This window comes from Protopterus annectens, chromosome 4.part0 (assembly GCF_019279795.1).
Source record: "Protopterus annectens isolate FY-2018-M chromosome 4.part0, PAN1.0, whole genome shotgun sequence".
Lineage (NCBI taxonomy): Eukaryota > Metazoa > Chordata > Ceratodontiformes > Protopteridae > Protopterus > Protopterus annectens.
In genome coordinates this window covers 348,742,148-348,814,236 of record NC_056733.1, presented here as the reverse complement: position 1 = coordinate 348,814,236, position 72,089 = coordinate 348,742,148, and positions in this window count along the sequence as shown.

Genomic DNA, 72,089 nt, shown 5'->3' with positions numbered 1-72,089 from the left:
GGTGTATCACAGCGGAGGTTAACCGGTCACTGGTTAGATCTGACCATGAACTAGTCACTGTTTCCACACCCTAGCATCTCCCCGACCCACGGATACCACAGTGTATACCTTTCCTACAGCTAAATTTGCACTACTAGTGACAAGGCTGGGGGGTTTCACAGCCTCCGTGCTAAGGGGAAACACTGCTCAAGATAAAGACAGACTTACAAATGCAGTCTATAAGCACCTACACGGATGTATGGATCCTGCCATCACTGGTAAACCAAGACTCACTCCTCCTAGACAAGGACACTGGTCTAGTGGACCTCTGCAATAAACAGGCTATACTACAGAAGTAGGACAGTGTTCCAGACACACAGCAAATCTCACGAAGGGCAGACATCCATGACCACTATTAGTATGATACATAGGTCCCTCATGACATCATCCAAGGCTAACATTAGCAGGAGAATACACAAGGATTTGAAAGATAACCACAAAGCCTTCTTTGGCTATGTCAAGGATCTACGTGGTGACACACAGATTTGCACTGCGCCGGTGAAATATAGCACAAAATATGCTGACCCTAATGATATCGCCAACATCCTTGCAGATACATTTGGTGCATACTTCTCCCTTTAAAAAGCCCACAACACTACCCGAAAGGTACAGCATCCCAACCACCAGAGACACACAGGTGGAAATGGCCCTCTCTAATAGCAGAACACAGTGTCAATGGAAGCAGATGTTGACCCAGACTGCATCTTGCAAACTGTACAAGACAACCTGACCCCACCTAATTAAGCTATGTGAACAGATGAAGTGTGAGGACTTGATGTAACAATGCTCTTCAGACAGCTGTCATCTCTGAGTGATGTTTTGCGATCCCACCCACAGTTAGCATGACATGTTGCACCACCCAAACAAATGGCATTTTGTACTCCACATCACAAAATAGTCAAATATTTAGCAATATCACATTGGGAGTAGCCTTTGTAGTATAGTGCTATAACTTGTCCCTTTAAAAAGTCACTTAAATCATGCTGTCTCCTCATTATAACCAATACAGATCATATACATTAATTTATCAATTCTCATAAAATTTTTGGTAAAAATCGCTGCAAACAAGCAAAACTTTGTAAACAGGAAACACAGGTACGCTAAACAATCAAAAAAGTGAAGAATATATATATATATATATATATATATATATATATATATATATATATATACATGTAATGTAAAATTAACATATTAGGAACATTACAGCCCATTTTATTGAAAAACGATTGGTGGCCTTATTGTTTTTTGCCACTACTGTAAGCTCATCTCTTTAAGATATGATTACGTTATGCATTAGCTAACACTTTGCCATCAGCAGTGCAAATCAGCTTAGCAGCACTGTACTCAAAGAGTAAAATAAGAAAATAGAAAAATCATAGAATTATAGTTTTCTGTTGCACAACATTTGTATGGTTTTAGTACTGTTTTCAAAAGATGATCATGATTTCTGAATGATGTTGACTCACTTCATTCATTCATTTAAAGTATATGTCTGCTATACAGTGTTAAAACTTGCAATATTTAACCAGCTTGGTTAACCTATTCTCATTAAATCCATCACTGTCATTCTGCAGTGCACTGTCCTATGTATGACTTGCATGTTCGCTTTGCAGATGCACATAGTGCAAGTATGAGACAATACAAGTGCAATCATCCAGACGTGAATTCACAGCAATGTTTGACTGATAATCCAGTGGTGTGAAACATCAATATGTATGTCATACTATTTTGTGGAACATGTCAATGTCCCACACAGTAATACAATGTACAGTAAGGACAGTGTCTACATGTCATTTTAAAACTATGTCATCACATGTGACAATCATAGTGATGTTACATTGTCCTGTGCACACATATGCATTTGTTGTATAACCTGTGATGCACAGCAACATTTTTTCCAAGCACTGATTTTCACAAATATTCCAATGTCCAAATTTCTATAGGTATTGTCTGGCTTCTCCTTTGATGCCTTTGACTAATGTATTACTCTCTAGATTGTGTATCTTAGATAGACAGGCAGTTCGATACCCAACATGGTAGACTTCTGTATGTGAGAGACTGTGTATGACACTTGGTGGAGTTTCCACTTCTTCTAAGAATAATACACTTAGCTATTCTTACAACTCCCTTATCCCAGTTTTTACAAACATAATGTATAAAACATACTGATGAGGTCATCCTGACAAAACTGTACTTTCTCCTCCTGGTGCTTGTGAGTAATACAGTGCTCTCTAGATTGTGTAACCTTGATCAGTAGGAGGTCTGATGCCCAGGAAGAAAGACTTTTGTGTGTGTGTGTGTGTGTGTGTGTGTGTGTGTGTGTGTGTGTGTGTGTGTGTGTGTGTGTGTGTGTGTGAGTGTGTGTGTGTGCGTGCAAGACTGTTTGTAGCATTTTAGTGGATTTACCTTTCTTGAGAATAATGCATTTAATTATTCTCACAGCTCTCCATCCCAGTTTTTAGAGACATCATGTATGAAACACACTGATGCTGAGACACATCATGGTCAAGTTGGGCCCTCACCACTCCCCAGCAGACATTCTAGCATCCCATTACTTAGCTATTTCTCCCCAGTAACCATAAACAGTTTTTAAACCTGTCAGTGTGCATACTATTTTATTCTTTATTTTTACACTAATTACAGATATTTGAATTTAATTTAAAATTTTTCATTTCAACTTTTATAGCACAAATGATGATATATATTTGCTACATAAAACAATAAAACAGACTTAGAATGAAGATTACGTTTCTCTGACCATGAAACTCACATTCATTGAAACAGCATTGCAACCCACATTCAAAGAAAATGCATCTGGACAGTGGTGGATTAAGTTTACCTTTGGGCTGTTTTCAAACCATAGGCCCCTTGCACACATTTTTAGAACCATACATACATGCATGTGTTCTTTGACTCACCTTTCTGAGTGTATTAAATTATATTCCTTGTGTAATAAAGCATCAATTGTTAGAATGTGCTTTAAATTTGTAGTTTTGAAATTTTCTAATAAGCAATGAAACAAACTGTATGAACCAATAATGTCAAAGATATCCATTTCAGGCCATTTCAACCATAAAAGGTCACTCAAACATCTGTCATAACAATCCATCAATATCAGTAAATATCCACAATATCTGCAGAAGTAAAAGTCAACTGAATAATTCCACATTAAAAAGAGCTATAACTGATGAACCGTTGCTGCTGGCAAACAATTTTACATTTCATTGTTTCATGTACAAATTTACTGCCTGCTACCTCTGAAGAATAAATTGCTTATGTTACATTAAAACAGAATTGTAAGTTAGCAATATTGCAGTAGGGAACAACTTGCAAACTGACAACAATTTCATAGTTAGTAGGCATCTCATTCAAAAGAGGACACACTTAGAAGTGTACCACCCCATCCCCCTTTAAAGAACACTGCAGTATCAGCAATCCATCTACACAGTGTGGGAATAGAACCCCCAGCCCTCTGCACACAATGTAACTCTGCTACCTGCTGTGTTACTAACACTGCTTTTAAATTCTATAGCACAAGCACTGATGGCCATTTGCTAAACAATACAATTGCACATTAAAGACAGACCTAGCATGAGCAATAGTAAACTTCTCTTCCCTTGAAACTCATAATTCCTTGAAATTGCACTGAAACTCAGTTCCTTGAAACTGCACCCCTGATAATTAAGTGAGCAGTCTGGTAGATGCAGTAGAAGATTCAGGCTCTTGTCATGTGTAACTATGGTACAGAGTTTGAGCCTGAGCAAGTTAATTAACTAACCTGCCTGCCTAAGTAAGTCATTTCACACACACACACACACACACACACACACACACACACACACACACACACACACACACACACACACACACATGCGCACACACCTCTGTCTAGACACTTACCGAAGGAATGGGCTTGCTCGCATGTGTCTCTTATGAAGTTGTTGTAGTTCTCCACATTTGAATTCCACATGAAAAGCAGCAGAGAAGGGAAAGGAATCTGTCATGCATGCAGAGTGTGGCCACATGCATGTGTCATTCTAAGACAAATGCAAAGTGCATCCTTGTGTTGTGGCATCTTCTGGCTAGGACCCCCCCCCCCAGCTATCTTCCAGCTAGTGGGCCCTAGGCAACTGCCTAGGTCACCTAGTGCTGGATTTGGCTCTGCATTGATGAGGTCATCCTAACAAAAGTGCACTCTCTCTCCCCTTAAGAGTCAGATTTTTCCTGTGTTGCTTGCAACTAATACCGTGCTCTCTAGACTGCATAACTAGATAGAAGGCTTGATACCCATCACAAAAGACTTGTGTGTGTGTGTGTGTGTGTGTGTGTGTGTGTGTGTGTGTGTGTGTGTGTTCACGTTTGCCAATGTGTGGGTAATGCTTGTTGCTATCTTCATTTTCCCTGAAGAGAATGTATTTAAATGTGCACACAGCTCCCCCCCATGCCAACTTTTATGGAAACTTCCTGTATGACATGCACTGATGAGGTCATTCTAACAAAAGTTCGTTATCTTCCCTTAATAGCCAAACATCCTCTGTGGTACTTGCATACAGTGTCCTCTAGACTATGTAACTAGATAGATAGGAGGTTCGATACTCACAATGAAAGAGTTGTGTGTATGTGTGAGGGAGTTTGCAGTTGGGTAAGCATATGCTCAATCTACCTGTACTGTGGATAAATGTTTTAAAATGATAGATGACTACACCATCCTCTAAGCTCACCATTTACATCCACAACTTCTTTGCAACACAAGGGTATAGCAATACATACTGTTTGCACTGTAATGATTATAATTTTCTATGTATTACATAAAGAAAACTTTGCTTTTTTTAGGCAATACTATGTCTACTACTTTGAAATTATTGCTTCAAATAACAGTGTCATTGGTCACCTTTATGCATCTTTCTAATTATGAGATTGAATCACATTGGCACTTTGTGACACTAGCAAATCCTGTCATCACCAGGGAAAATAACTTTTTGTCCACACAATGATTGCATACTGTTAACATGCCTGTATGCTTGCATCTGAGCATTGCCTATATGCAATCTGTTTTGTTTAGATTGTGTGCTTGTGCTTGTAAGCACCTTTCCATGGCTGCAAACACTATTGCTGGCCAGAAATTGGTGCTTGTAACCATGTAGGTGTGATAAGCAGCATACATATTTGAATAGTGTTCCATGCTTACATCATGTAGGTGTAGTGTGGTGCTTACATTATTGCTAATGAACCTCAGGGAAAGACATCCTGAACCATTCCTATTATTTCCCTGCAAACTTGAGCTATATTTCATGTTTGTAGCAGTGTTGGCTATGGGCATATTTTTCATTCAGTTGTATTAAAATGACTATTTGTAACAGAAGATCGAATCATGAGTGAAACATTCGAGTGGTTGAAGTAAAAACAGAAATGATAGTTTGTTTCAGCTCTTTCAGGGTTACAGACTGGGAATCACATCATGGAATGTAATAAAATGCATGTCTGAAACTAACATAATGGAGTACTATATCATGGGGGGTAACAAAACCACTTTAGTGATGATGTTAATCTGAGAAATGAAAAAGTTTCAAAAGATAGGTTCACAGTTATCTAGAAACAAAGTTGAAGAAACAGGGATCCAGTAATGCAGAGGTATTGCCATAACTGGGACTTTACCATAGTCAAGTAATGAAATGAGCATGTGAAAGTTAAGGCTTCTCACTATTGCTCTTGGAAGACTATTTTCCTGACATGAATCTTTCATTGTGGTGATATGTTTGGCAGATAAATGAGTGAGAAGTGCTGAGAGGCATAGTGAAAGGGAAACAAAATTAAATCATGTATTAATTAGGCTAATATTCAGAATGCGGCATGGTTCATTGTGTGCCATTCCTGGCAAGTCCACCTTTATCTAATTGAAAAAAAAAACAGTGCTACATATGTTAAGTAAGTTTAGTGCATCCTCCTCAGGTTTAACATTAAATTCCATTTGACCAGATTACTTTATGATAGAATCTTGTTTATCAACCTTCATTGTTTCAGCTAAAGTTAAAAACACATAACATTAGGCCAGTCAAAAGATATAACTATGGTATAAATAATCATGAACATCTTTATCATTAAGTTCCATCAAACACATGGACAGGCATAAGCGTATATATCTATATATATATATATATATATATATATATATATATATATATATATATATATATATATATATATACAATGGAAACTGATTATGGATACATTGCTCTGCAAAATCATTAAAGAGGTAACATTGAAGCTATAGGCAACTACATTGGTAGAAAGTCTAAATACACATTATGGTGGAATAAGCAATTATTTAACATATGCAGAATATCTGAAAGATACTAAAACTCCCTACCATTTATAGGTTCCTAGGTAGGTACTAGGCTATCTGCCCGAGGGCATTTATAAGCCTAGCCAGAGTGTGTCAGCTTTTGCCACCCCATTGATTAATTAACTGAGCCTCTATCAAGAAGTGAGGATGGCATAATGGTTAAGGTGTTTACCTTACAGACAGAAGGTGCAGGGTTTGATTCTCCCATGCGGTAATTGGCTGGGCTTGAAATGGCCCACAATGGTCGTTAGCCTACTACAAACCCATAAGAGCCAATGAAGTAATCCCAGGGGTGTATTTTCTGTTATCCATCCACTCGTCAAGGTTTCTCTTGAAGAGTGTTAGTGAGGAGCACTGCCTAATGTAGTTAGGAATTTTGTTCCAAAGCATGGGGAGTCTCTGTGACAGGAATCTATCCCTCCAGCATGTTCTATTTATTGTTGTGGCGAGGTTTAGCTTGCAGTGACTTGGATTTCTTTAGGTGGAGAATGTCCATCAATTCTGAGTTGGGCATGGCTTTGTAAGTCAGGCAGAGATCACCTCTGAGTAAGCGATATGCGACTGAGTACAGCTGCAGTTTTTCCATTCGGGCTGCATAGGACATATGTTTGAGGCCAGTAATTCTCTTGGTGACATACTTTTGTGGTCTTTCCAGCTGTTGGAAGTGTCTTGTGAGGTACATCCCAAATGGGAAATTGTACTCTATGATGGGTCTGATGAGTGACGAGTAGAGGGGCACTATAACCTCTTTATTTCTAGATGTGAAACCTTTAGTAATAAGATGGGCTACATAGAAAGATTTCCTAACTACTTTGGCAATATGATTGTCAAAGTAGAGATTACTATCTACCTTTGTGGAGCAGAATAACCGTTGCTTTGTGCCATTCTATTGGCACGTAGCCTGTGGAGAGGCTGAAGTTGAACAGTGTGTTTAGATCTCTTATTATCTCTTCTGTATTAAGGGGGCTGCCACCTATGTGATAATTCATGGGTGTTTTGTTTTTTCCCAAATGGAATGACTATGCATTTTTTGGCATTTAACTTGAGACCATGATTTTGACTTTAGGTGTCCGTCTCAGTAAGACCCTTTTGGAGAATGTTCATGTCAGCTGGAGAGTCAGTTATGGCTCCCAGTTTGCAGTCATCAGTGAACTTGGTTATCCATAGTCCTCCTGTGTTTGCCTGTACTTCTGAGAAGTATATGCTGAACAGTAGGGGTCCCAGGACCGAGCTTTGTGGGACACCACTTGTGACTGGTTTAGAGTCGGACCTGGAGCCCGCTATTCTTACCGTGTGAGTTCTGTCTGTAAGCCAGCTGGCAACCCATCTTGTGATGTAGGGGTTTATGTTCAGGCTGGTGAGTTTTTCCTATAATTTCTGAGTGGGGAATGGTATCAAAAGCCTTGGCAAGGTCAAGGTAGGCTGTGTGAACTACCTTCCCCTCATCTATGGCCTTGGTGACTGTCTCGAAGAAGTCAACCAGATTTAGTAGGCATTATCTGCTCTTAACAAAGCCAAACTGGGTCAGGTCAAGTATTTGGAGGTTCCCAATGTCTTTGTTAATGAGTTGCATGATGATGTGCTCCATAGCATTGCAGACCAGGCTAGTCAGGCTTATGGTGCAATAGTTACCAGGGTCAGTTGTGGCCCCTCCTTTGTGGAGCAGAATAACCATTGCTGTGCACCATTCTATGGGCATGTAGCCTGTGGAGAGGCTGAGATTGAACAGTATGTTTAGGTGGGGGGTTAGTTCCTTCTGTAGTTCATGCAAGACGCAGCCTGGACACCATCTGGCCCCATTGATGCTGTGCTTTTGGCTTTTGAAAGGGCTGTTTTCACCAGTGCATCTGTGATTTCTGGGACACTACACTTTTCTGGTTTTGCTGTGGGGCCTTTTGGGGGTGAGAGGGGGGTGAAGTTTGCACTGAATCTATCTGTCAGGATGTTGGCAATATCAGTGGGTTCAGTATATTTCATGCTATTGTGCACTAGCTCAGAGCATATCTGCGAGTTGCCACTTAGATTCTTGACATAGCTAAAGAAGTCTTTGTGGTTATCTTTCAAATCCTTGGCTATTTTTCTTTCAAAGTAAGCCTTGGAGGATTTTATGAGGGACCTTAGTTTCTTACTGATACTGATCAGGGATGTCTTTCCTTCTTGGGATTTGTTTTTTTTCTTAGCTAGTTTCCTCCTTCTATTGTATAGCCTGTTCATGGCAGGGGTCCACCAAACTGGTTTCCTTCTCTTAGGAGATAAGTCTTGGTTTTGCTAGGGATGGCACGATCCATTCATCCTTGTAGGTGCTCATAGAGTGCATTTGTAAAGGTTCCTGCATCTTGGACACTGGTATCTTTTAGCATGGGGGCTGTGAAACTTACCACCTCTGTCTTAAGTAAGGTGAAGTTTGCTATAGAAAAATTTTTACTGTGGTTTCCTTAGTTGGAGGTGGTGGTTTGGTGTGGACATCCAGAGTGATTCGTTTATGGTCTGATCTAACCAGTGATGGGTTGACCTCCGGTGTGGAACACCTGTCGCCCATGTTGGTGATGACCAGGTCCAATATGTTTTCATCTCTGGTAGGGGAATTTACCAGCTGATCCAGGGCATTTGAGTTGATAAATTCCAGGATGCGCTGGACCTGGGAGTTTGTACTTGAGTAGTTTTCCCAGTTAACAGTAGGGTAATTGAAATCGCCCAATATCAGGGTGTTCGGTAGGTCCTTCATGTTTTCCAGTGTCTCCAGAAAGGTGGAGTGGTTGTCCTGGATCATGGATGGTGATCTGTAGCAGGCCACAATTTGCATTGCAGATTTGCATGATGTTAGTTGCACATGGATGAACTCGGAGGTATCATGCTGCGCCACTAACCTGGAGGTGTAGGTATCCTTGATGAATATGGATACACTCCCTCCTTTTGTGTTTTGGTCCATGTTCTGTGGCCAAAATTTGTGGTATGAGTTGTAGCCCGGTAGTGCTGGGGTGCTCTGTGGTGCCTTGAACCAGGTTTCAGTTGCTGCACAGATGTCAACGTTCTCCATACTGAGGAGTGCTTCGAACAAATGCATTTTGAGATTTAAACTCCTGGCGTTGAGTAGCATAACCCTTATTTTTTTATTTGTGCTGTTTACGGAGGTGGGTTTGACTTTTGAGCCTTGACTAAAAAAGGCACTATGGGGGCAGCAGGACCCTTGGCCAGTATTTGAAAGCCTAGGGGTGACAGGTGCAAGCCGTCTCTTGTGAAGCAATGAGGCTGTAAATAAAATTAGTAGAACATTATAATGGCAATAAAATTGTTTTATTGATAATACTGTGCCTAATATCAACAACTTGAATACTTACATGAATCAGATAAGAGAATGGGCTAATGAAATTAGCATAAAAATCAATATGGGTGAATGTAATATAATTTATTTTGGAAAAATGATTTAAATAGATCTGCACATTTAACATCAGTACCTCTAAAGGAGATAAAACTTTACAAACATATGGGGCAAACAGTATCAGGCAGTTTATCTTTCAACTCCTATGTTCAACAAGTAAGATGCAAAGCTATTAAGCATATGGAGTATATAATAATAATCAAGAGATCAGACATGTCTTGTGTGATGAAAGGAGGTACTGCCAGCACAACTAGCTGGAATTATGTAAATAATTATATGTCATTAGTGAATATCAAACTAATTTATATAAGATGCTTGTGTTACAATGCTTGTTACAAATGTATTAGAACTGTATGTCATGTGTATATCAAACTGCTCTGTAGATGTTTGCATTGAAAAGGTATTTGTAAAGTGCTTGTGCTTAAAATGTATCCACAGTGTGTCCTACTGGAAGAGAACAGAAATGTACATGCACTATTGTAACTGTTTAAATGTATATATTTTAACAGTGGAACCTGGAATACAAGAGGTTAACCTCAGTCCAGCAAACCACATCTGCCTTGCTCTATTACTAAGTTATTAGGGTATAGTAACTCTCTTAGATACAGTCAGGAATATAGCGAAGCTTAGTTTATATTTTGTTTTTTTTATTTTTGTGAGCCTGTACTGCAATGTTACTATAAATATTTCCTGTGGTTTTGAACTCTGATGTCACTGTGAATATATATTTAGTATTGTCTTGTTCTTTTATTATTTATTATTAAATATATTTAAACCTTTCATTGTGGCTGATCTGTGTAGAGATATTTAAGTTTTGAGAGTACTTGCATAATTATTTGGTGACACTGTTTGGGCCACTCCTAACAGTCTTGCTCTTGGTCAAACTACCATTTGTATTAGTATTAATACTACACAGTAAAATTGGACCCCCTTTGTTAAGGGCCCTAACATAGCTGATAACGAGTGACTGGTGGCAGTGGTAACTACCTTATGGTCTGGGCAGAAGGGGGCATAGCTAGTAAACCTGTGCCAACCTTTCCCAGGTGTGTGTGTGTATAAATCAAGCCTCAAAGAGTTTGTGTGTCAGCTACTTGGGCAGTAATATGAAGCACTGGTTAGACATAGAGGGTGCTGGAGGTCTTGTCTTGGTGACTCAGCTGAGATATGAACTCTATAGCTGTACCAGTGGGGAGTCTTACTGGGGATCTGGAGAAAGAGGGAGAAATCAGTCCCGGACTGACTGTGGTTTCTGTGTGATCTTAAGGGAAGTTGTACTTGATGTAGAGACCTGCATCTGGAAATACTGTGTGTGTACCTGTTATCCTCCCAGTGAATGTCCCCCAAAGATGCCAGTGGTAAGGATTGAGGCTCCATGATTGCTGGTCCAGTGGTGGGTCGTTGCATCAATTATCACCATATGTAAATTATATTAGATCAGTTGTAGAATATAATAATGCAGTTTGCATGTTCAAGGGAAATTTAAGAAAAAGATATAACAATCAAAGATTTGAATTAAAAAACTAGCTGCAAACACCTAGGTGCTGATTCAGTAAAGCCTATATGGTCTGCCAATATCATGTGTGCTTCCTGGGGCAACATGCACATAGTAGTGCACCATTTTTTATTTAATAAGCAACTCTTCCAAAGTGTAGAGCTGTGCAAACATGGTAAGAATTGTGGCATGCTAATTACTGCATAAGCAGCTGAACTGTATGCTAATCAAATAATCCAAGATGGAGGAGCATAGCAATCGGGGACACTCAGTGTAGGTTTTGCTTGCAAATTCCAAAACCTACTGGAATACAGTCACTGAAACTTCTGTACACAAAACAATCTTAGGGGCTGCAGTTGCTCTTATGCATGTGTATGTGAAACAGGCCCAAGTCTATGCTGCTTCTGCTACTAATAAACCATGACCAAGAAGGAGAATCGTGTTTAGACCCTATTTAAGTTTCCATGGTCTGTATAATGTATAAATTGGACAGCACTACAGGGTTAATAGAGACACACTACAGTAACTCTGCAACCTCTGTTGTCTACAATGGACACCAAGGGCAAACTGAGGGGAACCAATACATGTGGAGACTAAGGTATGTGTAGCACCTAGAATATTAGTTATAGGAACCATTCAGAGGTCAATAGATATGCTGGGGGTGTCACAGGCATCAACGTCCAGGAACCTACATCAATTTCTGAATGCTGTACTACAACATTCCAGTGACTACATACATTTCCCTGTAAATCTGAGAACAAAGTTATTCTTGTGCAAAATTTCTACCCTGTAGCACACTTCTCTGAAGTGTTGGTTCCCATAGTCTGCATGGACATTGAAATCAAAGCACGACCTGGGGAATAGGAAGGATGTACATAAACAGATAGGACTTCTCCTCCATTAACTGTCAGGACATGTGTAATGCTATGGGGGTGATCCTGAATGTGTCTACTGGCAACCCCAGCAGTTACCATGGCTCACAAATCTGATACAACTCGCAACTCTATCACAGCTTTTCCAGAGATGTTATCCCACATAGAGTGCGTGTTTGGCCTGCTAAAGTCATGGTCCTGGTACCTAGATACATCAAGGGTAGCTGTGCAGTATAATCTCTGTACTTGATCGGAAATTTTCACAGTCTGTGCCATCCTTCACAATATTATTTTGAGAAAACAGCAGCAGAGACACAAAGGGGAAAGGGCACACACCCCCACCACTGGCAAGGTCACCACAACTACACACAAGTGGGCAGTCAGAGGGGAAACCAGCAGTCACTGTTGGCCTAGAGAGATGTAGGAATGCACAATATGCCCTCACCCTGGCCATGAGACAACTGATAGCATACATGCTCACTACCTAAGGGGGTAAAGCTGTCATCCTATGCACATACATACATTAATGCTGATGTCAGGCAATACTTACTGTTACTTGCCCATGTAATGGTTGTGTACTGCTAGCATCACACAGACTCAGGTTGAAAGTAAAACATTTGTAACCGCTAAACTATCAAGGTAAGTGCTGAAGATGGCATATAACAAGAAATGTCTAATAACACCAATCAAAGGTAGATCCTTGCATGCTGCTACCTGCTGATGTAACTAAGTATAAGGTGTGTGATATAAGGCTTTTGTGTTTGTAACACATCACATTCATACGCAAAGCAATGTTTAGCCCAAAACAAGGAACACCAATGGAAAACTGCATTGTTTACCATGGAAATTACAGGATGACTACACAAATGCAAGAGCAAAACTCTTGAAACCTAACTTTTGCTATGGCAACACAAAAAAAGTACTTGCCTCCCCCACCCCCTAAAACAACAGGAAAATGACAGTTCATACAATCCAAGGAAAAACTCATAATGCACTTGTTATAAATGCTTTTCACACAATTCCCACAAAATGTGTATACATTTACATCAGAAACGTCAATTGCATATGAATGCTTGTCACTTCTCACTGTGGCCACTGTGGTCATGTCTATGGGCCATCTTCGAAGCATAACACCCCTGTGTTGTTGACAATGTAGTACTTTGCATTTCCATGGAATAAAATAGAAGACTGTAAGGTAATCAATTTTAACAATAACATTTGTAATGACAGTTAACAAGGCTCCCTGGGATTCAAGAAGGTCGGAGCAAGGACGGTTTAAGCCTTTCGCCAAGCATCCTCTTTACAGATGGTGCAGCAGCGCCATATGAATATGTATGAGGGCACGCCACCGCACCCACAACGTGCAGAGGAAATGTGCGCAAGTGCAGGGGGTGTGTACAAGTGCTCTATGAAGGCGTAAACATGCCCCGACAGTAGCACAACATACTATGCTTACTATTAGAACCCATCTCTAATAGTAAGTCAGTAATTCGGTGTCCGTGGATACCAAAATGTATGTTAAGCATAAAAGAGTGTCCCCGAACAGTAAAATAAAATTGAAGTAGTAAACACACAAGCATGTAGTGGAATGTTGAGCCCCGTCCCAAGAACTTTCACAATTAGATTCCCTGTGTCCCTATTATACATTTGTATTGCTGCAATATCAAAAGTGTAAGCAAAGCGCAGCGTGTTTGCGCATCGCTGTCCTCCGCCGAGCATAGCTTACACATCAAAATCATTCAAATAGAGAAAAACATGCGGAATCAATGTAAATGTCAATAGTGTAATGTTTAGAGCATCCACCTAATGAACAGGCATTCACGGTTCGAGCCCAACAATAGCACATGTCATTTTCCATGTGGAATGAATGTCCTTTTGCTGTAAAACCAACATAAGAGTATCGCATGAAATGTTTAACTAAACGTTATTCAATCAAAGTGGTACTGTCATAATGAATAAGGCACTAGTAAGCAGGTGTAAGCACAAATAAGCAGCAGTAACATATATAAGTACCAGTAAGCAAGTCTGAGTGCGCTTGCATGGGTGTAAGCAGTCCCCAGCATAGGAAATGTATATAAGTATGTACAGATATATAATCCCAGCATAGGAAATGTATATATGTATGTACAGATATATAATATTTTTTATATATATATATATATATATATATATATATATATATATATATATATATATATCAATGAAGAATGAACAAGGTAACGATAAAACATGCAAAAGGAATGAGAAGGGAATCAACAGCAACCACAGTATTATATAGCGCTGTCAGCATATGTCATATCAAGCTGGGCAGGAGTGAGCAACGCACTGCTACTCACACCACATGCAGGATATTACCAGTGGGAGTAACATTGTTGATCTGCTAAGTCTACTTTACAATCAGATGGTAGTACACGGTGGGACCACCCAAAAATTGATAGGATGTTTGGCCATCCGACCATTACACAAGCAAGGGCAGGTATGTTCAAGGACTAAATGGTGGGAGACCCTATGAATACATGGGTTGGGACAATATACGTGTAGCGCCCCTAATGCTCGGGAGAGGGCAATGTTTGGAGGTGTGTCATGGCTGTGATAGCAACTGGACAATGGATGGTATGCATGTATGTTGAACTCGGGTGGGGTGGAGGAACTATGGGTATGAAATTATGGATGCAGGCATACTAGAGTTGGATGGGCTGGTTCTAATTGGACCGCCTCGTGGAGGTCAGTGAGTTCATTATAAGTATAACTATAAGTATGACCCAGAGTAAGGATGGGTGCTGTAGAGGAGGTGCGGGTGGGGGAACTATGGGTAGCTAGTTATGGGTCTAGGTGTGCAGGTGTTGGCTGATGTGGGCCTATATGGACAGCCCCAGGAATGTAAGCAAATGTGTTCATTGGGCAGAGGTGTCGCCCAACAAGCAGCCACACCCACTATGAGTCCTACTGCAGCAAAGTGTAATCTACATGGCAAGGAACGGAATAGCCAGATGTAGATGTATATATATGTAGAGGTATGTGTGTGTATATATCTACCCATAGCGACATAGAGATATACCTCTCCCTGTCCGTAGTACAAATGGATACATACAGAGACAGAATACATATGCATACCCACATATAGATATATACATATGCAGACACCCATAGACCCATACATTGTTAGATATATATATATATATATATATATATATATATATATATATATATATATATATAGACAGCAATATATATATATATATATATATATATATATATATACATGTATGCATACATATACATGTATAGCTGTATATAGTAATGTATAAATATATATATATATATATATATATATATATATATATATATATATATATATATCTATATCTACATATATATATATATATATATATATATATATATATATATATATATATATATATATATATAGATATATATATATATATATATATATATACATGACTGTAAATATATACATGTATATAGCTAGGATATGATACAGCAGTTATGAATTACATGTGTTCACAGACTGTGCATATGGGGGTGAGGGTTGAAATCAACAAACGTGTAACACATAGCATCAACCCCCTCCCCAGCTAGGCTGGTGAGACATACAGACACACAATAAAAGTAAACACACCACTGCTTCCCAGACCACTGGCAGGATACTACCAGTGGGAGAGATCTGCCAGGTCTAAACTTGAAACAAAGACATCAATGTCCCTCGTGAGACACCCCAAAAATGACTGATCATCGGAGTCAGTCCCTGTAATGATTCATCAAACCAGGCTGTAGACATACAGAGACCAGAAGGTTGTGCAAGCCTGATAACACATGGGTTGACACAACATACATGTGTCCCGATACGCGGAGATTGGGCAGTGTGTAGTGGTGTGTTTATACCCCACCTGCACCCACAGTAAGGATGAGTACTGTAGAGGAAGGGCAGGTGGAGGAACTATGGTTATGCAATTATGGGCCTAGGCATGCAGGTGTTGGCTGGTGCAGTCATATTAGGACCGCCTCGGGGATGTAAGTAATATTTAGAAAAGGCATAGCTTATGCCCATACGTCTCAATCCCTAAGAGCAAATCCACTGGACAGGATATAAACCATCGGGGCAACAAATAAGGACCTTACCTCGTAACTGTCCCTGATTACCAGGGACGTCCCTGATTCTGACCCAAATTCTAACTCTGTCCCACTTAATCCCTTCTAAAACTAATGACTTTTGGAGGAAAGGTGGTAAATTACACGTAATGAATAATGACAACAATTAAGAGTTATAAACTTCATTTACCTCAGAAAATGCGTATTAATTCATATGCTCTGAGTCTGTCAATGTGTCAAGTTAATAGCATTAATATTTTAAATGTATCCCTGATGTTGTCATGACTTGTCCCTGATTCAGTTGATATTTGTCCCCAATCGTTTGAGAGGTCTGATAGGGACAGAAAGCACATATTCCACTTACAACCTTACAAAGATGATAGAATAATAGGTATGCAGTAGCATGACTCGGCTGAAGGATGTGGGTTCCAAAACCCAATTACTTGTTTGTATTGAATGGTGTCAGTTCCCATGTATTAGCCAGACAGGTGCAGATTGTAAGAGGAACACACCAGTAGAATGAATCAAACTCTGGACAGGCCGTGGATTCTGTACAGTCGAATGGCATGCTTACGCCTAATGGGCAGCCATTCCCGATACTGCAGGCATGTAATTCAATGTAAGAGGCATCAAAAGGTAATATCATAGTCCTCACTCCCACCCAGGGGTGTGAGTGTCAGATGCAAACACCAAACGCAGTGCATTTGCAAGTGCGGGAGCAAGCGGGTATAAGCCTGTTTGGACACCGGTATGCAAGTATCACACTGGTGAAGCAATGTAGAGGCTAACTGAGTGCAAGAAACTGTAACCGGAGGTTAGCATTGCTTTGCTCCATGCAAACCCACAAACACCCTCTCACAACTGCTTTAAAGTGCCTTAATCACTCTGTATCCAATGGCCTTGTTCTGCCCAGTAACAAAATAAATGGCCTCTGCAAGGCTCGAAACCAAGACCCTGTACACCTCAGCCAATGTGATTTACCACTAAGCTACAGCAGATATACATACATTAGATGTTATCACAAACATATCATCCAACACAGTCATTCAACAGTATAGGAAATGTATTCCATCATGTAGATGTATGTGTGTATGTTTATGTCCAGATATAGATACATACATATATATAGATATATCAAGAACATCCCATGTGACAACAAAGCATTAAAAAGGAATGAAAAGGGAAACACCAGCAATTCCTGTATTATGTAGTGGTGTTGTCCTATGTAATATCAAGACTGCCTCAGACAGACATGTGTCATTAATACACGCAAGCATTTGTACATTGGCCAAATACATCACTCTGTGCATGCTATTTACATTAACACAACAGTTCCTGTCCAATCATTATGTGAGAACAGTACTCTTGCAAGGTGCTGTGTGCGACATCATCATCATGAAGAAGGTAAATGGAGTAACCATAGAGGGACCATTAGTGATGTGTGTACAATGGGGTTGTCTTCATCATGTGTACTTGGAACCTTTAGGAGTCAAGTGCATACCAGGATCATCTGCCTGAGAGACAGGGGTGAGGACAACTGGAGTATGTTGTGATGCAAATTAAAAAGGTTACATGTGTCCATTGGACACGTGTAAAATGGACAGCTATGTATGGGGCAAATGTTGTTCTAGGAACAGATTGGCCTTTTGTTTCCATAGGGTGAGAGTGGGATGTAGGGGAAGGAGAGTAGGTATGCTCGTGGAGGATAGCTTGGGTAGGATGACAGACAAGACAGCATACAGGGTCAGTATATGACATATGTGGGGGAATACACCATGGATGGGGAGGGGTGTTCGACAGTCACAAGCCCATGAGCCCCCAGATGGAAACAGTGGGACGGAGGTCCCCACCCATGGGCAGCCACCACTGCACCAAAACAGCTGCAAAGGTGACTGTGCTGGGGGCTGTCTAGGAGGGGCAGGCTCACCCTCTAAATGTGACACTCTGCCCTCGAGCTAACGCATCTGGCCTCGAAATCCATTATTGAGCCCGCTACATACCACGTCTGGGACTGTATGACAGCGGACAAGTTCCTGTCTGGACCTGCTCCCAGGGGGGGACAAGCCCCATCCTCAGTGGCAGTTCCAACAAAAGGTGGTGGAGAGCCAACAGAGGTGGAGGTCCAAGGCTGGGCCCCAGATGTGCTGATGCCCAGTGCCATGGCCAGCTGAAGTGGGACAGGAGGTTCCACCGGGACCTCCAATCCCATACAGCCTATGGTGTTGCAGTTTTAGCACAGATATGGCTTAGTAATAGTCAACAGCATTCAGGATTACTTACAACAGCATACATAGATATGACCATCAGCCCAACACAACAGATGGCATACATTTGCAGAGGAAGCACAACACATGAATATATACTGCATGACATCTGTACAAAGTGTAGAAGACTTGTGACTGCAGCTATGAACAGTGGCCCATTATTGGCACGTCACTGTGAGAACCTCAGACAGTGACTGTCATATGACTGTTTCATGTGACATATGTCCAATCAGAGATGCAATGGCAGTAACTCTCATCACTATCACCATGTACTGACTGCAATCCTCACACTATGCTTCTGCAGTTCACAGATGTGTGTTCAATGAGTAACACAAGAAACAAATGTTTCCACACACTGACCAGTCCACAGATGGCCCTACAGATGGGGGCTCCCTCACAAATAGAGCACTGTCTTGTCAGTTTTAAAACATGCAGAATATCAATTACCACACACAACTTGTTAAACTGGCAGTAGTCTCAATGAAGCATAGCTACACTTACATGCTGTAGTCATATCTGGCACATCACCCTCCTGTCTTTAGGCTATTTTCTACTGTGTATGTTGTTTGAGGAATATCCAGATATCATCTGTAATGCTGTTTGCCAAACACCAGATCCAGGTTCCACTCACAGCAACTGTCATGGGCAAACACCAACATGATGTTCCTAGATATTGTACTGTTTCTATGCAATTGGCTATGGGAACATCACCACAGCTGTTCCATATGCAATCAGCTAGAGGAGGACTGCAATAGGTGCAGAGGCCATCACCTGATCATGACCATCACTTACAAAACACAAGTTGCTGCTGAGCAGGTGTACACCTCCACATCCACCAGAGAGTGTGTGGGAGGGACAGACAGAGGCAAAGTACATCAGAGAAGGGCTTGGAGATTAAAACCTAAGCGTCATTTGTCACACACCTACCAGTACAGGGATTCAAACCCCTGACTGACTAGCCACTACTTTAACAAGTGCATGCAGTTACTCCATGTGCCACGTAGCTGACACGGTGGTGTGCTGTACGAACATATATGTGTGCTGGTGAGCGATATCTGCAACAGAGATATAGTAGACATACATTAGGTGTAGCACACATGGCTGTCCACATGAACGGATGTCATTGTCAACACAACCACACACTCTAAGGAACTCAGACACATTGCCACAATTTGCCAGGCTCACAAATACACTTCCTAACTACTTAGTTTGCCACACTGCAGTAATGCGCAGGTACTACATGCACCACAGGGGATATCTTCAGTTTCTATGGGCTAGGGCATGTGAACGTATCTGACTTCAGTTAGTATGCCAGCGAGAGTTGTACTGGGTGTGACTGTGGTTGGGAGCATCATACCCCACATGCAGACACAACATGCCAGTACTGACATGCATGTGTGCATTGCTTCATGGGTGTGTAGTGGTTGGCTGTGCAAGATGGCTGTACAAGGCTGGGAGAGGGGTAATTCTTGGCATCATGCCACCCAACAATGGTGTGCAGTGTGGTTCAGGGGTGTAGTGTCTGCAATGTTCCACACAGATGGGTATTGTTTGACCTGTCCTGTCATTCTGGTTACCATTGTGTATGGCCATTGCTTTGCAATGCATGCCATGTCTGTGTTTGATCGTCCTTTAAATGGACATTGCCTGTGATGTGCATGTCCCACAATAATGTACAGTGACATGTACAAGTGTACCTGGTTTGGCTGGCACATGTTGTGTACACAGACTGTTATCATCAGATATGCCAATACTGGCCTGGTGTGGCAGGACATGCTAATAGACAGCAAGTTGACCCTGCACCTGCATTGATAGCATGATACAGGTATTCCCTGGTTTCAGTGGCATCTGTCCATACAGGGCATGTTTGTAAGGCATTGTATGGCCTTTGTGGATCACATTTGATGGCACCACAAATGTTGCAGGCATCCAGTGGGAACATAGTGAAGGCACATTGCCCGCAATTATGTGCTTATGAGCCTATTGTACTGCTGGACAGGGTGCCATGGCCTCTGCAGCCCACTGCAATCACACCATGCCTACTATCTGTCATCAATGTTCATAGTACTAGCAACATAGCGGGATATTCTAGGCAAGTGTGTTTGTGTATGACACATGGGTTCAGAACGTATTCCGGGTAACAGTAGGGTTGCATACTTTGTTCACCAGGCCTTTTACCAGATGTAGGGGTATGGCTTGCCAACACAGTCCCTTAGCTGATTGACATCTGTACTCCTCGTGAGGTGGACATTGTGACATATAATACGGACACCCTATAAGAAAACTGCAAAAACCACTCCCCAACATGTCCAGTGATTAGACACTCACAGCCATCTCCACACAAGCTCTGTCAATCACACATACACACCTGCCATCTCTTTTAATAAAACCCCTACCTAACTAGGTTATCACACTATTGCATTAGGCAATTACAGCACGCACTACAGAGATTACTGGGTTATAACAGTCCCAGAGGTGTATTTCTAGGTGGGTGACATCAACAGGATTGTCAAAGGAGAGTATGTGAATTGTAAAGAGTGTGCATACTCTAAAAAGCATAATTTCTTTCTCAGGCAGACAGACATGGTCTATCGAGGATTACAACACCTACCAAACTAATTTATTACACTACAGCATTACGCAGTTACAGCATGCACCACAGAGATTACTGGATTATAGCACTCCCAGAGATGTATTCATAGGTGGGTGACATCAGCAGGATTGCCAAAGAAGGACATTTCAAGTATACTGCGAGTTGTACATGCCTGTTAACTGCGTGTACCCACTGCTTACTGTCACAAAAACACACATACACCCATTTACAACTGCTTAAAAGTGTCTTATTCTGTCCTAATTGACAGTTATCAACAAGGCTTGCAGGTCTTGAACTCTGGACCATGCACATGAAGGTCACTAGACTTACCACTAAGCCATATGGGTTATATAAATGTTTTATGGATTTTATAATGCACATCTTGTTAAAGGTATTCCACAATACTGAAAACAAATGGGACAGTCACTTTGTGTACATATGTACAGTACCCTTGAATGTACTGTACTCTGTGAAACAACAAAAACAAGTCTACATCTGTACAACTGTCATAACTATAAATATATATATATATATATACATACATATATATATATATATATATATATATATATATATATATATATATATATATATATATATATATATATATATATATATATATATATACACCTATGGGATGTGTACACACACACACACACACACACACACACACACACACACACACACATATATATATATATATATATATATATATGCATATACACAGACACAGACACAGCTATATATATATATATATATATATATATATATATATATATATATATATGTATGTATGTATATATATATATATATATATATATATATATATATATATATATATATATGTATATACACACATGTCTGAACACCCTTTGTGACACAGCAGGGTTCCAAAGGAACTGACATGTACACAAAACAGAGGCATCTCTTGTTTTATAACATTTAAATCTTAATCAGTTCACCAGAGAAGGAATGGTTGTTGTGTATGTGGAGTTTGGGGTGGGGAATGATGGCTAATGTAATCTACCCCGGGGATTGTGGAGTTTGATTGGGGGAATGATGGGTATGGACTTACACCCCGGCGACCACGTCTGTGTAACTGCTCGACAGGGGCACAGGAAAATTACATACCCAACTGTAATCATTTTTGACTGTGTATTCTTTACCATTCCTAACTATGTAATACTTTGTAGACACCAGTCACCACAGATGGCTACTATGGTGTGCAGCATGTTAAAAGACATTACACATGTGTATGCCTGGCTACAGGGTAGTCACACAGACAAACAAGCACACACTTGCCAGTGTTGTGCATACACATCTTGCCTATGTAAAGATAACTAGTACAGTGGTATACAGTTGGGGTATGTGTCACAGAACACATACAATTACACTTACTCTGATTCCACTTTTGAGCTGGGTGACATCACAGGACTGATTACTTGCAGTGGGGAGGAGGGACGGAGGAAAGAGAGGTTTAGCAGCTGACAAAGATAAAGGCCAGTGCAAAAGGTGGTATCTCTTTGGAATGCAGCAAAATCCGCTGTCATGACAGGATGCAGACACAAATACACACTCACTCTCAGCCATTTGCAGAATCACAGTTGCCAGAGATGGGATCAGAACTCCTGCCTATTTACAGATCACTATTACAGTACTGCACAGTTACTAGACGCGTCACAGTGATTACACATTTCAAGGCAATCAGAATGCTCTTCTAAGATTGAGGACAACAACAGAGATACTGACAGTCATGATGTACATAGCTGTAAACCTGTGTTTTTAAAGTAGATGTCCATTACAACCTGTATGCACAAACACGACACATCATCTGCAGGTAGTACATAGGTAGGTCCGAGAGGTATATATGCAGCGCAACAGGAACCTGAAATGGAGTATGCCCATCTGTGGAATGGACAACTATTATCACTATACAGGGTTACAGTGGTCATGCTTATACACATAGAATCACATAACTTGTTTGGATGCATTGACTCCAATTACAAAAGGTGATTGTGGCCTGTTGTCTGTCACATCCACACATGCATGATTGTGTATACTTAACATATATATGTCAGTACGTCATGCATATGTATGCATGTGTATCACACAGCACAGACACAGATATATCATTTACAGGCCACATACAGGTATCTGGTAGTAAACAAGTATGATGTTCATATATACTGACAGGTAAGATGTACATAGCTGTAAACCTGGGTGTTTACAATAGGTGTCCATTATAACGTGTTCTGTACATGTAAGTGTATGAGCATGCACACTGTGGCCTTCTGTGTATATAACTAATGTGAGATATACTTAGTGTAGCAGTCCTGCTAATAATGACAACTACTAACACAGCCAGGAGAGGTCATCTTTACAACTGCACCTCAGTACCATTACACAATGTGGCTCACACATTATGCTTGCACATGCCACTGTTCCAAGTATAATGCCACTGTCCACAACCTGCTATCAATGTATGCCTTTCAGGGCAGCAAGGTGTGTGACACATGTGTAGGTAGCATCCGTCTGTGTGTCCCAGTTATCCTATTGTCTGTCACATCCACACATGCATGATTGTGTATACTTAACATATATATGTCAGTACGTCATGTACATGTATGCATGTGTATCACACAGCACAAACACAGATATATCATTTACGGGCCACATACAGGTATCTGGTAGTCAACAAGTATGATGTTCATATATACTGACAGGTAAGATGTACATAGCTGTAAACCTGGGTGTTTACAATAGGAGTCCATTACAACATGTTCTGTACATGTAAGTGCATGAGCATGCACACTGTGGCCTTCTGTGGTTAGAATTGGAGTGCATCCCAAACAGCCCTGTGCTACTAAGTGTATGAGATTACCCAATGTCACCTTGTGTAATTTGAGTCAGTGCATCCAAACAAGCCCTTTGTTACTAAGTGTATGAGCATGTGTATGAGCATGCCCAGTATAACCTTGTGTAGTTGTAGTAATAGTGCATCCCAAATGGCCCTGTGCTACTAAGTATATGCATCCCATCTCTGGCAACTGTGATTCAGCAAATGGCTGAGAGTGAGTGTGTATTTGTGTCTGCATCCTGTCATGACAGCGGATTTTGCTGCATTCCAAAGAGATACCACCTTTTGCACTGGCCTTTATCTTTGTCAGCTGCTAAACCTCTCTTTCTTCCGTCCCTCCTCCCCACTGCAAGTAATCAGTCCTGTGATGTCACCCAGCTCAAAAGTGGAATCAGAGTAAGTGTAATTGTATGTGTTCTGTGACACATACCCCAACTGTATACCACTGTACTAGTTATCTTTACATAGGCAAGATGTGTATGCACAACACTGGCAAGTGTGTGCTTGTTTGTCTGTGTGACTACCCTGTAGCCAGGCATACACATGTGTAATGTCTTTTAACATGCTGCACACCATAGTAGCCATCTGTGGTGACTGGTGTCTACAAAGTATTACATAGTTAGGAATGGTAAAGAATACACAGTCAAAAATGATTACAGTTGGGTATGTAATTTTCCTGTGCCCCTGTCGAGCAGTTACACAGACGTGGTCGCTGGGCTGTAAGTCCATACCCATCATTCCCCCAATCAAACTCCACAATCCCCGGGGTAGATTACATTAGCCATCATTCCCCACCCCAAACTCCACATACACAACAACCATTCCTTCTCTGGTGAACTGATTAAGATTTAAATGTTATAAAACAAGAGATGCCTCTGTTTTGTTCACAGGTTCATAGGTTCATAGGTTCGTACTAGGCTATCTGCCCTAGGGCATTTATAAGCCTAGCCAGAGTGTGTGTGGCTTTCACCACCCCTTAGGATGAGAATACTACGCCCTTTTAGGGTTTAGTTTACTGTGCCTCTGTCGAGTAGTGACACAGAGATGACTCCCGTGGTAAACCTACGATCTCCCATCCACTCCTTAAGATTTCTCTTGAATAGAGTCAGTGAGGGGCTCTGCCTAACATGGATTGGGATTCTGTTCCAGAGTGTAGGGAGCCTCTGGGTTATGAATCTGTCCCTCCAGCACGTCCTATTTATTTCTGTGTTGAGGTTTAAGTCTCTTGCTCTCGTGGCTCTGGTGGATTTGGATTTACTGAGGTGGAGCATGTCCATTAATTCCGGATTGGACATGGCCTTGTATGTCAGGCACAGATCACCTCTGAGTAGGCGGTATGCGACTGAATAGAGCTGGAGTTTTTTCAGTCGGGCAGCATATGACATATGTTTAAGACCCTTTATCCTCTTGGTGAGGAACTTTTGGGGTCTTTCCAACTGCTGCAGGTGACGGGTAAGATACATCCCAAATGGGGCATTGTACTCAATCATTGGCCTGATAAGAGAAGAGTACAGGGGCACAATGACCTCTCTTGATCTAGATGTGAAACTCTTCATGATAAGGTGGGCAATATAGAGGGTCTTCCTAACCACTTTGGCAATGTGAGTGTCAAATGAGAGGTTACTGTCAACCTGGGTCCCAAGGTCCCTGATTACCTCTTCCGTACTTAATGGATTACCACCTATGTGGTAATTTGTGGGTACCTTGTTTTTCCCAAAGGGTATGACTATACATTTTTTGGCATTCAGCTTAAGGCCATGGCTCTGGCACCAATTATCCGTTTCTATGAGGCCTCTCTGAAGGATGTTTGTGTCCACTGGAGTATCAATTATGGCGCCCAGTTTGCAGTCATCTGCGAACTTTGTCAGCCACAATCCTCCTATGTTTGCCTGTACCTCGGAAAAATGAATGCCGAACAAGAGGGGTCCCAGGACTGAGCCCTGTGGGACACCGCTTGTGACTGGCTTAGAGTCTGACATAGCTCCAGCAACTCTGACCCTGTGGTTTCTGTCCTTGAGCCAGTTTGCAACCCATCTTGTGACATATGGGTTTACATTTAAGCTGGTGAGTTTGTCTATGATGCCCGAGTGGGGTATTGTGTCAAAGGCTTTTGCAAGGTCAAGGTAGGCTGTGTGAACAGCCTTACCCTCATCAATGGCCTTAGTGACTGTTTCAAAAAAGTCGATCAAGTTCAAAATGCAGAATCTGCCTTTGACAAAGCCAAATTGGGTAGGATCCAATGTCTGTAGGTCCCCAATGTCTTTGTTTATGAGTTCCATAATGATCCTCTCCATAGCTTTGCAGACCAGGCTCGTCAAGCTTATGGGGCGGTAATTTCCAGGGTCCGTTGAAGCACCGCCTTTGTGAAGTGGTACCACTGTCGCCGTACGCCACCGTACGTATCCTGTAGTAAGGCTAAGATTAAACAGCAGCCTTATGTGTGGGTTTAGTTCCTCTTGGAGTTCATGTAGCACACAGCCCGGGACACCGTCCGGTCCCATTGATGCTGTGTTTTTAGCTTTAGAAAGGGCGGCTCTCACCTGGGCATCTGAGATATTAGGGAGGCTACACTCTGCTGGGATAGTTATTTCTCCTTTTGGGGAGGGGAGGAGAAATTTGCACTGAACCTGTCTGCCAGAATGTTGGCAATGTCAGTGGGTTCAGTGTATTTTGTATCATTTTGGACTAACTCTGAGCATATCTGGGAGTTTCCACCCAGGTTTCTAACATAGCTAAAGAAGGCCTTGTGATTGTCTTTTGTGTCTTTTGCGATTTTTCTCTCAAAGTTGGCCTTGGATGATTTTATGAGTGATCGTAGTTTTTTGCTAGTACTGATCAGAGATGCCTTCCCTTTTAGGGATTTTGCTCTGTCATGTAGTAGCTTCCTCCTCCTGTTGTACAGTTTGTTTATGGCTGGGGTCCACCAGACGGCGCCTGCCTTTGGGGAATGGGTCTTGGTTTTATTTGGGATTGCATGATCCATGCATTCTTGAAGGTGCCCGTAGAAGGCATTTGCGAAGGATTCAGCAGTGTGGGTTGTGGTTTCCACTAGCCCAGGGGCCTTGAATGATACCATTTCAGTCTTAAGAAGTGTGAAGTTGGCTTTTGCGAAGTTCTTCACTGTGGTCTTTTGTGCAGGGGGTGGCGGCGGGATGTGGATTTCCAGTGAGATTAATTTATGGTCTGATCTTACCAAAGAGGGATATACTTCTGGTGTGGAGCATTTTGTCCCCATGTTTGTGATGATCAGGTCTAGTATATTGTCTCCTCTTGTGGGAATGGTGACCAGTTGTTCCATTGCATTTGAGTTTATGAATTCTAGGAACCTTTGGGCTAGGGTGTTGGGGCTTGAGTAATGTTCCCAGTCTATGTTTGGGTAGTTGAAGTCTCCCAATATAATGGTATTTGGAGAGACATTCATACTCTCTAGTGTCTTCAGGAAGGCTGTGTGGGGTTCCTGAGTTTGAGAGGGTGGTCTGTAGCATGCTACAAACTGTAAGGCAGTTTTGCCTATGGTTAGTTGCACCTGGATGGTCTCCGATGCTTCGTGTGTTGCCACTAACCTGGAGGTGTGGGTATCTTTGATGAATATGGATACTCCCCTCCTTTTGTGGTTCGGTCCAAGTTTTGGGGCGGAAAGCATGATATGAGGTAAAACCTGATAGTGCTGGGGTGCTCTCAGGAGCCTTGAACCAGGTTTCAGTCACTGCACAGACATCGATGTTCTCCATACTGAGAAGGGCTTCGAGGTGCATCTTGAGGTTTAGATTTCTGGCATTGAGCAGCATTACCCTTAGTTTTTTCCACTTGTGTTTTCTAGGAGGTAGGTTTGTCCTTTGAGCCTTGCCTAAAAAGGCACTATGGGGGTGGCAAGAGCCTTGGCCAATATCCGGAAGCCCAGGGTGACAGGTGCAAGCCGCCCTTGCAAGCAGCGTGGCTTGTCAAGCATGTCATCCCAAGCAGACAGACATTGGATCCCCTTAGAATGACACCAGTAATTAAGCCAATTGTTAAAACTGATCATTTTGTCTTTGTACTGTGGCATCATTCTTGGTGAGGGTAAGATACTGCTCAGGGTCAGGGTCATACCAGCCTGGGCTACATAATCAGAGAGCTCCTCTATGTCTCTTTTCATGTAGTCCAGGGAGGTACGTCTCAGGTCATTCACACCGGCATGTACAATGACTGAGTCATATTTGTACTTGCTGTGGAGTGACCTGAGTGCTTGTGTTATGTGGTGGATTCTAGCTCCCGACAGGCAGCTTACTGTGACCCTCTCCTTGTTCAGTCTGGTGAGTGGTACGTCAGTGTGTCTGACTATGGAGTCACCTATTACAAGTGTGTCTGGCATGTTGTTTGGCCTTAAGGGCTGTGACTGTTTAGCACACTGACTATGTGAACTATGTGTTGCATGTGCTATGTCTTGAGATGGCGGTTGCTTGGGTGTCTGCTTTGGAGGCCTCTGTTGTTTTGGTAGATTTTTAATCAGCCTCAGTATGTTTTGTGTGTTTATGTGTTTGGTTTGCAATTGTGATAGTTCTATGTGAGACTGGGTTTGTGGTGTGCGTGGTTACCTTCTCCTCCTGACTGGTCTTGCCAGTACTGAATTGAGGGAGCTCAGCCTCCAGTTTGGCTATATAGTTGCATCTCTCGCATATATTTGTATTTGTTGGGAGGAGGAGAGGGTTGTCTGTGTACATGAGGCAATTGTAACATTGCCTCAAGATTCCCAGATTCACCAGCTGAACAGGAGAGGACGCTAGCAACTGACGCTTCGACATGCTAGAAATAGTGAAAAAGATTGTTGTGTAACTGAGTCAGAAAGGACCTATAGGGAAATGGGTACTCAAGGGAATTTAGGTGAATGAAGTACTTTCTTTTAAGAGTGCTTTACTTGTATAAAGAAATGCTTTAGGAGCAAGTGCTGAGCTTTTCAGATAGAGTATAGGCTGTATAGATTGCAAGTAGAACAGTTCTAAGGGAAAAATTGAAGAGCAGACTTTACGGAGCCAGAAATAGTTTAAACTTGATTAACCGGCGCTGCCCTATGCTGCTCTATGAGCAACTTTGCGCTAATTTGCGCTAAAACGCGTTAAAGCGCGCAAAAGCAGGCTTTATAGCAGGGGGTTGAAAAGAGCCAGGAATTGACCCAAAATGGCCAATAAACTACAAGTTTCTGGGCTGGAACCAATCCTCTAGGGACAAATAGGTTGCTCAGTGCTCCCCACTCCCACTGGTGAAACAAAGAAGCTTCCTCTTATCCAAATAAGGGTATGGATAGCACAGGAACCAAGACAAAGCCCAGAGATCAGCAAAATCTGAAGACTGGACTATTCTAGTTCAGAAAAGCGGGAAAACAACTATATTTTTTTTTTTTTTTCTTTTTTTCACAGAGAAGGGAGAAAAGATACAGTAACAAACAGTAAATGCTATAATATGGCTAGCGCACTTTAGTGTGTTAGCCTAACAATTAAATTTAACAAAAATAACTTTTAAAGTGCTAACAGTATAAATTCAACACAAGAACAGTAAAAACAATACGCAGAGCTGTTTTTTAAGCGAAATGCAGTCGAGATGCAGTACTTTAAGCGAAAGCCAGAAAAAATACTTATAAATCCAGGAAAGTCACTCTTTCACTCTCTGCTGCATGTAGAACTCTGCAGGACACCACGAGGAGCTGTGCTGAGTCTGTTACAAGTAAAAAAGCGCGCAAAAGCGGGCTTTATAGCAGGGGGTTGAAAAGAGCCAGGAATTGACCCAAAATGGCCAATAAACTACAAGTTTCTGGGCTGGAACCAATCCTCTAGGGACAAATAGGTTGCTCAGTGCTCCCCACTCCCACTGGTGAAACAAAGAAGCTTCCTCTTATCCAAATAAGGGTATGGATAGCACAGGAACCAAGACAAAGCCCAGAGATCAGCAAAATCTGAAGACTGGACTATTCTAGTTCAGAAAAGCGGGAAAACAACTATATTTTTTTGTTTTTTTTTTCTTTTTTTCACAGAGAAGGGAGAAAAGATACAGTAACAAACAGTAAATGCTATAATATGGCTAGCGCACTTTAGTGTGTTAGCCTAACAATTAAATTTAACAAAGATAACTTTTTAAAGTGCTAACAGTATAAATTCAACACAAGAACAGTAAAAACAATACGCAGAGCTGTTTTTAAGCGAAATGCAGTCGAGATGCAGTACTTTAAGCGAAAGCCAGAAAAATACTTATAAATCCAGGAAAGTCACTCTTTCACTCTCTGCTGCTTGTAGAACTCTGCAGGACACCACGAGGAGCTGTGCTGAGTCTGTTACAAGTAAAAAAGCGCGCAAAAGTGGGCTTTATAGCAGGGGGTTGAAAAGAGCCAGGAATTGACCCAAAATGGCCAATAAACTACAAGTTTCTGGGCTGGAACCAATCCTCTAGGGACAAATAGGTTTGTACATGTCAGTTCCTTTGGAACCCTGCTGTGTCACAAAGGGTGTTCAGACATGTGTGTATATACATATATATATATATATATATATATATATATATATATATATATATATATATATATATACATACATACATATATATATATATATATATATATATATATATATATATATATATATATATATATATGTGTGTGTATATGCATATATATATATATATATATATATGTGTGTGTGTGTGTGTGTGTGTGTGTGTGTGTGTGTGTGTGTGTGTGTGTACACATCCCATAGGTGTATATATATATATATATACACAGATGGATGCTACCTACAGCATGTGTCACACACCTTGCTGCCCTGAAAGGCATACATTGATAGCAGGTTGTGGACAGTGGCATTATACTTGGAACAGTGGCATGTGCAAGCATGATGTGTGAGCCACATTGTGTAATGGTACTGAGGTGCAGGTGTAAAGATGACCTCTCCCGGCTGTGTTAGTAGTTGTCATTATTAGCAGGACTTCTACACTAAATATATCTCACATTGGTTATATACACAATGTCTGCTGTTGTCCGTCACCTTACATGTGGCATTTGCTACCAAGCACATTACTGCCACTCGCAGTGATGTTATGGTACAAGTGGCAACTGCTAGACCAAAACAATGAGCCAATGTCCTGCTGTTATTATGAAGTTGTCCAGTGTCTGTCATTCTGTGCTGTCATGACTAAACGACAAATCTTCGACACAGAGCACATGCATCCATGTTTCAAGTGAGTGTGGGTAATACCTAGGTTGCATTTACCCATATAGTCACATTCCAAGGCAGATGTCCTACACACAGAAGTAACACCCTGACACTTACAAGACAATTGCATTGGATGCTTATGCTAGCCACTGCTAGATGTGTGACTTTTGTAATATATTTGCTCAATGTAGAACCTACAATGGGGAATACTGACATCTGTGCAGTGAGGAACACCTGGCTGAAGGCTCTGTAGTGCACAATTGCACTACCAGCATATAACTCAGATCCAGACATGTGGACCATAACACTGGTATGGACCATTTCAGGTGGTGGTGTCCACATATCCATAAAGGCTACTCACATGTAAAGACCACTACTCTGACATAACTCATCACAGATGAGTCAGGTACAGGTGACAGTGGCAAATGCTGTATTCTAGGTTGTATCCTCATATACATCCACCACCTTTTCCCCAGACTACCAACACATATCCATATGTGGTATGACATAGTATGGTAGACCACCAGATAACCTTCGATTGGTGAACTGCACCTAGGCCTACATCAACTGTGCAAAGTACCCATGTACAGACACATCTGCATAATGTGTTATGCAATGCAATAACACCACTGTTTGTTACCAGCTCAGTTGTGCACATAACAGGGTCCATCGGATGTTGTCAGCATTAACACAGTTGATTGTTGCTGTACACCAGTAAACAACACCTTCATGGTTGGATATGACCAAACTGTACCTGCCCTGGATATGTACATCCCACACTCATACAACATAAATGACATTACCATAGCTTTCATTATCCTTTCTACATACAGGTGACTACAGTCATTACACACATGCACATGGCAGATAGCATGCTAACAGTAGATAAGGTTAGATATCTATGTTAACAGAGGTAATATTCCCTCTCTACTGGTCACCCATGACACCTATCATATCATACAACAACCCATGTGGCATGTATGTCATTAGACATGTCCACCTAATGCAATGCTTACAAACATACCCAAATAACAGGATCATAGGATCTACACAAGGCCTGTATTGACAGACTCAGGGAAATCCAGCTCTGCTCTGTATGTTCCTGAGTAGTCACAGGTGATATGTTCATGACATGTACAGCCATGTGTGCCCACAGCTCCTACATATACCCCATGTCAACAATTGCAAGCCATGCATGCTGTGTGCTGTCTGGACATTAGCCTTAGTACCACAATAGCCAGTACGTGCTAGGGTGAGATGCTTATAAACCACAGACCTTGCACATGCTTGAATGAATGTACTGCCTAACTGTAAAAGAGCACATTGCTGGCACTGTTCCAGTAAACATGAGGTGTGTGTGGCAAATATGATGTGCTCACTGTTGACCATTTCAGTGCCCTGGCTTCACCATAGCACTGTCAAGTAACAGTTTGTAGGAGCATGACATAGAATAATGCTGTGTGTGTCTTGCTGATATATACTGTTGTCATATATGTACAATTGGCTACTCAGTGAAAGTGGCTGTGTCCTACCAGTACATGAATACAACATTCATTATGGTGTAATGCTCGGCTATGTTTCACACATGGTGTGGTGAAGGTGTGGAATGTATCCTCTTGACCTGCTAGTCCACTTACTGATGTAGACCACATATGTGTGCATGTATTAATATTTGTTTAGATTCCATGCGTGTGCAGTGTCTGATGTTTGAAGGTGACTGTTGTCTTAGTACATCATGCTGTTGCAATACAGCCTCAACATTGCCAACTGTATACGGTGATATGCTCAAAGTACAGTAAGCTGTACATGAGGTATTGACAGATGTTTGGACACGACTACTAAGTGGTGGGGCTACTTTGCAGATGAATGATTACTGAGGACAGCTCACTGGTGTGTTACAACCATTCCTACAATAACCTGTGTAACTGCTAAGGTCTGCTTTTGTTAATTGAAGTGGAAGACAGACAATGTAGAATGCAGTAAGGCTGACACTGAAGGCAAACCTCTTGACACCTGTAACAGTAATACCTCCCCTGTGCATATACTGTGCATATATCAGCACAGTTGGCAATGGAAAGAGTCAGTACACTTTGTAGCAAATGCAATAGTGCTGTACTTCTGTAATGCCTATCATGAGATAGGCAGGTGTTTGATTCACAGTACTGGCACGTGTGCGTATGTGTGTGTCCATATATGTCACGTATGGTTGGGAATACATCCCACATGTTACACTGTTACGCCAGAAGTCTAAACCTCAAGATGCATGCACTCGAAACTCTCCTTAGCATGGAGAACATTGATATCTGTGCAGTAACAGAAACCTGGTTCAAGGCTCCCGAGAGCACCCCAGCACTACCAGGATATACCTCATACCATGTTTTTCGACCCCAAAACTTGGACCGAACCACAAAAGGAGGGGAAGTATCAATATTCGTCAAAGATACCCACACCTCCAGGTTGGTGGCACAGCACGAAGCATCAGAGACTATCCATGTGCAACTAATAGTGGGTAAAACTGCATTCCAGTTTATAGCCTGCTACAGACCACCCACCCAAACCCAGGAACCCCACTCGGCCTTCCTGAGAACACTGGAAAATATGAAGGTCTCTCCAAACACCATTATATTGGGTGACATCAACTACCCTAACATGGACTGGGAGCATTACTCTAGCTCCAACACCCTAGCCCAAAGGTTCCTAGAATTTATAAACTCAAATGCTATGGAACAACTTGTTGCCACTCCCACAAGAGGGGAAAACATACTGGACCTAATCATCACCAACATGGGGACTCTATGCTCCAGACCAGAAGTGTATCCCTCACTGGTAAGATCAGACCATAAACTAATCTCACTAGATATTCACATCCCGACCCCAGCCCCTGCCCAGAAAACCACAGTGAAAAACTTCTCTAAAGCAAATTTCACACTCCTCAAAACAGATGTGGAATCCTTCAAAGCCCCCGGGCCTGTGGAAAATAAGGCCCAGACCGCAGAATCATTTATAAACACATTCTATGAACACCTTCAGGAATGCATGGATCATGCAATCCCAAATAAAACCAAGACCCAATCCTTCAAAGTTAAGTGTCCTGTCTGGTGGACCCCAGCCATAAACAAACTATACAATAGAAGGAGGAAGCTACTACATGATAGAGCAAAATCCCAAAAAGGGGAAGGCATCTCTGATCAGTATTAGCAAAAAACTACGGGCACTCATAAAATCGTCTAAGGCCAGCTTCGAGAGAAAAATTGCACAGGACACTAAGGATAATCACAAGGCTTTCTTTAGTTATGTTAGGAACCTGGATAGGAATTCCCAGATATGCTCAGAATTAGTCCAAAATGACAAAAATACACGAACCCACAGACATTGCCAACATCCTAGCTGACAGGTTCAGCGCAAACTTCTCCCCCCCTTCCCCACCAAAAGGGCAAATATCTATCCCAGCAGAGTGCTGCCCCCCTGACATCTCAGCTGCTCAGGTAAGAGCCACCCTCTCCAAAGCAAAAAACACAGCATCAATGGGACCAGACGGTGTCCTGGGCTGCGTCCTACATGAACTCCAAGAAGAACTAAACCCAAACATAAAACTACTGTTCAATCTCAGCCTTACTACAGGATATGTACCCAAAAAGTGGCATACAGCAACAGTGGTCCCTCTCCACAAAGGTGGTGCCTCAACGGATCCTGGAAACTATCACCCCATAAGCTTGACTAGCATGGTCTGCAAAGCTATGGAAAGGATCATCATGGACCTCATAAATAAAGATATTGGGGACCTACAGACACTGGATCCTACCCAGTTCGGCTTTGTTAAGGGCAGATCCTGTCTCTTAAACCTGGTTGATTTCTTTGAAACAGTCACCAAGGCCATTGACGAGGGGAAGGTGGTCCACACAGCCTACCTGGACCTTGCAAAAGCCTTTGATTCAATACCCCACTCGGGCATTATAGATAAGCTCACCATAAACCCCTATGTCACTAGATGGGTTGCAAACTGGCTCAAGGACAGAACCCACATGGTTAGAATTGCTGGAGCCATGTCAGACTCCAAACCAGTTACAAGTGGCGTCCCACAAGGCTCAGTCCTGGGACCTCTCTTGTTCTGTATATATTTCTCGGAGGTACAGGCTAACACGGAAGGACTGTGGCTGACCAAGTTCGCAGATGACTGCGAACTGGGCACCATAATAGACACTCCAGCTGACACAAGCGTCCTACAAAAGGGCCTCATAGAAACAGACAACTGGTGGCAAAGCCATGGCCTCAAGCTAAACACCAAAAAGTGTATAGTCATCCCCTTTGGAAAAAACAAAGTGCCCACAAATTACCACATAGGTGGTAATCCATTAAGTACGGAAGAAGTAATTAGGGACCTAGGGACCCAAGTTGATAGCAATCTCTCATTTGACAACCACATGGCCAAAGTGGTTAGAAAAACATTTTATATAGCCCACCTAATCATGAAGGGATTCACATCTAGATCAGGGGAGGTCATCGTGCCTCTTTACTCATCCCTCATCAGGCCCATAATTGAGTACAATGCCACTTTTGGGATGTACCTTACCAGACACCTGCAGCAGCTGGAAAGACCCCAAAAGTACCTCACCAAGAGGATCAAAGGGCTCAAACAGATGCCATATGCTGCCCAGTTAAAGAAACTCCAGCTCTACTCAGTGGCATACCACCTGCTCAGAGGCGATCTGTGCCTGATGTATAAAGCCATGTCCAACCTGGAATTAATGGACATGCTGCACCTCAGAAAATCCAAATCCCATCGAGCTACGTGCTCGAGAGACTTGAACCTCAGCACTGAAATAAATAGGACATGCTGGAGGGACAGATTCATAACCCAGAGGCTCCCTTCACACTGGAATAAAATCCCAGTCCAGGTTAGGCAGAGTCCCTCATTGACTCTCTTCAAGAGGAATCTTGATGAGTGGATGGGAGATAGTAGGTTTACCCCGGGTATCACTTCTGTGTCACTGTTAGACACAGGCACAGTATACTAACCTCAAAAAAGGGCATAGCAAAATTAATTTAAAATGGGTGGCAAAAGCCAAACACACTGTGGCTAGGCTTATATATGCCCTAGGGCAGATAGCCTAGTATGAACCTATGAACCTATGAACAGTGTGTACACACATGTACATCACTTCTACTGTGTGTGTTGCTTCATGTCTCTGGCCATCCTCCATGGCCATGTGTACACATATTCTGCCAATGGTTGTGATGGCCATCTATTTCACATCAGTGTTATCCCATATGACATACCCCCATAGATGTCATATGCTTCACTGAGGACAGGGTTATGCAGACAAAGGGTGGTATGTATGGGATGTGAGACATGTTTTGCACGATAGTTGAGCAGTGTTGCAGTCAGCCCACTACATGTCATGGACATGTCAGATAGCACATAACATTGTGTGACATTCACAGCAAAGGTATACTCCACAAGGGTGTATCCTGTGGTCCAGTCATGTTCCAGCTCCAACACATTTAGAGTGTGTACACACATATGCTCTCTATAAAATACTGTTTGTATTCCCAACATGTGTAATGCTGATATGTAGTACCTGTCCCTACAGTGAAACACACCTCCACCATTGTATTCACAGTTGTCCACACATCTGGCAATGACAGTTTGGAAGGTTTAGTGTAGGTGTTTTATATAGTCTTCAGTTGTTTCACATGGGTAACCACTGTGATGCAATGCAGGTCAGACTAGTGTCTATTAACAGGACCACCATACATTATGTGTACATGTGTTATGGCAGATAGCATGCAATTATTATGATCTGTGCATTATCAAACCTGGTAAATGATAACAATCTCACCAGACACAGGCTGCTGTCACTGCAAAATGCCAGAGGTACCTAAACAGTAGTGTCACAGCAGTAAGATCATTATCCACACCTGTGTGATAGCTACAGGGTGCAATATCCATGTTAGCACATAAGCCAGTACAATACACTATACTATGGAGTATGCACATCTGTGCATACATAGAGTAGCAGACTATAGTATGTGGCATATGTGCATAAATGCCTTGCATATGATGTTACATTACATATTGTACAGTAACATATGTAACTATGTGAAATATAGTTGTGTTATATGTGCAGTACTGACTTACCAGGCAACTCCAGGCTTGGTGGTTGAGAGACACCCACCTCCACAATACCAGCTAAAGCTTGTGGATGGAAGTCTGCAGGTGTCCCCAGGTTGGCCAACAGCTCCTCGGTACATGTGAGTGGGGGCTGAATGAGTGGTCCCCCACCTGTTGCACCTTGTTCCTTGGCGATGGCATTAGCATGCTCTTTCGCACATTTTATGTGGTTGGTGCAGTGTTGCCACACTTGCTGATAGGTGCGATTGTGACCACCAACATCATTTACCCTCCTGCGGAGTTTCTCCCACAGGGCATCCTGCTGCTGTGCATCCTGTGGCACATGGCTGAAGAGTGTTGAATGGTTGTCGAGGAGGTATGGGATGAATACCTCATCCTCCAAGCGAGTGTATGCTGGAAGCCTGCTATGTGGCATACCTGAAAGACATAATGATGGAGACAGGTCACAGTAACTCACTTAGAAGTACAGAAGTACAGCAAAACATACATGTGTATCACATTTATTAAGATTAGAAATTAGTCTTTGCAAATCTGCATAACACTAACACCACTGACATGTTTAAGTCACAAACATTTGACACTTACTGGTGATGTGATGTTATCACCATATGTGTATGCGTCATGTGATGACATTGCTTATACTCCGTGTGGATGTTGGGTTGATGTTGCATGTCTGTTTGCCTGTACTGGTGTCTTTATCTATCAGCACATGCCTGGGTGTGTTCACATTAATGCAATCGACCTTAATGCTGTGTATATGTCACATATATAGTCATACATTGCCTTTAGGGACGTGACCTGTGACCCTGCAGACTTGCTCACAGAATGTTTTACATGTATGTGTTTTGCCATAATCATCTACATGGCACTGTACAGCTGTGTAGCATCCTGCCATGTATTGCTTGTGTTGCAATTGTGAAACACATAGGACAATAGCTAGCCTGATGGTATTTTCAGGGTTGGGTATCAACTATAGCTTGTATGGTCATAGTGAACTAGTAGGCTATATGCCCTGGGCCATTTATGAGCCTAGGCAGACAGGCTACCTAGCTGTAGGCAACGGACAGGTAAGTTTCAGTGGCCAGTTCAAGCAGTGTCACAGAACTGATCCATAGGGTTACTGATATATTTGGCATGCGGTCATCACACCATGTCACAGAGAGGGATGATGTGCAGCTTCACTGGACAGGGATACATAGTATGGCAAAAGTATGTTAAGTGTATGGGCCAGAGATCTGTCATGCATGTAGTGATCCTTGTACTAGAAAGGTGGATGTCCATGAAGTATGTGTTTATTTGGGATCAGGATGTGTTAAGTGCAGCATGCCAACATCTCTGTGTTGGACATGGCTTTATTCAGGGTAGGCTGCATGCTACATAGTGGAGCTAGGGATTGGGAAGGGCAGTGTAGGCCATCTACACATGGGCAATAACCCTTAAAGGAAATATGTGATCTGTTATGGGTCACATGAGTGTTGAGTATGGCTGAACAATTATCTCTATATTCATGGATGGCACCCTGTCATGAGTAGGGGTGCCACATACGACTACCTGACTGGTGTGGTGAAGTAACTACCAAAGGAAAGACTACTGTCCAGCTGTATCCCATACACACACAGTTGCCATTACATTGACCACTGCCTAGGTGGTAGTTCAAGGGTACAGGGTTTTTAACATAGAAGATGACAATGCAATACTTAGCTGTCAGACTGTGGCCATACATCACACACTACACATCTGACACACAAAGGCCCTTCTGTATGTTGAACGTAGCACACATTGAGTCAACTATTGCTCCTAATTCATAGTCATTTGCAAACATCAATAGGCAGATGCCTTCTGTGTTAGTCTGTGTGGTGTAGATAACAAAGAGGGGGAGTACCAGGAATGAACCCTGTATTACTGTGGCTGGCATTGGTTTGATGTGCGTGTATTAGTCAGACACCTTCTGTAGTGTTGGTTCTGCCAGCAGTCCAGTTGCCAACCACTCCTGTGACATAGGAATATACACCTAGTTTACTGAGTGTAGCTGGAACACAGTATGGGTGATGGTGTCCTAAGACCTGGCAAGGTCATGATATGCTGTGTGAATCAACCTTACGTAATCTGTCATCTACATCTGTACTGAGTACATCAAATACATTGATCACGGTTCATGGCCTTACAGACCAGACTCAGCAGGGTAGTAGTGCACTATTTCCCATTATCAATGGTGATAACTGTTGCTGTGCACCATTTGATGTGTACACAGCCTGACATGGAGCTATGATTGAACATGATGTGTATGTGGAGAGCTGATTGTTCTTACACTTGTATAGGATACACCCTGGGATGTTGACAGGTCCCATGAAAGCTGTATGTATGGCTTTAGAGAATGCAGCCTGTACCTGCATAGTTATTATTACAGGGGCTCTGCAGTGTACATAGATGTATGACTATGTGTACCTGTTGGGGGGGTGGGAGTGGGTTTAGGTTCTCCAAGACCCTATCTGGATGAACATGTGCTACTTCTGTAGATTAAGTACTTCCCATGCCATAGTGCTGTGCAGCACAGCAGGTTTTGTCGTTGCCATTACGATTAATGACACAGCTATAGAATGCTCTATGCTTGGCCTCATATGTGGCTGATTAGTTTCACAGTAACTTTGTGTGGTTTTATATGGTGTATCTCCATCTTACTGAGGCTGACCAGGGATGACCTACACTCATGTGTGTTCACTCTTGCAACAGTTACTACCTTCTGTGGTACGGTTTAAAGCATGGTACCACCAGTTTGCCTTCTTGTTTGTATTTGGTTAAATGTTGGTTCTGTTTCAATGGCACAATCACTGCACGTATGTGACTGCTTAAGGTTCATTTGTATAGGATTCTGCATTTGCACATGCATTGTCCATCTGCATGGGTGCCATGACAGTCACCACTTTGCTCTTAGGAAGCATATCATTGGCATTGGAGAATGACTATGTGAAGCATACTGTTAGCCCTGTTTGTGTGACTGTTGTGATCCAGGTCATTGGGGTTGATGGAATCCAACATGCATTGAGCGCTGGTGTTGGTACATGAGGAGTCTTCCCAGTTTATTTATTTATTTATTTTTATTTTATTTTACATTTGTTGACTGGGATAGTCTGACTGGATGCATGTCCATTTTCAGTGGAGGCCCGGGGAGAAAAGTTCCAAGGGTAAGCAGATACAGCATTACATAATACCACCATTACATATTGCAAACAGACTGTTTACAGTGATTACATAAGTAAGCAAGTTAAACAAGTTCCACAGGTTAGAGTTAATCCCGAGCGTAAATCAGGATTAAATTAAATTACACAGTAAGCTGGTTAACAGATTTTTACACACTTTAGAGAGAGTTAGCCAGGCTTGATACATTGACATAGCAAGTTAAGTGCCAAATGTTGTTTGAATCTAGTTTTAAATTGACCTAAGGTAGAAAGTAAGGTAATATCAGCTGGAAGAGAGTTCCAGGGTCTACTTAAAGAGTTTGCAAAGAGAGAGACACCGGCTGTGTTATTAATTCTGCTAGTCTGAATTAGTAGTTTGTTCGAGGATTGAAGCAGTCTAGGATTGTTATAGGGGTGATAATATTTTTTAGTACAGTATTGTCCGGATTATAGAGGATTTTATAGGCCATAATCAGTTGGTTATACTGGATTAGGCTGGGTAGTTCAAGCCACCCAAGCTGATTTAGATTGATGCAATGATGTGCCTAAAAAGGCAGCCCAGTGGCAAACCTGGTGATATGGTTGTAGCAAATTGAGAGTTTGTTAAGGACAGTCCTGTTTAAATTCGAGAGTAGAGGGGATGCATACATAAGGGTTGAAAGAAGGTGAGAGCGAGCTATGGCAATTTTAGCTGGAGGGGTTAGGAAGGTTTTTATTCCGTAAAGTGACCCTAGTTTTTTATTGATGGTTTTGATAGTTTGGTTAACATGTTGGTCAAATTTTAGATTATTATCTATGATAACACCTAATAGTTTTGTAGAGGGGTTAGGGGAGATTATTGTGCCATCATTTGAATTTATGGTAAAGGTGAAAGCGGTAGACCTACGTGTTGGTGAAAATAACAGCATTTTAGTTTTTTGGGGAATTAGGATCAGACAATGTTCAGAAAGCCAGTATTCTATTGTATTAAAGGTGGTCTGGGTAGCTGACCATAACTTTATTGGAGATGTGGCCGAGCAAATCAGAGTAGAGTCATCAGCATATTGGATACAGCTGACTTTTGGGATGACAGTATAAAGGTTGTTAATGAAGATGGAGAACAGCAAGGGCCCTAGTATAGAGCCTATTGGTACTCCAAGGGTGTTAGTTAGAAGATTAGAGAGTTTGTTCTGCCAAAGGACAGCCTGCTGTTGACTATTCAGGTAGGACTGAAACCATTGAAGGGCTCTAGTATCTAGCCAGAATGTTTGCAGGGTGTGGATTAAAAGTTGGTGATTAACCATATCGAATGTCTTGGTAAGATCCAAGAAGAGGGCTGAGGATATATAATTATTGTTGCGATTATGGTTTATGGTGTTGGTAAAGGCTAGAAGGGCTGAAGTAGTGCTGTGATGAGGACAGAAGCTATGCTGAGTGTCTGCCATAAGGTGATTCTGGATTAGGTGGTGCATGAGTTGTCTATGAATACATTTTTCCATAATCTTTGCAAGTGGAGAGAGTATAGCTATTGGCCTATAATTGGAGAATTCAGTAGAGCTGCCCCCTTTGTGAAGTGGGATTACATAGGATATTTTCCAGATGGTGGGAATTTTAGCTTCTACTATGGTTCAGTTGATTAGTATTGAGACGGGGTAAGCAATAGCATCAGCTGATATTTGTAGGTACTCGGCAGGGAGTTGATCAGCAGAAAGTGTAGTGGGTTTTAATTTTTTGATCAAGGTACGGATAAGTGAAGTGGTGACTGTTTGGAAGCTGAACACGAGTAGGTTTCTAGGGGTGGTACTTTCAGGACCAGGAGAGCTAGGAGGTAGTTGGCTAGCTAGGGCTTGAATTGTCTCAGTAAAGAATCAGTTAAAACTGTCAGAAACATCTTCAGGGGTTTTATCAATAGTAGCAGCAGGCATTGGGGTTGAAGTTTGTCCAGGATGTAGTAGATTATTTAAACCTGCCCAAAACTTCTGAGGGTTATTTTGATTTACTGTCTGTAAATTACAGTAATATTGTTTTTTGTCTTGTAAAATGGATTTTTTAGTTTCGTTCCTGGATTGCCTGTATTTAATGTGATCTTGGGGGTCTTTAGAAGAATGCCATAAAGCCCATGCTTTATTTCTAAGGGTAATTTTGAGTTTAGACTCTTTAGAAAGCCATGGTGCAGTTTTTGCCTTTGTTCTCTTTGAACGAACAGGTGCATGCAAATCAAGGATCTCAAGGAATTTGTTGTTAAAGTATGCTACTGCTTCCTCTAAGAGGAGGTGTTTTAGAATAGACCAATTACATGAGTTTAGTTCTTGTTGGAATTTGGCAGGGTCAAAGTTTTTTATTGTTTCTAACCTTTCTGAGTAAGGGTTGTTGGGAATTAATGGCTTTTTGCTTAATTACACATGTGAGAAGGTGATCACTTAGGCCATGAGGGAGGGTACCAGAGGTGTACAGTTGGGTGTGACTATTTATGAGTACCCAGTCAAGTATGCTTTCTTTTTTGTTGGGTTTACCTATCCTGGTAGGGGTGGATATGATTTGTGTAAATGCATGCAGGTTAATATGGGTGGTTTGGGATTCTGAATAAGAGGTGTCCCAGTCTATGTTAAAGTCTCCAAATAGTAGGGTTTCTTGGGGGTAGTGATATGATAGCTAGTGCAAGATATCTTCAAGTGTAGATATATTGTTACCTGGGGGAATGTACATACAGATGATATTAATGCATTTATTTTTATTAAGTTGCAATTTGGTGGAAAAAATCTCTGAGTTATTAATCTGAGGTGGTTGTATTACATCTACGGAGACATTCAACTTAGATTTATAGAGTACAGCTACCCCACCCCCCCTTCCTGGAAGCACGATCCAGCCTGTGTATGTTGTACCCAGGTGGTAACACTTCATTGTCTGTAGTGTTAGGTTTTAACCAGGTTTCAGATAAACAGAGAATCTCAGGGGAGTGGACATCCAGAAGTGCATGCAATTCATGTACCTTGTTATAAATGCTTCTAGATTTGAGATGACAGGCTAGGAGAGAGTTAGTTGGCCTATTAATTGTAGGTTTGTAGCTTAGATTGCAAGTAGAGGGGGTATGTGTATCTGAAGTGCATGGGCCAGGGTTGGGGTGAATATCACCACCAAGTATTAGGTTAAGTCTATACTTGGTGATGAACTTCAGGAATTTGTTTATTAGTTTGTGGTAGTGTTTGGATCTAGAGCTGATGTGCCTGGGGTTGAGATGTTGATTGACTGAACAAGATGTTAAATAGGACCTGGTACTGTAAGCATGGTTGAAGGTGGGAGGATTTGCAGCTGGGGTGATAGTATGGCCTTTCGGAACTTGAAATCTTATGAGAAACTGGTTTTCATACAAGGCAAGGAGGTATGGTGAAAACAAGAGGGGTAGTAAAGAGGAGTATATCATTATTTGTGATTCAGCTACTGAGTTAAGGAACTGTTTTACCTGGTGATGCAACACCAGAAGATAGAGTGGTGAGGTAAAGGTACTGGAAGGGGGATGGGAGAATGCCAGATGAAAGCTAATAGGTGCTATTAAAATGTAGGTAGAAGAATGGGGGTGGGAGAAATTATCCCAGATAAAAGCAGATAGGATCTAGAAAGTGGGGGAGTGGCTGTAGTACTTTAAATTTAGAGGTACTGGGGGTAGGAGGGAATTGGGGATAGGGAGGTGAGCGAAGAGAGCCCGAGCATAGCGAGGGTGGGCTATTGCAGTTTACAAGGTTTCCTAAGGTGTCTTAAAGCTATAAGGTAAGTATTATAGCTCTTAATGTAAGAGTCAGTTTACTTAAGTTACAGGGGAAGGAGGCAAACAGTCAAGTAGAAAAAAGAGCCCTATCGCTGACCAAAATGGTGACCAGCTTAATTACACAGCACTGTAAGTGAAAGCTTAACAAATGCTTTTTGTGTGCAACCTACTCTGCTTAAATGCTGAGAGAAACTGAATTTGTTATGGTGACCAATTGCAGTCCTGTAGACTCCGTTTTGTAGGTAAATGTAGAGTTCAATCTGCTTAAATGCTGAGAGAAACTGATTTTGTTATGGTGACCAATTGCAGTCCTGTAGACTCCGTTTTTAGGTAAATTTAGAGTTCAAACTAAGTCACACCAGGTCAACCAAGGGGGGAGGGGGATCCTAAGCACCTAGATTTGAAAAGGCCAGAATGGAATAGTTGAGAGTAGCCATTATTATGGTTTTTCTGTCTCAAACCTAATCTTCCCTAATCTTCCCCATTACAGCACATTATGACAGTTGGGAAATCCACGGCATGGTGGGTGATCTGTCGCAAGGTGCAATTCGAATTCCACTTTGGCACAAAGGTAGTTTCTCAGCTTAATGCATCTGAAGTTATGCAAGTGCAACTAGCGTGGGGGTGTACATATCCTTCAGGAATATGGACACACTTGTGGCCTGTGTGTTCCAATAAAGGATAATGGGCAAGAGGTGAGGTATGTGTCATAACATGGTCATGCAGGTGTGCTCTCCCGAGCATTGAAACATGTCTCAGCCACTGCACAATGTTCTCCATGTTAGGGATTGACATAGTGTGTCCATATAGTGTTTCTGACATGTATCATTGTGTAGCGAGACCCGCAGTTCATTGCTTGGCTGTCCCTGTAACAGCAGTGGACCTTCACTTGAACTGTACATGATGAAGGTACTATAGTGGAAGCATGAGCCCTAAGCAGTATCCAGATTCCCAGGGGTGACAGGTGCAGGCCTTGTCTGGCAAAGCATCATGGTCTGTCAACCATGTTATCCCAGGCAGACAGATATTGGATACCCTTTGACTTGCACCACTACATTAGACAATTGTGGAATACAATCCTTTTGTCCCTGTACTGCAGTATCCTTCTGGCCAATGGCAGAATGCTACCCAGGCCTTGGGACATACCTGCATGGGCTACAAGACCTGACAGTTCCTACATGTGTTTCCATGCAGTCCAGGCTACTTCATCACAGGTCCTGCACAACAACATGGAATAAGCCAGAGCCATGTGTATAGTTCAAAAGGTGGTCTGAGTGTATGGTTATGTGGTTAATCATGGCAGACAGGCAGCTGCCAGTATGTATGTCCTCATATAGCTTGGTGTGTAACATAGTGCTAGAGTTTGCATTCACAAATGAGTACTGTTGGGCATGTTTCCAGCCACGTGTTCTGAGGTGTGGAACAATTATGCAAACTATGTCATACAGTTTGTGTATTTTGTTGTCTTTCCCTTCCAGCTTGGGAGGTCACTTGTTTGGCCAGATACTTAGAAGCGTCTGTGAATGTGTGTGATTTCTGGTAGTGTGTGTGGGTGTCCTTACTGTGTTCTGCTAAGGGTATGTGTTGGTTGTGATGATGAGATGCATGTGTTAACCAGTCCAGTTATGGTTGTAAACTGGACTGCCTTCCAGCTTACCCCTGTAGCTGCATCCCAGACAATGTGTGGGGTGTGGTGTTAGGTGGGTTTGACAGTGTACATGGCATAGAGATTACATTCCCCCAGGATGGTCACATACACAAAGCTGACATTAGTAAACATCAGTAGCTGACTAGTGGACATGCTTGTATGAGCATTCAGTACTACAAGTACCAAGTACTGTATTTAGTTTACTTATTGCTTATAAAGATGTTTTAGACAGTGATGCTCACATGTAAATATTTGTGTTATGGACGCAACAACACTGGCTATTATGGAAACATTGTAGCGACCTTTAGCAACAATCCCCTGAGGAGCACATCACATCCTGATAGTTGATTACAGATGATGCAAGTGTCTACAGGTCTGTTTCCTTCTCTGGGTATATACTCACATATCCACTAGGACCATGAGCTCTGTTGGGCACAGATATCCACTCCCCAAACAGAGTCATGTATCAATAGACTCTGATGCCACTATTAACATGATCAGGATATAATCAGATAGTGTATGTCATCACCTATGAAGCAGCTATTACACATGGGCAGCAGTCTTCTACAGCTTACACTCTTAATGCAGATGTTACACTGGAGTTAAAGATGATATGCAACCTGTTTCATTACCAGTACTGTGCACTACCTTATATACAGTAAGTGCAAGCGGCTGTTAGGTTGGCAATGAGAGGTTAGGCTACACAAACCTGGTAGTTTATCCAGTGTGTCTCTACTCTTAATATTCACTCTATGTAGGTGTGCACATAGCCATTTGGCCAAGCCCTGTAACAAGGGTCACTACCCATTTGCATAACATGTACACATGCACAGCTGTTATTGCTTGCAAATGATGCTAGAGAGGTCCAGCCCTGTAACAAGGGTCACTACACATTTACATAACATGTACACATACACAGCTGTTATTGCTTGCAAACGATACTAGAGAGGTGGATATTACATGTGTTATGTGCATGGATAGTTACCTAACTCGTCCAATTATTTTTGCTATCATGCTGCTAAACTGTCAGATGAATACAAGTGATATGTATCCTGTTATTGAGTATTGTAATTGCCAATAGACATAACTACTGTTTGCATAACATAACAGAAATGCTATGTAGAATGGAATACAGATCTGCCTAAAATACTGTACATTACAGTTATTGGCACAATATCCCACAATGCAAACCATATTTGCACAGTAAGGCCACCTTTGACATGTTCATCTTACTTAGACACCCATACATATGTCGACTGTTACAATATATTGACATATACTATCCCCTGTTATAGCACATACTTGTTGGACCAATCCTGACACTGACAGTGGCTGGAAGCGAATTGGTGAGTTCCAAGCCCATATCAACCCTTGTGGTGTATGAGGAGTTTGCCTTGTGACCTGCAGCAGTACACACATAGAATACTACAAGCAGTACTACTGCTCAGCAATACATCGCTACAAGATAGCTATTTCCACTATATGCATTGATTACACTGTAATTCTTACAGAACAGGTACTACATACACAGACATACTACATGTTATACATACCTTCTTCGTAACTGAAGTTGTTATTGACTAGTGTAATACTCGTTTTCGGTTTGTCTTTCAGTGTTTTGTACTGTCCTACAGGTAGATACAGATGGTTTGAATGTGTGAAAAGGCAACCTTTTATAGTTACAGATCAGTAACATGTGCTATCTCAATAATCAATTGGTGTTCCTAAGTAGCTAATTACATGCACATCAGCTGTGCTGCTACTGCATTAACCAATACCGTGGCAACAGTGGAGTATAATTGAATACTCGACTTGGGCATTGTCCATTAGCCTTACTTGTGACGAATACAGCCTGGAAGTATTTTTTGAAATCTATTGCAACAGCTGTATGGAGACAAACAGTAATATATTGTGTGTAATGCTTAGAGGATTTGGTCTAAATGTGAGTACTGCTGTTATATTTCTGAACATTGCTACTTGTGCTGGGTTTGTCTGTACCTAATAATTCTGCATATGTTTCAGTCTGGCCAGGATGTTTGACCAGCTCAAGGCTGCATAGCTATGCATATAATGTTAGGGAGTTTACAGTGTGCTTACCAGACATATTTAGTTTGGTGTTACTGTGAATCATACTATGCTGATAATCAGTACTCGGTAACACTTCCTGGTGTACGAACCTTTCAACCCTCTGAAACGGGATTAGTTCATACAAACCGTGTAACATCAGCAGCTGTTCAATTGTATAACAGCAACTATTTCACATAGGGCCATGTTAGTGTGTCTGTGCCCAGGTATGTTAAGGTTTCAGCAGATGTTGTACAATAGTTGAATAATTGGTTATGCTATGACAGTATGTATTAATGCAAATATTTTGGTTGGGGGGTAGATGTTGGTGGGTGTACATACCACATGCAGGAGTGTAGGAACCCCTTTTATACAACTTATGTATGTGTGTGGGTGTTCTTTCCCTATGTGAACACCTATCCCTTAGTGGACTAATACTATGGTAATTGCAGGCTGATTCATTAAGGCACTGTTAAATGCTTCCTGTATAGTATGCGGGTACTGTTAGTCCTTGAATTCTTTTGGCAATACATCGGAATATAATAACATTTTGCTAAACGAAAGCTGTCTGTGTATTTCTGTCATGGATATTTGTAGTCATTGCAGTTGTCTTGGTGACTGTGTCCATAGAACATATTTGTAATAGTGTTTTGGCATATACTCTTCATATGTTATGTTCATATTGTTTGGGGGGAGGTGGAATGTGTGATTGCTATGGTCCATGTTATACTTAGATATGAAAACTTCGGATGCTGTCTACACACATGTATGTATGTGTATATATATATATATCTATGTGTGTGTGTGTGTGTGTGTGTGTGTGTGTGTGTGTGTGTGTGTGTGTGTGTGTGTGTGTGTGTATATGTATATAGATATAATATATAATATATATTATTGCATACGTTTATCTGTACTTCCATAGATGTGTAGATGTTTTTAACCTATCTATATATCTACATATATATGTATATCTGTATATATCAACATGTCTCTATGTATCTCCTCTCTCTCTCTCTCTTTCCCAATATATATATACATATATATATATATATATATATATATATGTCTATATATATATATATATATATATATATATATATACATATATATATATATATATATATATATATATATCTATGACCATACACCTTTCATTGGGTACATGGTGGGTTGTCCTATTTCAACACATTCCTCCCTTTTGTGTTTAACCTGTCTGCATACACAACTGAGCTAGGTACATCTCAGGTAGCTTAGTGGTAGGATACTCGGAGGATGGAGTACATGATTGTGTGTTCTAATCCTGGAAGGTGTTATTATTTTACCTCTCAGAGTAGGCATTGGTAGGGACAGTGTGAATAACACATTTAAGTGGTTGTAAGCAGGTTTGCCCATGGTCTGAGTGGCATTAAGCAAAGGTTAAATCTGTGAAGTGCTTCACCGTTTACCGTGTTTAAGCACCGCTTTCCATGGGTTTGTGCGATGGTATGCAATGGTAAGCATCGCTTACCATTGCACAAACCCATGGAAACCTGCTTACAACTGCTTAAAAGTGCTGTAATCCACCTGCATCCAACAGCCTTTATTCTGGCCCTCAAAATAACTTAACTGCCCTTAAACCCGGGACCATGGACACCACAGTCGCTGACTTTACCACTAAGGCACCTTGAGATATGTGCAAATGTTATGGTGTTTAGAATATACATTTTACTGCAGGCATTCCTCACTACTGAAAACAAATTTGACAGTCAGTTGGTATACATATGTCTGATACATGTTAATGTTCATATGCTTGTGAAATTAGGTGTTGCAATGTGACATGACAGGGTATATTATGAATGAGAAAAGTTCTTGTTTTGTGTCCTTTTTATATTGTCCCCATACTCCATGCATACTCCTCCAGTTCACTTATTGAACATCCGACCTAGGCTCTCCTTGATACATGATTTCATTACCCATCATTCCTCCCCCACCCCAATTTTCACATACACAACAACCATCCCTTCTATGGTGAATTAGGTTAATATTAATAGTTATAATACCAGAGCTGCATGTGTTTTGTGTACACTTCAATTCCTTTGGAGTGCTTCTGTGTCACAAAATGTGTTCATATATGTTTATATATATGGCTATTGATGTAACTGTATTTTATACATATATATATATATATATATATATATATATATATATATATATATATATATATATATATATATATATATATATATATCTTTATATTTATATCTATGTGCAGACATCACTGATATATATATATATATATATATATATATATATATATATATATATATATATATATATATTTTTTTAATATTAATTTGTAACAGTAATGCATATGTAGACATGAATGTGTTGGTTCACAGACTACAGTACATTACAATGTACTGTACATATGTACACAAAGTGACTGTCCCATTTGTGATCATTACAGTGGAATGAATATGGTATAAGGTGTAGTCTAAAGATCATGCAACATGTGTACACCTCAGATGGGTTAGTGGTAAGTCCCATGACTATAGCGTGCATGGTCCAGAGTTCAACACCTGTGATGCTTTAAAAATGTTTTATACTCCAGAATAAGGCTCATTTAAGCAGTTGTAATCATGTTTAAAAGTGTTTGTATGACATTATAGCAGTGGTTAAACACAGTTAAACAAACTTTATAACATATAATCTGTGCGCGCAAACACGGCCACATCCGCTAACTACTCAGGATATATACATTTCAGTGAAGTAGCATTTCACTGTGTGCTTACATAACATTACATTCTCTGTTGACTTTACTCTCGAGCACACATGGGTTTATATGGGTGTTTCGAATGTTTATTATACAGACGATTACTCCCTATATATGCAAGCTGTGGTTAAGGTATACTTTTTAACATGATAAACATCCCTGACATTATTGGGATTGGGACCTCGAATGCACAGATACTATGCAGATGCTGTAACCATCACACTATTGACATTAACGTTGCTTCCGCCTATTTCCTATTTAGATGATTTCTGTGTAAGCCAGGCTAAGCAAAGGGCGGAGGCCCCCAAACTCACTGAGCTTCACTTACTCTTGAAATAACAACATATAACAAATGTAATGTGAGACAATACATTACATTCCTAACTACATTAGGCATAGCCCCTCACTGACACACCAAGGGAAACCTTGTTGTGTGAATGAGTAACAGAATATACACCCCTGGGATCATATGTCCCGGAACCATACAGCCAGGGGGAGGGGGAGCCTGTCCAGTTTGATAGCTGCGAGACCTGTTGGGGAAATTAAATGGTGTTGAATTGTCACATTAACAGGCCCTCTTTAGCTCACTATGTGCCACTATCACCCTCCACCACCCCAGTCTTCAACAGCTTCCGGTATCTCTGCCTGGAATTAATTCATTGGCTAAGCTTGACAGAGGCTCAGTTACTTCATCAATGGTGCAGAGAAAGCCAACACACTGTAGCTATGCTTCTAATTACCCTTGGGCAGATAGTTAGTAGGCTATCTGTGAATCTCTAAAGTGCAGGCCATCACAGCCATAATATGTGAATAAACAGACTTTCAGATCACAATATATAGTGAGAAATCACCATGTAGTCAGGAAACAGTTAAGTACAGCATGAACATACAAAACACTGATTCTTAGTCACTCTAAAAGCCTATCTTGGAAGCTAGAAGACTTGTATAAGTTTAAGGTTTTCTATTGCTTACCAGTAGGTTACCTACAGGAGAGATGAGAAACAAGCACAGATGGGAAACATGCATGCAACAATACCATACTGGCTTATGTGTCAGCCGTAGGCTTTGGAATACTGGCCAAGGCTATTTGTGCCCCCATGGTGCCTTTTTTTAGGAGAGTCACAAAGGTGAATACCAGCTCTGTAAACAGCACAATAGCAGAATCAATGAGGGTTATGCTACTCCACACCAGGCGTTGTGATCACAACATGCATGCACTCATAGCACTCCTCAGGATGGACAACGTCATCTGTGCAGTAACTTAGACCTGTCTTAAGGCTCCTGAGAGCACACCAGCACTACCAGACTACAACCCGTACCACACATTTCAGCCACAGAACATGGACTGACACAGACATGGAGAGGGTGTATCCATATTCATCAGGGATACCTACACCTCCAGGTTAGTGGGGCAGCATGATACCTTTGGCATCATCCATGTGCAGCTAACATCAGACACAACTGCAATGTAAACTGTGGCCTGCCACAGATCATCCTCCATGACCCAGGACCACCACTCCACCTACCTGGAGAAAGTGGAGAACATGACAGTCCTAACGCACACCCTGGCATTGGTTGATGTCAACTACCCTACCATTAACTGGGAAACTTACTCAAGTACTCATTTCCAGGACCAGCGCTTCCTGGAATTTATCACCTCATATGCCCTGTATCAGGTGGTAACCTCCCTAACAAGCGATGGAAACATACTAGAAGTGGTCATCACTAACACGGGCAACAGATGCACCACAGCAAAGGTTAACTGGTCACTGGTTAGATCTGACCATGAACTATTTACTATTTCCACACCCAGGCATCTCCCCCACCCACGGAAACCACAGTGTATACTTTTCCTACAGATAAATTTATACTACTAGTGACAGGGGTGGGGGGTTTCGCAGCCCCCCACGCTAAGGTGAAACACTGCTCAAGATACAGACAGGTTTACAAATGAAATCTTTAAGCAACTACATGGATGTATGGATCATGCCATCACTGGTAAACCAAGACTCACTCCTCCTAGACAAGTCACCAGTCTGGTGGACCTCTGCAATAAATAGGCTATACTACAAAAGTAGGACAGTGTTCCAGACAAACAGCAAATCCCAGGAAGGGCAGACATCCGTGACCACTATTAGTATGATATGTAGGTCCCTTATGACATCATCCAAGGCTAAAATCAGCAGAAAAATACACAAGGATTCGAACAATAACCACAAAGCCTTCTTTGGCTATGTCAAGGATCTAAGTGGTGACACACAGATTTGCACTGTGCTGGTGAAATATAGCACAACATATATGCTGACCCTACTGATATCGCCAACATCCTTGTAGATACATTCAGTGCATGCTTCACCCCCTAAAGAGCCCACAACACTACCCGAAAAGTACAGTATCCCACACATCAGAGACACACATGTGAAAATGGATCTCTCTAACAGCAGAACACAGCATCAAAGGAAGCAGATGTTGTACCAGACTGCATCTTGCAAACTGTACAAGACAACTTGACCCCCCACATAATTAAGCTTTCCAACCTCATCCTCTCCACAGGCTACATGCCCATACAATGGCACGTAGCAATTGTTATTCCACTCCATCAAGGTGGAATCACAACTGACCATGGTAACTACCACCCCATAAGCCTGACTAGCCTGGTCTGCAATGGTATGGATCGCATCCTCATGGCACTCATTAACAAAGCCATTGGTAACCTTCAAACATGTGACCCAACCCAGGCCAGCTTGGTGCAGTGCAGTTCATGCCTACTGAACCGGTTTGATGTCTTACATACAGTCACCAAGATGTTAGGTGATGGGAGAGGTGGTTCACACATACTACCTGGACCTCGCCAAGGCTTTTGACACCATGCCACTCTCAGGTATTATTGATAAACACACCAGCCTGTACATACACCCATACATCACAGGTTGGGTTGGCAATGGGCTTACACGCAGAACCCACATGGTACGACTAGCAGTCTCCAGGTCCAACTCTTGACCAGTCACGACTGGTGTCCCACAGGACTCAGTCCTGGGAGCCCTACTGTTTGGCAAATACTTCTCAGAGGTACAGGCAAACACAGGTCGACTATGGCAGACCATGTTTGGCAATGACTGGGAACTGGGAGCCATGATTGATAGTCCAGCTGACACAGACATCCCTCAAGGGGCCACACAGAGACTGACACAGGGTGTCAACATCATGGTCTCCTGCCAAGTGTCACTAACTGCATGGTTATTCCATTGTGGAATAGTAAGCACACACATATTAACACATAAGTGGCAGCCACTTTAATCCGGACAAGGTAATGGGGTATCTGGGGACTAAGGTCTATAGTGATCTCCCCTTTGACAATCATATCTCCAAAGTAGTCAGGACATGCTTCTATGTAGGCCATTTGATTACTAAAGGGTTCCCATCTAGATATACTGGGGTTATAATGCCCCTTTACTCATCACTCATCAGTCCCATCATAGGGTATAATAACCCATTTAGGATGTACCTCAGAAGATACTTCCAAAAGCTGGAAGGCCCACAGATGTACCTCACCAAGGGCATTACTGTCCTCAAACATATGCCCTATGCAGCCAGACTGAATAAACTCCTGCTTTACTCAGTGGCATCTCGTTTACCAGAGATGATCTCTGCTGGCCAACACAGCCATGTCAAACTCAGGCTTAATGGATGTGCTCCACCTATGGGAATCCATGTCACAGTGAGCCACACACTGTAGTGATCTGAACCTTGCCACATCAATAACTCAAAGATGCCATAGGGACAGATTCCTGTCACAGACACTCCCCATACTTTGGAACAACATCCCTAACTACATTATACAGAGCCCCTCACTAGCACTTTGCAAGAGAAACCTTGAAGAGTGGATGGGGAACAGTAGATGCACCCAAGGGATCCCGCCATTGGCTCTGCTCCACAGAAGGGCAGTTAATGAATCACTGGGGAGGCAAAAGCTGACACATTTTGGCTAGGCTTATGAATTGCCTCTGGCAGTTGGCCAATTACCTACTTATGAACCTATACATACAGTATCAGCACATGCTGATAGCTTAATTTACTGTTCAGGTGTTGACTTACCTTGTGCCAATAGCAGTTGTGTGTGCAATAGTTGAGGGTTGTCTATGTTGAATTCACTCAGTAGACTGCCTATACATGACACTTTACAGGTAGTCTTGTGTGTGTGCCATCCATTTTTGCTGTGTGGGCAGGTGGAGAAAGGTGTCAGTCCCTAGGTGCCTACACTGTCAGTATGTGTGCTATACATTCCCTCCTTGCCAAGGCATTGGCATACTGGGCACACCTCCGTCTGCCTACTGGGGCTGGCTAAGGGTGTTCATGGTCTAAGTACCTCTGTGCCTGTGGGGCCATTGGCAATTGTGGTGGGCTGTGAGGGCCTTCACCATTATGTCCCTGCTGCAGCTGTTTCTGCAGGATCATATTGTATAGCATGGCACATACTGTGAAGATGTGGGCACACGTGCCTGGAGAGTACTGCAAGGCTCCACCAGATATGTCCAAGCAATGGAACCATGATTTCAGCATCCCAAACACATGCTCTATGATGATTCTGGTTTGTGCGTGTGCCTCATTATGGCATTCCTGCATGGGTGTGTGAGCATTTCTGATGGGAGTCATCATCCACGGTTCCAGTGCATAGCCAGCATCCCCCACCAGGTGGCCATTTGGGATGTCCCCCCTGGCAAATAACTGATACAGCTGTGAGGCATGCCAGATGTGGGAGTTGTGATAGCTTCCAGGGCTACCAGCACACACATCCATGATAATGCCCTGGGCATTGCACATGACCTGGCAGTTGATGGAGGGGTATCCCTTGCAGTTTATGTAGTGCCTACTCTGCTCACTGGGTGGTGACTTGATGTGTATGTGCGTGCAGCTATTGCACCCGGTACCTCTGGGTATTCTGCCACATGGTGGAAGAGACGCATATTGCTGGCCAACTCCTCCTGCACTCAGGGGAAGTATATGTGCTCATTGGCATGTGGTAACAAGGCATCCAGGAACTGGTGTAGTACCCTGGATGCTGATGCCTGTGAGATCCCAATGATATCCCCAGTTGGTCTTTGAAAGGTACCTGTAGCTAGTATTCTCAGGCTTACACATACCTTCTTATCCACTGGGATGGGTTCCCCTCTGTTTGTTCTGGCTCTGAGGCGTGGCCGGCACAGCTCCACAAGTTCTGTAGGATGTCCCTGTCCACCCTGTAATGCTCTACTATCTCCAGATCATGTAGCCCCTGGTAGGTTACCCTGGGTCTGAATACTCTCCTCCTCTGGTGCTTGAGGTTGTCATGTGCATCATCATCCACACCACCTTCAGTCTCCCAACACATGCTGCTGGATCAAAGCTATGGCACCCCCGAACATGTACATACTAAAATGTCCCCATCTGTATACACCACTGGTGCAGAGTGTATGAGAATACACAAATGTGGTTGAGGTGCTTTCACACTTTATAGTATTGTGCTATGGATGCTGCTGATGTCATTGGATGTGTATGAGCTATTCCAGCTGCAGAGTGCCTTAATTATGGGTTTTACAAAGAGGACTGCAAGTGTGGGGACTTTATTGTGGAGATATGCTTGCCTGCCTTAATTAATCTGTTTCCCTTTAATTCATTTTTAAACCTGGATCCCCTCCCATTATCAGGCATGCATCCACCTGCCGTCTTTCTTGTTTTGTACTTTCCCTACCCAGTCATGACAAAATGTGTCTTGTAGCTGATATACTGCAAATCAGCTTTCTTCTGCTTTGACACTTTACTGTTTTCTTTGCAGTACAGCCCCCTCCCCTTTCCTGTTCTTCAGGTAGCTGCTTGCAGCCTTGTTAGCTGTTGTCAGTGGTCCACTGTAGGCTCCTAGGTGTTAATTAGTCATTTGTACTCCAATTTCCCTGCTGCAGCATTTCCTTATTCTTTCCTATATCCTTCCTGTTTCAGCTGCAGTGCACGCCGCGCAAGCCCGTTTACTGGGTTTACATACGTTTTCATCTCCGTTCACATGCACACTCGGTTACCTTGTGTGCTCTCAGCTAAGCAAAGCTATGGCCAGTTCAACACACCCCTATCCTGCAGCTTTGCCTAGCTAGGGGCAAACTGGTTTAGCAATGCTCCAATGTGCTTACAGCAATGGTGACACACCCCTCTCTTGATGTCATCTTTAGCTCAAGGGCACACCTCGGTGTTATAACGCTATGCCGTGAGGTACATCCTTACACCAGCGGGGAATCTCTGATTCACTATTACTCCTCTCATTTTCATGGCATTGCCTACTAATTCCTAGCTACCACGCATAACACTGTCACAGCCACTAAACAACCCTTGCGCCATAGTATGATGTAGCATGCCTGCCATTGACTATTATGGGGAAATCGTGATATGTGTTACATTGCAGTTTTATTCTATATTTTTATATTTTCCTTGCGATCCCCTTTGGGTGCTGCTGCCCTGCACTTCCACGTTGCGATAGTATGACTATATATATATATATTAAATTTTAATTTTATATTTTGTACATTTTTTATGCCAATGGCTATATATTTAGCCTTTGGCATATATTAATGATATGATACATGTGTCTGGTCGTCTGTCATGGCTACAACTTTATGTTTGCAAAAATGTAAACCGTTGTCTACAGTTCACATTTCTGCATGCTTACACTATGCCTGTACCACTTCTGGATTGCTACATACTTTCATTTGCATGCTACACTGCTGCACATGGGGTAATTAGCATAGAGGGCCCGGGAGTTGTGCGGGTGTAGCGTACGCAGGTAGTGCACGTGGGAACAGTTCGTACCTGGATCACTCAGCAGCCATATTTGGTGTTAGAATGCCAACGCTACACCTGCACCTGGTGCAAGCTTTATGAATCCCGGGGGCTGTCTACTTGTGGAAGTCAATGCATGCCAAAAATGTCTATGCCAAGAGTGAACTATAATACACATACAGATAACCTATGCCAAGAGTGAACTATAATACATACAGATAACAGTTTAATCTCATAATGCATACATATATGTTTTCTTTGTAGCATGTTAAGAAATCAAGCATATTCTTGAAAAATACAAGTATATCTTAGCAACATCAGAAGCATTCTGTGCAGATAAATCCAAAGGAATATCATTCTTCTGTGTTTTACAAATACACAAGTACCTTCACCTTCAAATTTATGAACTACACGGTTGCCTTCTTATGGTGTAGATTGCCTCTGAGCACAGAGAAGATGCAAATGAGATATGAACTCATTAGAATTGCTGAATCCCAAACTTTTTACTTCAGGTATTAGATGTAAACATAGTGTAGGCACTACCTCACTGTTGGCTGCTAGTGGATTGCAACTGTGAATGATTAGTGGGAGGGAGAAGGAACGCACAACAACAATTCAGACTCCTTACCTGCAGTGGTTGTGTCAGTCAGGATAGACTTACAAAATGTAGAAGTAATTGTAGCAAACTTTGAAATGGAAGTGAACAGCAAAACTTTCTCAGTTTCTGTGCACTAATATCTAAACTATCCTTCCTTTATTTTACTGTCATGCAATATTGTCATGCATTTTAAAGACAAAGATACAAAATGCCCTATAGACTGCATGTCTGAGAGTAAAGCACAGAAAATAGAACAATGAACACAATATAAAGAGAAGACAGAGTGGGACTGGGCCAAACAATAGTTATAAATGGCTGTGTTATCCCTCATTGCATTAAATAGGTAACAATTATACAAACAACTGAGAATACAAGTGTTATTGTCTGTATAATACTGGGGTGGAAATAGAACTTGCCTATATGCACAATAATCTGCATTCCTGCTGCAAAGTTGTTTCTGTGGCAAAGAGAGATAAGATATACTTGTATTTTGCAGGTTCAGTGGTCTGACAGTTCAAATTCAGAGTTACATGAAATCTGTAATGTGTGTTAAAATCTATTTTGTAATGTATCCTTTTTCTTTCTTTTTTCTTTTTATATTATTAATATTTGCACTGAGCACAGCTTTATGCAAACACATTATAATGGATGAATACATTAAATATAAAGTTAAGTTACTTGTATGATATAGACTGCATAAATTACAGCTGTGAATCAAGCGTGTGTAGCACACTTGATAAACATGATGAAGCGCATAGTATAAAGCATCTTTAAACGGGTCTATATTATAACATCGAAGTCTAAAAACTTTGAATGTTATAATATTGAACCCAGTAGAGTGAACGCTTGAAATAGTGAAGCTGCAGAACATCGAATACTTTCCTAGGGAAAGTATTCAGTGGGCTGTTTTTGCAGCTTCGCTATTTCCTCAACTGTGGAGCGAAGGTTACGGATCGGGTTACAGTAAGTGTGCGAATGAAGGTGAGTGTGCGATTGGGTATGGGTTAGGTGAGTTAGGGTTAGGGTGCGGGTCAGGTAAATATGTGATTGTGTGGATGTAAGGGTTAGGGTGGGGTAGATGAGTTAGGGTTAGGGTGTGGGTAAGGTGAGTGTGCGATAGTTAGGGACCTTAGGGTTAGGGTTGGGTTAAGGCACGTAGATAGCTAGTGGTGTATGTCTGGTTTAGTGTAGGTTTGTGAAGTGTATGTGTGTGGATTATTTATTTTGGTGCACTTGAGTTGTGTGTATGTTTGTCGGAGCAGCAAATTTTTTCCCTGGGAAAAAAAATTGCTATTCTGACTGTTCGGTTTTCTGGTGTTTAGATTGAATGGGTTCGATATTATAACATTCGAAGTTTTTAGACTTCGATGTTATAATATAGACCCCTTTAAACCATGGTTCAAGTCCAACTTTTATCTTTTAATGCTGGAACCTAATAAAGATTTTTAGAAGAACAAGGTATGCTTAGCTTTGCTTGTTATGCTTGTGTGTCGCTTACCTTCACACAAACAGAGTGTAATGGTCTAGACAACAAGCAGATATAGTCAATACCATAAAAGACGCATTGTTACATCTTTTGCCTTCCATCATGCATGATGATCAGCAAGCATCCACAATACCTGCAGGTTCAGAATATCTGAAAACAATAGGCAGACACCTATAAATTTTAAAAAAGATAATCTGTTGCATCTTTTGCTTATCATCATGCAAACCTGCCAGGTGGCATTGCACAATGGTCAACAACACCTGCAGGTGCAGAACACCTTCAGACACCGAAGCGACACATCAATTACTAAACGGATACATTGTATAATGTGTGGTTTGCCATCATGCAAACACGCTAAGTGGCATTGCATGGTGGTCAGCAGAAATACATAGTATGAATGTGCAAATATATAGCTGCTGCCTAAGTTGTTCCTGTGGCAGCAAGTGTAACTTAAGGTCTAAAATACAGGTGAGCCTAGGTTCTAATATAGCAAATCCCAAAGTTTTATTACTGCTGTTCCAGTTTACTTTATATAAAAATTAACATTAGAAAAATCATTACACAAAGAAATATCTATCTTTAGCAGATGCATTGAGCATACACAGGCTATCAGATATATATTAAATGTGTAAACGTGTGCATCAGTAGAACTATTGTTGTACAATTAAACATTTATTTTCTGAACAGTCATGTCACACACATACATGTTTAAGCACTCAGCTCTTTAATGTATACATATAACTAATAAGCAAGTCAAACAAACAGGGTTTCAGCTGGAATGAGCACTCTGCACAGTAATGGACATAAAAAATATACTTGCATTCCAACCTTCCCTGTGGCAAATGGGATATATATATATATATATATATATATATATATATATATATATATATATATATATATATATATATATATATATTTGTAAGCCAAAAAACGAACCAGGAACCAAGCAAATAGAAAAAACGATCCCAAGCAACAAGGAGCTCTGTACAATGCTCAATGAGGGCAAAACCAAATTGAATTGAGTCCAAGTAAACGTAACAATATACGAACTTCAGACAGATTAGTAAAAAACACTAAAAGTCTTTAATAAAAAGATGTAAGCGCTTTCACGGAAAGTCAATCCGCTTCTTCAGACATATTCACATTGAATTCACATACTACAATATATATTCAATCACCTGAATACATCATAAAGTGATGAATCTATTAAACAATTAGATCTACAATTGCTAACAACCTTTATACAATTAAAAACCATAGCCTCAAATACTAACGTAACCTCCTACCTTTCAAATGAGGTTTTATAGAAACAAACTCATTGAGACCTCTGCCCCTGTGCGCCCCAAGCCTGAAAATCCAATGTAACTCAGCTTGTTCAGTTTGATTAGTTATGTCTCCCATACGTATATTTTCTGCTTGCACATGTAAAACTTGGAAAAGAAAGGTGTGTTCAACTCCCTCTTGTAAGGTATGCTTGGCCAGGGCACTATAGTCATGCTTTCTGGTATAACAATAAGTGTGATCCCTGATGCGTTCACGCAGTGTCCTGTTAGTTTTTTCCTATGTAAAAACAAAAGCAGGCTACACAGTGTGCCACATAGACCACATTTCTGGTACCACAGTTACTGTTCTTCCTCAATTCCCACAGACATCCACTATCTGGGTGTTTGAAGTAACGAGACTCATCTATGTGAACACACTGTGCACATCTACCACACTTATTGGTAGCCTCATAGATTTTACATTGGGAGGGGACGTCACCACCAATCAATTCTTTGTAACATAAAGATTGTTTCAAATTCTTCATGTTACTATACACAAAGGTAGGATGATAACCTACAATGTCCTTGACCTTATCATCCACCATAAGAATGTTCCAATTGCTTATTATGGCATCCTTGACAATTGCAATGTTATTACTATAAGGAAGAACCAAGCATTCTTTTCTCACATAATCATTCCTCTCTGTTTTAGTTTGAAGACCCAGCCTATCTGAAAAATAGGGTTTAGCTCTAGTAGTCCTAAGGGTATTTACATTCTGATATACCTTAGAAATTTCTTGGTGATTATACCCTCTATTCAATAATCCTGCCTCAATATGTTCAAGTTCAGTCACATAATGTGCATCATCACAGGATAATCTGGAGAGTCTCATAGCTTGACCCTTAATAATATTCTCAAAAACCCTGGGGTTATGCATGCTGGTTCTATATAAAAATGCTGGCCTGTAGCAGGGCGTGCGGTGCACCCTAGTCATAAGGGTAGCCCCTGATCTAAATACTTCTACATCCAAATAGTTAATAGCTTTTGCAGAAAAATCAATAGTAAACTTCAAAAATGATCCCATGTTGTTTAACCGGTCATAAAATGACATAAGTGTTTCACTTGTACCTTCCCACAGAAGATCTGTTAAAAACTGTTCTGTGTCCTTAAGTACATACAGATAGTTGCTCAAAACTTTCTTGAGTTCATAATCCAAATAAACAGACATAGGCTCAGTGAGCCATCCAGATCTTTACATGTGTGTTAGAAATTTAGATAGTTTAGATAATATTCTGTTAGTAACTATGGATGTTGTGCCCCTCTTCACCTGCATTCCAAATGTTGAAGGCTTGGATTATGTTAGAAGTTTGCTATTTGAATCCAAGCTTATGGATCATAGCAAAATTGATTTTTTATGTCTCCTATTAGAGTTGGTTCTTGAGAGCAATATCTTTCTATTTCAGAATACATGTTATAAACAAAGAAAAGGAGTGGCTATGGGCACTAGTTGTGCTAATAGTTATGCTAATCCGGTCATGGTGGCTTGGGAGAGTGGATGCTTGATGGATCATCCGAATATTATATTTTACAGAAGGTTTGTCGATGACCTTTTCTTTATGTGGGAAGGTACAAGTGAAACACTTATGTCATTTTATGACCGGTTAAACAACATGGGATCATTTTTGAAGTTTACTATTGATTTTTCTGCAAAAGCTATTAACTATTTGGATGTAGAAGTATTTAGATCAGGGGCTACCCTTATGACTAGGGTGCACCGCAAGCCCTGCTACAGGCCAGCATTTTTATATAGAACCAGAATGCATAACCCCAGGGTTTTTGAGAATATTATTAAGGGTCAAGCTATGAGACTCTCCAGATTATCCTGTGATGATGCACATTATGTGACTGAACTTGAACATCTTGAGGCAGGATTATTGAATAGAGGGTATAATCACCAAGAAATTTCTAAGGTATATCAGAATGTAAATACCCTTAGGACTACTAGAGCTAAACCCTATTTTTCAGATAGGCTGGGTCTTCAAACTAAAACAGAGAGGAATGATTATGTGAGAAAAGAATGCTTGGTTCTTCCTTATAGTAATAACATTGCAATTGTCAAGGATGCCATAATAAGCAATTGGAACATTCTTATGGTGGATGATAAGATCAAGGATATTGTAGGTTATCATCCTACCTTTGTGTATAGTAACATGAAGAATTTGAAACAATCTTTATGTTACAAAGAATTGATTGGTGGTGATGTCCCCTCCCAATATAAAATCTATGAGGCTACCAATAAGTGTGGTAGATGTGCACAGTGTGTTCACATAGATGAGTCTCATTACTTCAAACACCCAGAAAGTGGACGTCTGTGGGAATTGAGGAGCAACAGTAACTGTGGTACCAGAAATGTGGTCTATGTGGCACACTGTGTAGCCTGCTTTTGTTTTTACATAGGAAAAACTAACAGGACACTGCGTGAACGCATCAGGGATCACACTTATTGTTATACCAGAAAGCATGACTATAGGGCCCTGGCCAAGCATACCTTACAAGAGGGAGTTGAACACACCTTTCTTTTCCAAGTTTTACATGTGCAAGCAGAAAATATACGTATGGGAGACATAACTAATCAAACTGAACAAGCTGAGTTACATTGGATTTTCAGGCTTGGAGCGCACAGGGGCAGAGGTCTCAATGGGTTTGTTTCTATAAAACCTCATTTGAAAGGTAGGAGGTTACGTTAGTATTTGAGGCTATGGTTTTTAATTGTATAAAGGTTGTTAGCAATTGTAGATCTAATTGTTTAATAGATTCATCACTTTATGACGTATTCAGGTGATTGAATATATATTGTAGTATGTGAATTCAATGTGAATATGTCTGAAGAAGCAGATTGACTTTCCGTGAAAGCGCTTACATCTTTTTATTAAAGGCTTTTAGTGTTTTTTACTAATCTGTCTGAAGTTCGTATATTGTTATGTTTACTTGGACTCAATTCAATTTGGTTTTGCCCTCATTGAGCATCGTACAGAGCTCCTTGTTGCTTGGGATCATTTATATATATATATATATATATATATATATATATATACACACACACACACATATATATATATATATATATATATATATATATATATATATATATACATACATATATATATATATATATATATATATATATATATATATATATATGGATCTAGGACTATTGAAGGAAGGTTTAATAGTCTGAATCCACAATCACCAAACACACTTTATATAAAGCGCTTTCACCGAAAAAACGCTTTTGTTAAAATGCATTAAAAAATAAATAAATCAACTTTTATGCAGGAGGGCAAGCCCCCCTGCACCCCCCATGTGATTGACTGTGCCCCCCACACCCCCACTACTTTAATATTCTCACTCCGAGATAGCACTACAGTGAGAAAAAGGGAATATTCCCTTATCCGCACCGTAGTACGATCTCCACAACAGTCATTTCTCAAGACTTCCTTTAGCTGCAGACATAATTCTGCGAAATGCTTTTTCAGTAAAAAGCACTTTCCCGGAAGTATGCCCAGCTGTTTGTGCTTCGATGAAAACTTCCTTCGGGGATCAGTACCAATCCCATATATACATATATATATATATATATATATATATATATATATATATATATATATATAGATACACACACACACACACACACACACACACACACACACACACACACACACACACACACACACATATATACCTATACATATATATATATATAGAAGAAAGAATGAACACAATATAAAAAGAAGACAAAGCTGCACTGGTGCAAACAATACTAATAAATGGTTGTGTGATCCTTCATTGCACTGAATACATGAGTAACACTTGTATAAACAACTGAGAGTGGGCAAGTATTTTATGTCTGTCTAATTCTGGGGTGGAAATGGGACTTGTTTATATGCAAAATAATTTTCATTTCTGCTGCAAACCTATTTCTGTGGCAGGGTAGTCTGATAGTTCAAACCCAACATTGTGTAGAAATGTGTATCAAAATGAAATTTTTTTAATGATATCTTCTTCTTTTGGCTGCTCCTGTTAAGGGTCGCCACAGCAGATCAATTATTTCCATTTCTTCCTTTCCTCTGCATCATGCTCTGTCACACCAACGACCTGCATGTCCTCTCTCACCACATCCATAAACCTTATCTTAGGCCTCCCTCTTTTTTTGTTACCTGCCAGCTTCATCCTTACCATCTTTTTCCCAATATACTGTTCATCCCTCCTCAGCACATGTCCAAACCAGCATAATCTTGCCTCTCTGGCTTTGTCTCCAAACTTTCCAACCTGGGCTAACCCTCTAATATACTTATTCCTAATCCTGTCCATCCTCGTCACACCCAGTGCAAATTTTAACATCTTCAACTCTGCCACGTCAAGATCTGACTCTTGCCTTTTTGTCAATGCCACTGTCTCCAACCCATATAACATAGCTGGTCTCATTACCCTCTTGTAGAGCTTCTCTTTCAATCTTACTGGTACTCGTCTGTCACAAATCACTCCTGACACTCTTCTCCACCCACTCCATCCTGCCTGTACTCTCTTCTTCACCTCTCTTCCACACTCACCATTACTCTGAACTGTTGATCTCAAGTACTTAAACTCATCCACCTTTGCCACCTCTACTCCCTGCATCCTCACCATTCCTCTATCCTCCCTCTCATTCACACACATATATTCTCTCTTAGTCCTGCTGACCTTTATTTCTCTTCTCTCTGGAGCATATCTCCACCTCTCCAGGGTCTCCTCCACCTGTTTCCTACTCTCACTACAGATCACAATGTCATCTGCAAACATCATAGTCCACGGGGACTCCTGTCTGATCTCATCTGTCAACCTGTCCATCACCATTACAAATAAGAAAGGGCTCAGAACGGATCCTTGATGTAATCCCACCTCCACCTTAAATGCATCCGTCACTCCCACCGCAAACCTCACCATTGCCACACTACCCTCGTACACATCCTGTACCACTCCTACATACTTCTCTGACACTCCCAACTTCCTCATACAATACCACAACTCCTCTCTGGGCACCCTGTCATAAGCTTTCTCTAAATCCACAAAGACACAATGCAACTCCTTCTGACCTTCTCTGTACTTCTCCATCATCACTCTCAGAGCAAACATCGCATCTGTAGTGCTCTTTCCTGGCATGATACCATACTGCCGATCACTAATCATCACCTACCTTCTTAACCTAGCTTCTACTACTCTTTCCCATAACTTCATGCTGTGACTGATCAATTTAATCCCTCTGTATTTATATGTGCATGGCTTGCAGCTTAGCACAAACACAGTGAAATAGATAAATACATTAAATTAAATGTTAAGTTACTTATATGATAAAGACTGCATAAATTAGAGTTGTGAATTAAGTATGTGCGTAGCACACCTGATAAACAAGATGAAGTACATAGTGTATAGTATCTTTAGCTCAGGGTTCAAGTCCCACATTTATCTTTTAATGTTGGAACCTAAAAAGCACTTTTTAGAAGAATAATGCATGTTTAACTTTGCCTGTTACATTTGTGAGTCATTTACCTTTGCAAAAAGATTGTCTAGTGGTCCAGACAACATGCAGACATTGTCAATTTCATAAAAGATACATTGCTACATTTTTTGCCTTCCATCACACAATGCCACTTAGCAGTGTTGTGCGATGGTCAACAAACTTCCAGAACACCTGAAGGTCCAGAACACCTCCAGATATTAGGCAGACACTTGTCAGTTTTAAAAAAGATGCATTGTTGCATCTTTGGCTTACTATTGCACAATCTCGCTAAGCGGTGTTGCCAGACCATCAACAACACAGGCAATTGCAGAATACCTTCAAACACCAGGGAAACGCTTGCCAGTTTCAAAAATGATATATTCCTTAGTATTCAGCAAGCTCTGCACGGCGTGCAGGAATAGTGCAAGAGCTGCTGCATGCAATATGGCCAACGAGTGATCCAGGAACGAGCTCCTGGGACGTGCACGAGCGCTCCCACACTATTCCTGCGTGGACACCACTGCCCTATGCGAATTACCCCATTTGTCGGTGAAAACCATGCAAATGAGGTGAATTAGTGATCCAGGAAACAGGCAGTCATCTGTGCAGGAATAGTGTAACCTGCAGAAATGTATTTGGATACTAACCGAATACATTTCTGCAAATTACAAAACGGAGGCATGACAGCTCCAAAGAAAGCTTGTATTCAATGTAGTAGGCATGCCAATGGCCAGATATATGGCCACTGGTATGAGAAATAGTTACAAAATTATAAAAAATAACTTTTTTTTTGGCCGATTTTGGCCGTTTAAGAGTAGGGCAGCAGTGCACAAACGGGATCGGCCAGAAAAAAAGTTGGAAATAAGCTTTTAAACCCAAATCAGCATTTTACCATGATAGTCAATGGCATGCATAAGACAACAATACCAGGAAACAGTAGCTGCTAAGGGGGAAGGCTCAGTGTGTGTGTGGTAACTATGAATTAGCATTCTATTTTATGCAAATGAGGGGAATGATACTGAATCACAGATTTCCTCTCAGTGTTAGCTTGCACCTAACCTTGTAGGTGCAGCAACACCATGGTATAAGTATAAGAGGTAGATGACTTCATAAGGGGGAGTGTCATGCATGCCGCAAGCTTATTGGAGCTCTGTGGCCCGTGTTTGCACTTAGCTAAGCACAGCTAAGGAAGGGGGGTGTCTGAGGCTGCCTAGCAGTGTTTACATTGCCTAAACAGGTGTGCATGCAATGCAATGGTTTTAAATAAAAAAAGGAAATAGCAGCTCTGTTCACATCTGAGCACTGGGTATGCACAGCGAGCCTCAGGGCTTAAATGGGAAGGAAATGGGATGGGAAAGCAGCAGTAGGAAGGCAATAAAGGAGAACTAGCATAGTTGGCAGGTGAAATGTATCAGAATCAGCCAATTACACAGGCAGCAGCCCAGCCCAGCCCAGCCCAGCACACTACTATAAACTATGCAAACACCTTTCACTCTGTTTTTTCACGCAAACTCTACACCACTGGTGTACACAAATGGGGAAATTTTACCTGAAAAAACTAACAGAATGTTAGGGGCTGCTGTTGCTCTCAAATATCAATATGTGGAAGAGACTGAGGGTGATGAGTATGTGAATGCTGACAACCAACCTACAATGAGGAGGAGGAGAAGAGTTAACAGACCGAGGGTAACCTACCGGGGGCTACATGGAGATAGTGGAGCACTATAGGGTGGACAGGGGCATTTTACAGAAAATTGTTGAGCTGTGCCGACCAAGCCTCACACACAGAACCAACAGAAGGGATCCCATCCCAATGGATACCAATGTAAGTGTAGGGATGCAAATACTAGCCATAGGTACCCTCCAAAGGCCAACTGGGGATATCATGGGGATCTCACAGGCAGCAGTATCCAGGGTACTCCACCAGTTTCTGGATGCCATGTCGGCGCATACCGGTGAGCACAATATGCATCACTTCCACCAAATAGCAGAATAGCCTGAGGTAGTGGGTGCTAAAGACTGCACACACATACACATCAAAGCACCACCCGGTGAGCGGGGTAGGGTCTACATAAACTGCAAGGGCTTCCCCTCCATCAACTGCCAGGTCATGTGTGATGCCCAGGGCATTATCTTGAATGTATGTGCTGGCAGCCCTGGAAGCTATCACGACTCCCACATCTTGCATATGACACAACTGTACCAGAACTTTGCCAGTGGGGACATCCCATATGGCCACCTAGTGGGGGATGCTGGTTACGCAGTGAAGCCGTGGCTGATGACACCCATCAGAAATGCACACTCACCCGAACAAGAACTCCATAATGAGGCACACGCACACACCAGAATCATAACAGAGCATGTGTTTGGGATGCTCAAGTCATGGCTTCGGTGCCTGGACATATCTGGTGGAGCCTTGCAGTACTCTCCAGCTATGTGTACACAAATTTTCATTGTATGTGCAATGATACACAATATGATCCTGTGGAAACAACTGCAGCAGGAACAGCACACGGCAGGGCCACACAGCCCTTCACCATTGTCAAGGCCAGCACAGGCACAGAGGGACTCGGAGGAGGAACAACCTGAGGCTGCCCATGTAGGCAGAAGGAGGCATGCCCAGTATGCCCAGGCTTTGGCAAAGAGGCAAAACATAGCACATACACTGACACGGTAGGGACCCAGGGAATGACACCTTTCGCTGACTCGCACATACAGTAAAAGGGATGCCAAACATGAGACTACCTGTGCTTTACCATGTATAGGGAGTGTACTATGTGCATCCAACACAGTCACCCTTTCAGCACCATCCTCAATACTGGCACAGCAACAAGGTAAGTCACTCTTCCTATCAATTGCTGAATGGAGTAGTATGTTCTACTACTTGTATATATGGTATGAATGTGAGCATGCAAGGGAATCGGGTGGCTGAATGGGATGGCAGCAGATAGTGGACACCTATATGGGCAGCATGAAATCCATAAAAAATACTGGTGTCAACAAAGTAGGCAGTACTAGACAAGGTGACAAATCCCACTGCATTACATGTGGTGGCCCAAATGTGTGTCCTTAGGACACACACATGCATGTCAGTGAAGCTCACTTACCCAACACCTGCCTCAGTCTGCAGGACACGTGTAGATGACCATAAAGAAAGACTGTGCTAAGGCCTCCAATTGATGGCAATGGTGAACAGCCCCCCTCCAGACCTAAACAGACAGACTACAACAGGTCTGGCAGTTGTATGTTAGTTCTGAAGTGTCAGAAGTCTGAAACTGAAATGTAGGTCAATAAAGCCTAAGATCTGTACTCTACTGATATGCCTCTAGTCTGCATGATTAGTCAGAATACAAAATGAAATGGAAGCCAACAGAGTACCTGAAATACCAGTACAGTCATAGCAAATGTTTACAGTTGTCAGGTGTGCCCCCCCCCCACACAATCCTATGTAGAAATGCAGTATCATATACATGTGGGTTTAATAACAGTAGAGCACAGATTCCCTGATCTGGCCCAATTTACAGGATATATTGTTGCATGTGTTCAATATGCAGGGGTCTGTGAGTCAGGATGTTGTGTGTTCTATATTGTGTGGAAGGGGTCAGCATGTAGGCATGGAGGGTTGTGTCTTGGTGACCTATGGCTAGTATTGTTGATGACAGGGCCATGTTCTGACAACTGCAGTGCCTACCACAATACATCCCAGCAATACCCAATTCAGCAGTCATCCATACTCACTGTCCAGATGTCAATATCTGTCCCCATCTGAAAGATGGAAGTGCCATATTGTGCGGAAGTGGTTAGCATGTAGGCATGGAGGGTTGTGTCTTGGTGGCCTATGGCCAGTACTGTTGATGACAGGGCCATGTTCTGACAACTGCAGTGCCAACCACAATGCATCCCAGCAATACCCAATTTAGCAGTCATCCATACTCACTGTCCAGATGTCAATATCTGTCACCATCTGAAAGATGGACATGCCATGAATGTGGGCCCAGACATACACACAGTACACAAGTGGAAATACCCTAGACAGAGTACATAAAATGTAACTGTCAACTGCACACACCTTTGGAATTGTACATACAGGTTAGCAGCACATTAGTTGTCTGTGTAGTATGGCATACTGATGTAGTCTAGCCAATCACTGGCAGACCACAAAAGGCACAGTTATGAAGTAATGAGAGACTGCCTATGTCCCCGCACAAGGCAGCATAAGGGGAATGTCCCAGGTATATCTGTGAGTCAGCTGCAAGAAGCTTCCATATTACAAATGCACTCAGCTCACCCCACCATCAGCCACAGGTTTATCACAAGTCATATCCCTGCTGTTGGGAATGAGTACAGTATGACCACCACTTCTATATGGGAATACGCACAGAATGCAGCATGCTGAAGAGGTATCTCTAGCTATAAGCAGCACCCTGCCAACATCCAGACCAATGGGTTAATATGGACAGGAACTATTGTCATTAACACTTCACACACTTACCCTGTCACCACAGGGGAATCCAGTGGCTCGCAGCCTGGGAATGTAGGAATGACAGAATGCATTGGCCTGCTACAGATGGCCTGCATCACTAACAAATACCCTACAGTCATCTGTCAAAGGCCTGTACCTCATCAGTACTGCCTATGTATGTTATCTCATGGGGTCCCATCTAACAACATAACAGAGTCCACAGAACACAAATGCAAAGCCATGTTGACAAATCCCAGTAGCATGCTCACCATGACCTACTGCATGAACTGTGGACCAACCCCTAAATACTGCTGGGATGAAGGGACAACTATAGGGATAATTCTCAGATATTGCTTGCATAATGTTAGGAAGAGGATAGAATAACACAGTGGGGGGGGGGGAGTGGAGAAGCATGGACATCATGGAGTCTGTGAAGTCTGAAACTCTGATGTGGGCCCATACTACCCCTGCCTGCAAACCCGTAATGGGTGGTTACAAACCTTCTCGTAAACCACAATGTGAAGGGAAACTGACCAGATATATGACCCCTGCCTTTAGGTAACCTGGGTGAATCTGTACAGCTGAGAGATATGGCCACAGCAGGATATGGCCATTCTGTTATGTCGATATATGTTCAAGCAGGGGATCCTCAGCTGCCATAGTACCAAAGTGCTGGACCATTTACACAGACCCATCAGCAAGAGTCTGGACCTACCCCTCCAGAATGGCATGAGTGTGCAAGAATATGTAGGCTGCAGACCACAATACTGGACTCAGCTTCATTCATTTTGTATTTCTCAGGAAATAACTGTGAGCAAATAAGTATATCTGTCAGTAGTTGATAACATAATACAGCACAGTGTAAAACAGTACATATGTCTGAATATCTCTGCTAATACCAACCATGTAACACAAAAAGCACAGACACAGTAGTTACAGTATTCCACTATCTTTTGCCCATTGTGACTCCATATTGTCAACCTATCAACAGATATCCTGCAGAAACAGGTCGCTAGCTGTAGGTGTAGAGCACCAAATCCTGGAATGGAGTACAACCTACCTGAATGGAATCACACACTCAATACAGAAGGTCATACTGGGCATGCTCCTACAGTTAAAGAAATGAAGCCCATGTCTGACAACAACAGTGGACTGTACATATCTGTCAGTCACATATGTCTGTGCACACACACCACACTGCACACCATTCATGCTTTGCACACACATTGGATAGGAATACTCACACAAATCCAAGGCCAACACACTATAATAGGTCAAACATACACACATAGAGATGT